Source organism: Anastrepha obliqua, chromosome 4, assembly GCF_027943255.1.
Source record: "Anastrepha obliqua isolate idAnaObli1 chromosome 4, idAnaObli1_1.0, whole genome shotgun sequence".
NCBI classification, from domain to species: domain Eukaryota; kingdom Metazoa; phylum Arthropoda; class Insecta; order Diptera; family Tephritidae; genus Anastrepha; species Anastrepha obliqua.
This window is the reverse complement of record NC_072895.1, coordinates 51315292-51379258: the sequence shown is the minus strand read 5'-3', so window position 1 is coordinate 51379258 and position 63967 is coordinate 51315292. Positions and strand designations below refer to the sequence as shown.

General features: G+C 33.7%; 1 protein-coding gene across 5 annotated transcripts; it reads right to left on the bottom strand.

Moving 5' to 3' along the window:
• Positions 1 to 4070: 4070 nt before the first annotated feature.
• LOC129244778 (putative inorganic phosphate cotransporter) lies at positions 4071 to 58754 on the bottom strand. 5 transcript variants are annotated; one of them, XM_054882612.1, is made up of 5 exons: positions 58557 to 58754; positions 54480 to 54779; positions 5825 to 5961; positions 4618 to 5691; positions 4071 to 4543 (listed from the first exon to the last, which is right to left on the bottom strand). In XM_054882612.1, the coding sequence occupies exons 2-5, from the start codon at positions 54574 to 54576 to the stop codon at positions 4373 to 4375; spliced, it is 1479 nt and encodes a 492-aa protein (XP_054738587.1). In that variant the 5' UTR covers positions 54577 to 54779; positions 58557 to 58754; the 3' UTR covers positions 4071 to 4372. The 5 variants fall into 5 exon arrangements, with proteins under 5 accessions (XP_054738587.1, XP_054738588.1, XP_054738585.1 ...); XM_054882613.1 differs by having other exon boundaries at positions 58570 to 58754; XM_054882610.1 differs by having other exon boundaries at positions 58656 to 58754.
• Between the last annotated feature and the right edge of the window lie 5213 nt (positions 58755 to 63967).

Below are 63967 nucleotides of genomic sequence, written 5' to 3'. Positions count from 1 at the left end.
ATGTCATTCGCGGACTGTTTTATTGATAACGTTTCGTTCATATTTGAGCAGAAGGAACATTTTGAGTTGTGACCCTTTTGTATTTAGGGTGCGATATATGCTCACTCAAGTAGGACAGAGCGAGATGTCGAACGTTGCCGAACGCGACGGCCGATTGTGCCTCTTTGTCGTTCGTTCCGCGCTCTCGCTTGCAGTTTAAGCAAGGTAACGCCGCATGAGCAAGGTAACGCCGCATTTTTTGGTGTGCGCAGCCGGTTACATCGAATTATAAGACGTTATCACGTCAAAAAAAAATATTTCGTGAAAAAATGATATTTCATCATTTTCATAATCGATTGTTTTTGAATAAAAGAACACCGATATTTGGATGATTTGTGGAAAATTTACGCTGATAATTTGCTTCGTTGCTCTTATAATTTGTTTCCAATTACTGTGAAAACACTATTGTTACATAATAGCTTGTTCTTCTTAATTGGCGCGATAACCGCTTACGCGATTTTGGCCGAGTTTAACAAAGCGCGCCAGTCGTTTCTTTCTCGAGCTAACCGGCGCCAATTGGACACACCAAGTGAAGCCAAGTCCTTCTCCACCTGATCTTTCCAACGCAGAGGAGGCCTTCCTCTTCCTCTACTAGCACCAGCTGGTACTGCATCGAATACTTTCAGTGCCGGAGCGTTTGTATCCATTCGGACGACATGATCCAGCCAGCGTAGCCGCTGGATCTTTATTCGCTGCGCTATGTCTATGTCGTCGTAAAGCTCATACAGCTCATCGTTCCATCGTCTGCGATATTCGCCGTTGCCAACGTGCAAAGGTCCAAAAATCTTGCGCAGAATCTTTCTCTCAAACACTCCAAGCGTCGCTTCATCGGATGTTGTCATCGTCCACGCTTCTGCGCCATACGTTAGGACGGGCATGATGAGAGTCTTGTAGAGTGTTAGTTTTGTTCGTCGAGAGAGGACTTTACTACTCAAGTGCCTACTTAGTACAAAGTAGCACTTGTTGGCAAGAGAGATTCTACGTTGGATTTCAAGGCTGACATTGTTATCGGTGTTAATGCTGGTTCCTAAATAAACGAAGTCTTTTACAACCTCGAAATTATAACTGTCAACAGTGACGTGGGTGTCGACACGCGAGTGCGCCGACTGTTTGTTTGATGACAGGATGTACTTCGTTTTGTCCTCGTTCACCACCAGACCCATTCGCTTTCCCTCTTTATCCAGCTTGGAGAAGGCAGAACTAACAGCGCGGTTGTTAAGGCCGATGATGTCAATATCATTGATATTATATAATAGCAACTGTTAATAAAAAACTGTCAACTTACATGTATTGCCTTCGAACGAAATACAGCGACCATGGTAGCTAAAACTGTGCGCCAAAGTTCCATGTAGGCTTTCCTTCACCTGGATACATAGAAACAGCTTCGTTTCATTAGTAAATTTTTAAATTCGTTTGTAACTTTTTTCACAGCTCAGATTATTCTCATTTGAGACTTAAATGTCATTATTGGAGACTTTTCACTATCACGCGCTAGTGCAGCTGGTTGATGTTATATTAAGACCCTCACCTCATTTGAAATGATGTTTTTTGGGTGTTTTGTTTAAAAGCGTGTAAAACGGAAACGAAAAAGAAGTTTTTATTTTTGTTTTGACTATTCTATTTTTAGACCAATTCTTAAAAAATAAAAAATTTTTTTGACCATACGAAGTTCGTTCAAAAAGTTGTCAACCTTCAAAAATGGTCTTCTAATAAAGGCTGGCGTCACGGATTACGGGACTCACAGGCGTCTGGAATAGAAAAGACAAAACAGTTCTTGTTCAGTATGAATGTCGTCACCGTGTGAACTACGATCTTAAAAAAAAAAATGGCAAAGATGAACAACCGTTTTTGACACTTTTCTTGGCTTTAACGGTCCGAAAAAAATATTAAAATATTTTTTTCCGCATGATCGCAGTTCGTACGATAACGACAATAATTCCACGTCATCTTAATTTTATTTCATTAAAATCAGTTCAGTAGAACCGGCTATATCTGTGTCCATTGCCCATGTGAATACCTTTTTTTGAAGGTGACTGCTTTTTGAATGAATCTTGTATGGTCAAAATTTTTTTTTTATTTTTTAACAATGAATCAAAAAATAAAATAATCAGAACCAAAATAACAAGTGATATTCCGTTTCTCTGCTGAACTATTGAGATATTTTACACGCTTTTACAGAAACATCATTACAAATGAGGCGAGCGGCCTTAAATAATTAATGAGTGCAACAAAATCTATATACTCGTACTACTAACACTATTTTATTACTGTTATTGAAACAAGTTTACAAGCTCCAGTTTAGTGATAGTGGAAGTAAGAATTTTCAACTCAAAAATTCACCAAAAAAAAACTCGATTGGTGAAAATTCTTCCACTACAAAGAAGAGTAGAAATGGCAACGAGAATTGCTTTTAAACTAGTAGACAAGAAAAAATAAATACGTAAAAGTTTTTAATTTTTCAGTCGAACAATTAATTTTTAATTAAGTATTGAGAATAGTGGAAAACAAATCAATCACACTATGAATGAGTGTAATCGATTAGTGGAAAATTTCGCTTCTTAATAAGTAATGAGGCTGAAAATTTAGTGCTCTACGGCCTTTTCATATTATTTTGACACTTGAATTTGAGGCTTTTCAAATGATTCAGATTCAGCGTCCTAGAGCCACCACTTAATCAGATGCGATTAATATTCTGTTACATAGTGTAATTGGCTACACGAGTTTTATATGAAATTTCTACAACTTAGTCGAACTACGTTTCAGCTTGATTTTGTTATTTTTTAATATAAACTGTGCTATTGAGATACATTCTGTCATAAAAAAGAACCGGCAGTTCTTCTATAAAACCCAAAATAATTGTTTAATCATCAAAATTTATTTTACTGCCTTCAAAATTTGCTCGATTCGAAGCAATACACATATGCCAACGATTAGGCCAGTCATTAAAGCACCTTTTAACGCGTTTAAAGAGATCTTCTGATCTTCTTCAGCTCCTTCAGCGAATTCTCCTTAATAGCCTCTATCGATTCAAAGCGGTGTCCGCGGAGTGACAATCTAAATCCGGTAAATACAGTGGTTGTTCGATGATATTTGTCAAGTTTTGGATGAAAGAAGTGTTTTCAATATGAACCTTGTGAGACAGTACGTTATCATGGTGCAAGATCCATGAGTTTTCTTTCCACAAATTGGGCGGTTTCCTACGCATATTTTCTCCCAAACGCCGCATAACTTCCAAATAATATTCTTTATTTACCGTTGAACCATTTGAAATGAATTCCGAGTGCACAACACCATGATAATCAAAGAGAACGAGTAGCATGGCTTTAACTTTTGACCGACTTTGACGTGCTTTTTGGGTTTCGGCTCATGTGGATAGTTGGGTCGGTCCGTCGTCCGATGAATTTTTTGAAAAAAATTCAACTCTCTTAGAACGAGTCGAGCAGCTACGCGTCTCATGCCCAATTGATGGAGTAAAATGTTGCGAATTTATTCGTGACAAACGCTCACGTCACGAGCTACCTATTTCAAACTTAAATGATGGTTTTTCAGCACCATTTCTTTGACTTTGTCGACGCTTTCATCCGTTGAAGCGTTAATGGGCCACCAGATCGGGTCGAATTTTCCACGACTTCTCGGCCCTCTGCAAAAGCCTTATACCACTCGATATAGGTTTTCTGCAACGTTATCAATGATTCGGCACACGAATTCCGTTCAATACGCAAAATATAAGACAAATTCTTTGTTCGATATTTTTATCCATAGTGAAAATCTCAGAGCCCACCTGCGGTTGAGTGATATAACTAAATGCCAAAAACAAGCTAATTGACAGATCACGCTCAAACTTCGCGAAACTATAGACGACCTTCCGCAAAAAAATCTGGACATATGTGTAACGCGAGCTTTTTAAATTAACAATTCCCGATATTTTTTTGACACAATGTACATGCTAATGTGCCTTTGTTTTGTCTTATTATGATAAACCTGAGTTTTTAGAAATCGTCGTAAATTTGTTTACTATAATAAGTAACTGCTTTACTAAATTTTCAGTATTATATTTTATTTTATTATTTTCTTTTCTTTTCTCATTAAACTTACTTAACATAGATCTTCATTTAATCACTCTGCTAAATTATGATACATAATTTTGGTAGTTAAATTCTACTTTTTATCAAGTAATTGCTATTAAGTCGATATTTAACATCTTAACTAATACATAGACAAATGCAGATAAGCAACAACAATATACCACAAGGGTATGAACAAAAAAGAACTAAAAATAAAAATCAGACGAAGAAATACTACACATATGTAAGTATGTGTAGCGTCCTCGTGCCTAATGCTGTGACTCAAGTTGGGTGGAGTTGCGTTTCTCTGGTGAGGGACGCGGTTGTGGATCGTTCCATGGCTGCACTTCGATACTACCAAATATGATGAACATCAAATTACCGATGAAGTAGAAACCGCTAGCAATGAAGAAGATGATACGCCATTGATTTGAGTTTTTCTACAAAATAGAAAAAATAATTAGTTAACAAAAATACTTTTTTCTTTTTTAAATTTTAATCTTTGTGCACTCACCTCATCGGTAACGATAAATCCGACAAGCAACGGCGCTATGATACTCATAATATTCGCCGCGCAATTGGTGATACCCATCATAATGCCGGCAAAGTTAGGGGATAGATCTATGTGATTGACCTGGAAGCCCAAATAGGTAGACGCATTGATACCAACAGTGATGGTAAGCAGTACAATTGCTAGCGTAGTCTGATCGGCGCCCACATAAGCCAAGCCAATCAGAGATATCATTGGTACCCAGTGACCGATAGTGTTGAAAAGTTTGCGGCTCACCGAGAGTGGTATGCATTGTTTCTTGCTGAGGATTGTTGAGATGGTCGAAAAAACGAAACACATAATAAACATAGCCGTATAAGGTAGCGCAGAGAGCAGGGCATTCTTTTTAATATCCATGCCAAACACGTTTTTCATGTAGGTAGGGATTTCGGTAAGCAATGTCCAAAAGCCCCAGTTATGTGTGCTGTGTGCCAAAATTAATACCAAAAATGGTGGTGAGGTGAAGAATTTCACCCATGGTATGCGTGCTGGTGTGCTATGCTCCTCACTGCTATTACCATGTGATTGTTCGATAAATTTCTTTTCTTCGGGTGATATTAATTTGGATTCAGCTGGCGAATTAGCACCCCATATGGCCCATAAAATAGCCCATATAACACCAATACCGCCCGACAGATAGAAGATGCCTGGCCAACCCATTGACGAAGAAGCGATTATACCACTGGTTGCCATCATAACTGCTGTACCGAATTGCGAACCCGAATAACAATAGGTGGTAAGGGTTCCGCGATCCTCGAGAGGAGACCATTTTGAGAGCAATGTATGTGTTGAGGGGAAAACCATGCCTTGGGTGAGACCTTGCGCTACACGTAGTGCACACACGAGCTTCCAATCACCAATTTGTGCAAAAATGGGAGTGAGTATGGCCAGTAGGGAACAGGCTAGAACACCACATAGTAATGTGATTTTACCGCCAAATTTGCGTGCCAAAGCTCCACCCGGTACTTGGGTTATAATATAGCCCCAGAAAAAACTGCTGAGTAGAAGAGATTTTGTGGTTTCATTCCAGTCGAATTCCTGAAAATAAATGTCGATAAGAAAATTTTGTGAGTCACATAAATATCTAATGCATATATATATATGTATTAGGTGTATAGAAAGTGAGAGGAAAGGAGAACAGAACATATATGCGGTTATTTCCTACACTCACATCGAAATCAGCATTTGCAGATTTGTCGGTCATAGCAACAATGGCGACGGATAAGTTAACACGCAACGAATAGACTACAGCGAGACTGAAGAATATGAGAAAGGCTTCGAAATGACGTACGCCAAAGCCTAGGCAACCTGGAAGGAAAGAAGCAGAGAAAAAGAAGAGTTGAATATCAATTAGATTCAAATTGTTATTTGTGGGTAACTTTAGAAATTGTTTACTTAATACTTAAAAAATAGAGGTGGAGTAAATTAAAGAAAAATAAATGAATTGTTATAATAAAAATTAGAAAACATTTAAATTAAAAAAAATATATATATAAAAAGCAAATAAAATAAAATTAGAGAAACTAAAAGAAAATAAAATAAAATAAAATAAAATAAAAAAACTCCGTGTGGAGTTTTCAATCCGTTCTCCCATCGGACGCGTCCCCGGGTGGCGGATAGGGGAACGCTCTGTAGATATACAGGGTAGGCGGGAAATAAAATACCGCTCGCGGACCAAAAACTGGAAATCTAAACCCGGCAGCGACTGAACCAGATTGGGCGGCTCTCCGGTCGGCGTCTGTACTTCAGGTAAGAAGCGGCTGTTAACGCACCTGCCAGCAGGTATAAAATGGAACCATTATAAAAAATGAGAAGAATAAATGAAGCCTCGGATAACCTTAATCTTAATTCTAATCATACACTTCTGGAATGTGGTCCAGCTCGGCCCCAGACTGATCATACTCCAGATACAAACAACTACTCTGGGGATAATAGACAAGACCTTTTGCAGCCGGGAACTGATTCGCAAGCATCGCATGCAGCGACCAGCCCAGTTGTAGCAACTAGACAGCGTAAAAAATGGACATCAGAAATTAACGAATTCTTATTACGCACATACCTACAGATCACTAAATTAGAAACACACAGAACCCTTTTCCGAAAACGTTTACGTGAAAAGTTTGTAGAAAAATATCCGCAAATGAACGTGTCAGAGCAAAACTTGTCTGATCAATTAAGAGCGATACGCAGACATGATTACATCACAGAAGCAAGAAGAGAAGAAATTACCCAGGAAGTGGCGAGAGAGCTCGGTAGCAACTCTGGAGCCCCAGCAAGCCCTGAGCAAACAAACAACACACCACAGGATGGTAGTATGGATGCAGAGAACGAAGGGAATGTCCCTTTAATTATTGAGCCCGTCAACGACAATGCAGAGTCAATAGATTTTGAAAGTGCATATAATAGTTTTCAAGAAAATTATGCGAAATATAGGGGAATGCCTGTGATGAGTCTGCCGCACTTGCCGAAACTAAACACCTCTAGAAAACTCGGAAAATTAGTTGACTATTACAACGCTGTTGTATTACCGGAAACACTGAACGAAGAGATTAGTCTCGAAGAACTTATAATAGTCATATACTGCGTTGCTAAAACTATATCTGAAATAATCACTAACAAACATTTTGAGAACAATCAACACAATCAGAAGCCAAAACACTCCAGATCAACTGACAAGAGTAATAAACCGAAGTGGTTGATAAGACTCGATAAGAACATTGAAGAGCACCGCCGAAAAATAGGAAAAATAACAGCATTGGTAGGTGGAAACACCTCCGGACGATTGAAACGCCAAGTCCTCAAAATATGTAAAAACTTTAATACTCACTCGAAGTTCGAAAATAATGAAGAAATGCCCAAGCGTACGCTCGATACGCTCAAGCAAAAATTAAGAACGCTAACCACCAGAAGAGAAAAATATAGCATGTCTATGAAACGCAAGCAACATAATCGTATGTTTGAAAGCAATCAAAAGCTATTTTTACGACAATTAAAACAAACCACGATCGTAGAAAGGCAGACGCGACAGGCATCAATGGATGAATTTAGATCATACTGGTCGGCTATTTGGTCCAAACCTCAGAAATACAACACCTCGGCAAGCTGGATAGCAGAAGTGAGAGAAAAGTACTCTAGTATCCCAATACTTGGTTTCTCAGCCGTAACACCTGAAGAGGTTGCGAAAGTTGCTCGAAGGCTCCACAATTGGAAAACTCCAGGCTGCGACAACTTGCATGCTTACTGGTTCAAAAAGCTTACATGTATACACGACAAACTTGCAGCCCTCTTCACCAAGATAATAACCGGCGAAGAAGAATTGCCAAATTTTGCAACGCTTGGTACGACATATATGATTCCAAAATGTGATGAAATCAATGACCCTTCAAAATTCAGGCCCATCACCTGTCTGCCAGTTATTTACAAAATACTTACGTCGTGCATAACTAACATCTTTTATGAGCATATCGAAACACATAATCTGATTGCAGAAGAGCAGAAAGGATGTATACGTGCATCACAAGGTTGTAAAGAGCAACTGATTATAGATCAAGTTGTCCTTGGGCAATCTAAACAGAAGAACAGAAACCTCTATGCAGCTTATATTGACTGGATGAAAGCATTCGATTCGGTTCCACACTCCTGGCTTATTGAAGTACTTCGTATTTACAACTTCAATTCCAATATCATACTCTTTCTAGAAAAAGTTATGCAACGCTGGAGGACAAGAATAAAAATACCTGGCCCGGAAAGCTCTCAATACACAACCGAAATAAACATTCGAAATGGTATCTTTCAAGGTGACTCGTTGAGTCCGCTCTGGTTTGTTCTCAGCATGAACCCCTTAAGTCACATCCTGAATGAGACGGGGCATGGGTTTGTATTAAAACACGGACAGTCTGAAAGATTCCGACTGAGCCATCTTTTTTACGTAGATGATTTGAAACTCTACGCCAGCAATTCCAAACATCTAGATAAGCTTTTGAGATGTGTCGAAACCTTCTCCAATGACATTAAAATGCCTATTGGACTTGATAAATGCCGAAAGATCACAATAGTTAAAGGTAAAGTGGTTTCTCGACATGTAACCGCGGAAAGTAGCGGACTCGACATAGCAGAAATGGAGGCAGGAGAGGTATACAAGTACCTTGGAGTTATGCAAAGCAGCAGTATAAATACGATGCAAATGAGGAAAAAACTGATAGCAGAATTTAAAAGGCGCCTTCACGCTATCTGTAAAACCCAACTTAATGGGAAAAACCAAATCCACGCCATTAATTCATTTGTCGTCCCGGTGGTATCGTATAGCTTCGGAATTGTAAAATGGTCATCTACTGAAATAGAAAATCTACAACGAATAATACGCACAATTATGACTAAATACAAGTCACGTCACCCAAAAAGCTCTGTCGTTCGAATGATGCTACCTAGAAAAGCGGGAGGCAGAGGACAGATTGATGTTGGAGCACTGCATGACAAACTTATCTTGAACATAAGAGCATATTTCCAACATAAGTGTTCCCAATCCGAGCTCCACAAGGCTGCAAGTGCTGCGGATGATAATTATACCCCACTTCGGATGAATCAACCCTACGAAATCAAGAACACAACCACAATAGATGAAAAAATCCAAAGATGGTCTGAAATGGCTATCCACGGCGTATATCGAAAAGACTTGCTGAGCCCACATGTCGACCAAAAATTGTCGCACTTATGGCTTACCAACAGGTCGATATTTGCCGAAACGGAGGGTACCATTTTCGCCATACAAGATGGTGTGATTCCAACGAGAAATTACATTAAATACGTAATGCGAGATCCAAATGCCGCTGCAGACAGATGCCGAAGATGCAATAGTCGAAGTGAGACATTAGACCACGTGCTAGCGGGATGCACCACACTGGCAAACTCTATGTACCTGAAGCGACATAATGACATCGCGAAAATAATCCATCTAAAACTGACGCAGATGTACAACTTCAATCCAAGCAAAATACCGTACTTCAGATACACCCCAGAACCTGTTCAAGAAGACTCCAACTACCTTCTATATTACGACCGAACAATTTTAACAAATGCCACAAGAGACCACAATAGACCAGATATTTTCCTTATTGATAAATCTCAAGCGACTGGTTATATAGTTGATATTGCTGTTCCTCTAAACAGAAACATGCAAAAAACATATGCAGAAAAAATATCCAAATATTCTGACTTAGGCATTGATGTCAAACGCCAGTGGAAGCTAAGGAAGGTGCACATACTACCAATTATCATCTCAGCCCACGGACTAGTGCATAAAAACTTAGCGGACAACGTGAAAACTCTCCAACTCCCAGAATATTTAATTTTCGACATGCAGAAAGCAGCTTTACTCAATTCTTGCCATATAGTCCGAAACTTTTTACAGTAAACGTTTTTCTTGTTAGTAAATTTGTTAACTATTTTGTATAATATTTATATATATATTTAATTGTAATATTTTGTACCTGTTATTGTATAAATTATTGGCTTGCAGCAAAGCTGTCGCCAATTAATGTAAAACACTCCTTCTTTGGGATGCAATAAAAAAAAAAAAAAAAAAAAAAAAATAAAATAAAATAAAATAAAATAAAATAAAATAAAATAAAATAAAATAAAATAAAATAAAATAAAATAAAGTAAAATAAAATAAAATAAAATAAAATAAAATAAAATAAAATAAAATAAAATAAAATAAAATAAAATAAAATAAAATAAAATAAAATAAAATAAAATAAAATAAAATAAAATAAAATAAAATAAAATAAAATAAAATAAAATAAAATAAAATAAAATAAAATAAAATAAAATAAAATAAAATAAAATAAAATAAAATAAAATAAAATAAAATAAAATAAAATAAAATAAAATAAAATAAAATAAAATAAAATAAAATAAAATAAAATAAAATAAAATAAAATAAAATAAAATAAAATAAAATAAAATAAAATAAAATAAAATAAAATAAAGTAAAATAAAATAAAATAAAGTAAAATAAAATAAAATAAAATAAAATAAAATAAAATAAAATAAAATAAAATAAAATAAAATAAAATAAAATAAAATAAAATAAAATAAAATAAAATAAAATAAAATAAAATAAAATAAAATAAAATAAAATAAAATAAAATAAAATAAAATAAAATAAAATAAAATAAAATAAAATAAAATAAAATAAAATAAAATAAAATAAAATAAAGTAAAATAAAATAAAATAAAATAAAATAAAGTAAAATAAAATAAAATAAAATAAAATAAAATAAAATAAAATAAAATAAAATAAAATAAAATAAAATAAAATAAAATAAAATAAAATAAAATAACTTCAACTTCCAGAATTTTTAATTTTCGACATGCAAAAAGCAGCTTTGCTCAATTCTGGTCATATAGTCCGAAACCTTTTACAGTAAACGTTTTTCTTGTTTGTAAAATTCTTAAATATTTTATATAATATTTATATACATTTATTTAATCGTAATCTTTCTACCTGCTATAAATTATTGGCTTGCAGCAAACCTGCAGCTAATTAATGTATGTAAATCACTCCTTTCTTGGGATGCAATAAAAAAAAAAATAAAAAAATAAAATAAAATAAAATGAAATAAAATAAAGTGAAATGAAGTATAACAAAATAAAATCAAATTAAACTAAAAAATAAAATAAATGCATTTAAATTACAAAAAATTATAAATTATTACAACAAAAAAATTAAATTAAAAAAAAATAAGAGAAATAAAATTGAATTAAAAAATTCCAAAACAAAACTAAATCTGTATATCTTATATTAAAATGCACACAAACAATAAAATGATATAAAAACAAAAATAAATAAGTTCATCATCTAAACAAATATAAATTGTATTTAAATTTCTGATGTTTTTAACAACTGTTTTCTTTCTGCTGCACAGAGAGTATTTATTTATGTGGAGATGATTTTTTCATAGTGCTCACAATCCTAAAAACCAGTCTGTAAAAGCTCCTCATAAAAATGCATTTGCCGTTCGCAACACGAACGCCACAAATAGGAGGAGAAGCTCGGTCAAACACCTAAGAGAAGTGTATGAGCCAATTATTTATTATTATTATTTTTTTTTTATGTCGTATATAGGGTCCTTTGCTCCACCGCGGAACCATAGATTATTGATTTGTAAACCACAAAATATTAATTATTTTATTGATTGAGAATATTGCAATCCAATTTCTTACCGGTTTTGGTCTGTGCTTCGGGTGGTTATCATGCTGGGACGACCATGAAACTGACATATTCGACTCATGAAGGGTAAGCATTTAAGCATAAGTATATTTTTGAAAGTAAATCCATCCATTCGGTTTCACATTTATTCAGTGTTGGAATTCAAAGAAAACCTCAGAAAAACGTTCACCTCATTACAGCCTCCGCCATGCTTAACTGTACTTTGATAATATGGCGAATCCAAGCGTTTTGTTTCGCGGCCAGCGAGCTTTTCTTGTTAAGACTGAATATTTTGATAATATGGTTTGATTTATACGGAAAAGTATAGTTATACAGTTCTGCATTGATCACTTTATGTGTTGTGAAGCAAATTGAAAGCGTTTGCCATGAAATAAGTGGCTTATTAGCAAGCCTATAACTTAGCTAGACTTGGTACTGCGATTTATCTGGATGATTCTTTAATTTTATACGTATCCGTGAATTTTCATGCCATGTTGTGTCTTTAGATCGTTTTCGTAGATAAGTGGCGTCTTCCTTCCACCTTCCCTGAACTTATTGATTTTTTTATGAAACGTTTTTGCTTTGAGCTGGCTCTGAGATAAGTCTTTCTTATAATCATTAATAACATACTTTTTCAAATTATCTGAATATTTCTTCATAGCCATAACTACGTTTTTACTAGACTTTTAAGGAATATTAAATAATTTAATTAAGGGCGTCTCAACTTTTAGACTCACATGAGCTTCATCATATAAAATTTAAATAATAATTCTTACCCTTAGCATTACACACACAATCGTGTATAAATGAGTTTATTTTTGTGGTTTACATTAAATAAATGTATAGTATACATTGGCGGCCGCCGTAGCCGAATGGGTTGGTGCGTGACTACCATTTGGAATTCACAGAGAGAACGTTGGTTCGAATATCGGTGAAACACCAAAATTAAGAAAAACATTTTTCTAATAGCGGTCGCCCCTCGGCAGGCAATGGCAAACCTCCGAATGTATTTCTACCATGAAAAAGCTCCTCATAAAAATATCTGCTGTTCGAAGTCGGCTTGAAACTGTAGGTCCCTCCATTTGTGGAACAACATCAAGACGCACACCACAAAGGGGAGCAGGAGCTCGGTCAAACACCCAAAAAGGGTGTACGCGCCAATTATATATATATATATATATACATTGATATGCAAGGTGGCGCAAAATTAATCATCCAACTTTGTTTTTGAATAACTTTTTTACTAAATACGAAAAAAAGAAATTATTTTGAGCGATGGAAATCTTTATTTTGACCATTGCTCGTCTGTTTGTATCCTGCAGCTGTCTAGTACACACGTGTCAAATATGATTGACGTACGACGCTATTTACAAAAACTATAAATCTTCCGATAGGGTGATGAATTAAAGGTGGCGCAACTTGTATGTATGTATATAAATTGCGACGAGTTCGATAAATTCACAATGAGTATGGTATATATGTAAAATAGATTGGGTTGAGCGATTGTCGGAAAAAAGTATAGTCTGTAAATTTAGCACATTTACCGAGTTGCTATTTTTAATACCAGTATTGAATCAATCAAGAAGCGACCCAGCTAAAATTGTAAAAAGTTTCCATTGGCTGCATCAAAAAGTATTTTTAAAATGGCGAATTTAAATAGCAAAGTGAAAAAAGAAAAAGTCAAAGACTTACAGATAATTCGAGGAACATGTGTGCCTATTTATGGAAGTATGTATGTGCATATCTCTGCAGGGAAATCAAAATATTTGAGTTTTGCCGCTTTAACTTTTGACGTAAGGAGTTGTTGAGTTTTTAATAAAGTGTTTTTTCAAATTAAATTGCTTTTTTTCTTTTAATTTCAACAAATTTGTCTGTACGTGGAATAGATAAAAAATATTAAAACTACAAAAAATCATGAAAAAAATTAAGAAATAAGGAAGCGTTATATTTATCAATTGTAGAGTATAGTTCAAATTAAAGGTTTATAAGGTATAAAATTCCTGCCACTTATTTCTCAGAGTTTTTGTTAAAAAATTTTCAAATATCTTATTTGAAATGCCCTTTTCGGTTATCAAAGAGCGCCACTGGATCATTGACGGAACTTTCTTTATGGGGTGAAAATTATGGCATGTTGTTTTTGTTTTTTTATATTATAAAATAAAAATTATAACCTTTGAGCAAAATAATAAAATTCAATAAACAAAAACGTACAAAATGACAAAAGTTTTTTAGTCAGACAATAAAAATCAAACCGTAATATTTTTTTTAAATTTAATGGGTGCGCTCGTAAAAAAATTGTTTTTGAGATAATAGCGGGGCAAAAAAACAAAAAAATGCGTTTACATACTCAAAAGTGGCTTGCGATATTTAGAATATTTATTTTAATAAAATTTATAATCATTACTATGTATTAAAATATTTTTTGACCCTGCTAAGCTTTCAAATTGTCAACAAATTCTAAATAATTTAACTTTTCCGCTTTTAGTTGACTTTAGAGCGTCGGCTGTTGGCGGGAAACGCACATAAGGAACACATATAAATGCATGCGTTCTTATAGTTTCAGTTGCATAAAGCATTTTAAGCCCTTCATCCGCAAAAAAAAACACACAAAAACATATAAGTTTCATTATTACCTTTAAGATTAACTGCTAATTAATAGCAATACCTTTTATTTAAAAAATAGGTACTAATATTCGCTGATATGCCTTGCGAATACCATTACTATTTTCAGACTTTTCTCTATTCGTAGCAAATAATCAATAATTACCGCTGAAACTAAAGCACTTCTGAAGCCACACCTCAATAATTGTAATTCATACTTTACTGGCTTAGCACGAGCTTCTAGCGCAATTTTTATTGTGAGTCTCGGGTTTCTTCTACAGATGAAGGGACTTGAAATTACATATCAACTTCGAAAGCAGATAACTCGTATCCGAAAACTGCTCATTGCAGAAATTTGCGCAGGCGTTCGCCATTGCCTCACAGGTCTAATTAATTGCATTATATTTTATTGTAATTTGTAAACATTTATACAATTTTTGATACTTCATGACCGATAAGGTGAAATCGAAATCGCAATCTTCAGACTTTCAGTCGATATGCCAAAAATAAGTAGTTGCTTAGGCGACTGCCGACCACACCTTAAGTTCTAGTTATTCAAACAAATACATGTGTTTAATAAATATGCAAAATAAGTGCAGCAAAATAGTGGCATCGAATAGTGTAATAGCGCCGTGGAAATTTAAGCTGGCACAGAAACCCAAATAGCAGAGAAAAATAGAGACTTAGTTTATAACTAGTGCCATTGCGACTAATGGAAATCAGTCTTTCTTTAAATATCTATGCAAATAATGTATAATAAATATAATACTTTCTATTAAAAAAATGTAGTAACGACATGATTTTAAGCCAGGAAAGGACTTTGACCATTTTGTTTTGCTTAACATTAAGCACTATAGTCTTGTCTTTAATAATTGAATTATGTATCTTCATATGAATGCTCCACGAAATGATATATCCATGCGGTATTCCATTTATTTTTGCAAATCTTTTCAAACCCATTTCAGACAGTTTGCTCCTAAAATTACCTCATTCGGTGGGCATAGCCACCCTATTCTAACATATCTTTTAACTCTTCCGATTTTCCACGTATCCAACCAGCTGTTCAGCTAGAATGTGCTTAAGTTATCTCTTTCCTTGTAGAAGCGATTTCTTAGAAATCTGAAGAGCATTCTTCAAAGTACGGAAGTGCTGAATAGGTACTACCTTTTGCTAGGCGGATTCCGTCACTATTCCCGTAAAAGGCTGTATATTCGTTTCTGAGAGCATCAGTACGATCCGTGCTATGGTTCATCGATTTCTGATCGGATGTGCTTGTTATATTGGATGTCTACATGCTGTTAGTATCTATTCTAGATGTGTAGAGGAGCTTGATTCCCGAAGATTTCTATAACTTCCCTAAAAATTAATATAAAAGTAAATAAAAAAAAGTAACCGAAGAGGTTTATGGGACCTTCGAAATTCTTGAATGGAATTGTTGTGATCGCAGCTTGAGTAATTGTAAAAAGGCGAGTTTTGAGGGAACAAAGTCAGCCATGCTTACCAACTTTGACCACAGGTTGATTCCATGGATATCAGCTTATAAAACAATTTCCGCAATGTTTTATAAGCTGTACATTACTCTCAATAAAAATTGGTGGAAAAACACAACAAATTCTGTTTTATTATCGTTTCCTTCGATCGATTACTGTTGAATCATAATTTTCCGGAACTAAAAATATAAATACTAACCGGAAATCTTCATTACTTTAAAATGCTATTTGAAAAGTAAGGAAGTAATGCGAGTAAGTCATATGCGCATGGGCAAATATGTCATTTGGATCTCTCAATAATACGAGTAATATAGCTTGGCACCGTAAATATTTTCTAAGTTTACAGGTATGTATATGTTTTTATTTGCCTTTTTTTAAATCCCATCACTGGTATCTATTTTTTATTTTCTCAGTGATTCTCAGCTATCGCATCTGAATTTGCGATCCTGACCGAAAACTATTCTCTACTGGGTATGTAGTAGGTACCTGTGTTTTGATACAAGTAAACTAATTTATGCAAATATTTATTCGTATAATTTGCAGTTACAAAGCGACAATCCAGTTTAATTTTACAAGTTATTGCGTTACATTTAGCGCATCGTCATTATTCTAGTTCAAATTTAATTAAACCAGTATAGAGCAGTAATTGTTCGCAAATAAATCATTAATAGGAAACTGTGTCGAACCGATGATGTAGTTAAAATTTATATGAATCAAAACCGCAAGTATTTCCATGTATATTTTTTATGCCAAACTGACTGTAATGGAAATAGCCACCGCATAGTGAAGTGGCAATTAATATTGGCGATGGGTTTGCTATTTCGTTACGAGCAACCACTTACAGTAGAATAGTAAAATGGGCTTGATTTCGCGCTCTTATTAAACAAGTGAATTAATAAAAAGAGTTTGAGAAAGCTTTAATAAATTGATATTTTTGAATAAGGTTGCCATCTAGCGATGAACGAAATTTGTAAATCAATTAAAATTTTACAAACAAAAGGTAACTAAGAGCAGTTTAATACAGAACAACTTTTTAATAAAGTTGCCACCTTTTAATAAAACACAAAATTAATAAAATAAGATTGTTGTATAAGCAATACACCTTTAATCTATATAATAAATATCTATATCTACTCTAGTTTATAATTAATTGGAGCTTTCCAATTTGTACACATTTTTTAATGGCGCTGCCACATATTTATAAACAAATTAGTATGCATTAGTAGTACATGTCAAGAAGGATATCAAAATAGGGTTTTTTTAGCCATGATTAAATCTAGAAAAAAATTTTCTATAGCGATGTAATTCTGGAAAAAATTTTCAGATAAAATTTTTTTTTCTAATTTGGTTGTCAAAATAAATATAAATTTGATAAATTTGTTTGAAACGAAGGATATTTATCTGAAGGTGCTAGTACACATAAACCAATTTTTTTTTTTAATTAGAAAGATATTTCAATATGGTTATTGAGCGACAGTGGCTTAGTAATGCTAACACCTTACAAAAGTTGCGAGCAGCGTTGCCATATATATAAAGTATACATATACATATTTTTAAATTAAAGCGTTAAAACATAAATTGCAACATTTGTTTGAAACGAAAGGAATTGGAAAGGACTAATATGTTTGTAGAATAACGTTTTCTTAAAATTATTATTTTTTTAATATAATTAGTTACGGATATCAAATAAAAAAAGAAAATTTAGCCACTCTGAACCAAAAAATTTTATATTAAACTTTTTAATTTAATTGCAAAATCTTAAATTGCAAAATTTGTTTGAGACGAGAGATATCTGAGGAATCTAATACATGTGCAGTACAGCTCTTTCGTAATTAGTCAAATATTTCCATACGTATATCAAATGAGAGTAACTAAGGTCCTCGCCTTATTTGGAACAGAGACGAAAAAAGATTTTTAATTTTTGTTTCCAGTACTTTATTTTTTGATCCATTGTTAAAAAATAAACATTTTTGTTTGGCCATATGTTCGTTCCAAAAGCTGTCAACCTTCAAAAAATAGGTCTCGTTATCGTATGAACTACGATCATTCGGGAAAAAATTTTAGTATTTGCAAAAGGGCCAAAAAATGGATTTTATCTTTGAACGTCATTCTGACTCTTTTTGAGTGAACCTTGTATGGCCAAAAAAAACTTTAGAATGGATCAAAAAATTAAATACTGAAAACAAGAGAACAAGAGCTTTTTTCGTTTTATACGCTTTTATAGAAACACCCAAAAAACACCATTTCAAGTGAGCCGAGGGCCTTAAGCAATGATTATGTCCAGAAAAAAATTTAGTAGGGCTACCATTTTGGACGACATTTTTTTTTTAATTTAGTTTGACTTGCAGCATTTTTTCGAAATGAAATATATGGGAAGAAGCTATGAATGTGATTTTTGCTAACTGAAAATTGCAATTCAACTAAAGTGTGATTTCTTGCTGCATGAGAACTATCCATATCAATTACTCTTGTTTTACAGCTGAGAATGTGTTGACATTTCTGTTCGGCAAGGTTTTACAAGTTCTCATGAACAGAAACAACGCTTACAAATTGTAGAAATTTACTTTGAAAAAAAAAAAAAAATCTGTTCGCGAAGTAAAGAAAAAATCAAAGACGTCTCCGATGGCTATACCGAAAATAGAGTTCCGCAAATGTTTCGGGAGCTGGATCAAACGCTGGCATAAGTGCGTTCCAATGGATGGAGAGTACTGTGAAGGCGATAATATCACTTATGAGGTAGAAACATTTATTTTGAATTTTCAGAATATATTCCGGGAACTTTTTGATCGTGATGGTATACATGTTGAAAAGTAACTATGTAAAGTCGTTTTTTTATTCTTTATATTATATTTTTAAAATTGAAATTGAATGAAGTACATTTTTTTATCTGTACTGAATAATTATGTTAATGCCTATTTTTTATTTTGAAGCTATTATAGCACTGAAACTGAGATTCTATATTATTATCTTACTTAATTTCGATTTCGATAATTTTCGTTTGGTTTCAACTTTTTAAATATCGACTAATCGTACGAATACCATTTTAAAGCACCAAATGCGCGATTATGTTAAGAATTATTATTACCTATGATTTGTTTTTCAAAACATCTTATGTAGTAGTTATGACGCTGTCAAGTTTGTTAGAAAAATTTCTCACACTTGTATTTACATACGTACATGCATAGGGATTAAGCTGCTCACTTAAACGTTTCTTGTAAAATAATCAACAACAAACTACGTAATTATGTTATATATGAACTTGTTTACTCACAATGGCTTCGAGGGAATAAATTGAATTTACACGTAAATATTTGTTAAATGTTTTTCTTCGAAATATATATTTGTTTTTACACTTTAACTGCATTTTTATACTGTGCACAAGTGTTCAAATTATTATAATAATTTTGTTCATGCAAAATATTGCTTGTAATAACCTAACAGAATCGAGCTAGATACATAGGGGTTTTCAGTAAGAGTGCTTCAACTTTTGAACTTTTTTGAATAAAACACAAACGGTTTGACTTTTTTAACTAATTTTTTGTTTGTTATCGAGTTTGAACATATACATTTAAGTATGAAATTCGATTTCTTTTGCATGACCACCGCGTGCACGTTTTACGAAGTCCAATCGTTGAACCCAATTTTCGACCACTCTTTTGCATAAATCGTCCGAAATTCCAGCAATTTCGCGTTCAATATTGGCTCTGAGCTCACAAATCGTCGCCGGTTTGTTACTGTAGACCAATGACTTCACATAACCCCAAAACGGGACGGCTTGTTAAATGGACCGTAAAATGGCCGTAATGCTCTTAAAGTAGCAGCAACAGAACAATTATTTTCATAAAAAATTTGCACGATTTGCAATCGTTGCTCAAGTGTGTAGCTGTCCATGATGAAATGTATACTAATGAAGTTTACAAATGACAAGCGAAAAATAAAAAATATTGCGTCGTTCGCCCTCTCTATCGGAAAAAAGTTGAAGCGCACCTATTGAACAACCCTATACTTATATGCACACACTTATACATACACACCAGTAGTCACAACAATGGCAGCGCGTGGCGATTTATTTATTTTTTATTTGCTCTTCTGGGACAACTTAAAACTGTAGCCGAAAATTAAGATGCGCATTATAAATTCGTTAATATAAACTTGTATCCAGCTGTTATTAGTCCCACTAATACTATGCTATAATAATTAAATAGCGAAGTATTAAGACGTGACTATCCAGGTTCTTATCGCCAGCATAGGAATTTGAAACCACTCTTAATTTCAACCAAAGTAGTTTACTTATTCAATTTTATATAAACTGATAACAATGACTTTATCTCAATTACATGTAAAGCTGCACGCGTGTGTAAATTATAGGGCATAGCTTATATTCAATAGTTTTTACGCAATAACCAAAAAGCGTCAACGAAGCGCTAATATTGGTATTGCAAATTTAAACGAACGCAAATAGCTAAATATGTAACTTTGGAAAATGTCAACACTAGTTTACAAATTTTAGTCTCAACGAATGCATCTTCAAGAAAAAGTACTGTGTGGAGTAATGTTGGGGCAGTACGCAGGAATAAAGTGTTTTTTATTAGCATTAAAGTATTTTTGTTATATTAGTTTTTTTATATATTTTAAAATTTTTTTTGTTATATATATTTTTTTTTTTTCTAATTTCTGTTTTTGTTTTTAAGTATCTTTTGTATTTTCGTTCGCGAAAATAAATTTCATATAATATACATTTGCATACATATTTGCATTTCATGATGCACATCTCGAAGAGGTGATCTCAATTGGCTACCAGGATCTGGTAATTTAACACTTTGTGACTTTTTTCTTTTGGGGCCACGTGAAAAAGAATGTCTACGCCAACAGCCCATAGTCGATTCAAGACCTCAAAGATGGAATTCGTGAGGCTATCGAGGACATAAGGCAGCCGCTTTGCAGTTCGGTTAAGGAAAATTTCATGAAAAGGATATTGTCGATGAAAAGGATATTGCGTGGTCGTTGTAGTCATTTGCCTGATGTTATTTTCCACTATTAACGGCATACCTTCCGCTTTCTAATGAAATAAGCATCCGATCATTTACGGTAAAAAATAGCATTTTTCTTGTTATATCAAAATAACACCTCTGTTTGGAAAATCCTATATATGAATGTTTAGCAGCTCTAGTTTACTTTTGGAATGCTTTTTTTATTTATCGTGCATGATTCTAATGATCAATTACCGTATTTAGCAACAATAATGCACCCACTCGTGCATTACGAAAGCTAGGTTTACAATTCTAAATAGCAAAACAGCCACATTGACACTTTCTAACTATACTCAATTGATAGACATTTGCCGAAACACTTAACGAAAAACGACAACATCTTCGCAAAAGCAACTTATTAAGATACAATTGACATCAATGGCATATGGGATTGTTGCTAACAACTGTTTTAAGCAAACAATGCAGTGCAGTTGCATGCAGGTGTAAAACAATAAAAAAATATTTGTATTAAATTAGGCACCGCAATTAAAAAATTTACTCTGAGTCTGCTTAACTTTTCATTTCATTTCTTAAATATGCCTCTCACCACATCTGCTTGTTAGCAGCTCGAAAATATAAGCATACCAGTAAGTTAAGTTAACAGCAGGACTTGTATTAACAGTATAAATAACAGAACACTGAATTTCTTACTGAAGGTAAGTGCAGATTTTGAACTCATGTAGCCAAATGTTGGGATGAAAGCAATGAGTCGATTATATGATAATAAATGCTATAAAAACCTAATCAAGGCATTTGCGAAACAGAGAGTGATGCAGAACTTCCTCTACACGTTAGAAAGATGCACTTTGGTGTTTGGGCAGGTAGTGTAATTCGAGGTGCTCAAACACTGTGAGCATTTCTTAAGCGCAAGTTTAAGGTAAGCACGATATATCTGTGGATTTTCTAACTAAACTATATAATAATCCATTCAGGCATTTAACGTTTTAACATGCAGAAAGTTTCATTACTAGTATTATTCTGCTTAACCGCAAGCCTATGACTGAAGACTTCTGATGAATTTGAGTACGCCCTTGGGCTTTTTCTTGCATACCACTAATGAATTTAGAGTCGCATCACCAATGTGGGTATGCGAGTCTTTGTCTTGCGATAGCTACTCGTTCGCAGAGGATGTACTCTGGAGTTTCTCCATTCAGCTCGCAAAAATTGCTAACGCTGGTTCACACTAAATCCACAGTGCTCTGAATAGTATCCAGTAAGAGTTCGTAGCCACGTCTATCTATGTTTAGAAGGATATTTGGTGCTCTTCTGGTGGAAGGGAAAACCTGTTTAGCCTGCCTCTGTCCTGCACTCTCCATCCAGTGTTGTGGAAAATTCCTGTCTTCCCAGTCTGTGGTAAATTCCTTTAAGTGAGCTGTTGTGAGTCCACAAAATGCGTTCCGGTCCATAAAATTTTGTATAACATACTTAGGGACCTAGCAATCTAGCTTTTACAGAAGCAAATCGCAGAAGTGTTGCCGCTTAAAATTATCAATAGCATTGATCCCTTGTGTTATTTTGATTATGTGCAGGTGCAAGTCAAGATCTTTCCACAGAATAGACTCCTGTATGCAGCGAAATATGGTCAATCCCTTTGACTAGCGTGAAATTTAGTGATTTAGCTTATTTTGAATTGAAGCACTTACGTCTGCGATATTTTCGGTACTTACACTGGTATGTTGTCTTTAATTAATTAGTTGATTTGTGAGCTCGAGGTTATTTATTGTAGTGATTTTGGCCTCTCGGTGGGAGACCTACTTCGATTTACTTAGAATTTTGAATACTTTTTTCAAATTATTATTATTGATTATTCCAAAAGTTGTTCGCTTGCGAATTTGGTCTTCATAAAAATGTAAACTTTAAACGACGTCTTGACGTTGCCAGAGTGTTTCGGTACGGACCGTTTTCAACACTGACATATTTTTCCATGGGTGATTTTTTTTACATTTTATTTTGCTTTTTTTGCAAATCGTTTCAATCAAAATTAAGTTTGTATCGAGATTTTTCAGAATATTGGCATGCCCGATTTTAGTTATTTTTTTAATTAAATAATTTACTTTTGGTTGATGTTTTGTTTTCTCGAATGCTTTCAATGCATTTAGTTTTAAAACTAATTTTTTTTTTTTTTTAATTATATGACAACTTCAAAAACTTATTCGCTATTTTAAAATTTTTGAAATACGGAAAAAACCCAAATAAATATTTTCATGCACTAAAATAGCTATGTGGAACTTAATACACTTCTAACTAACTTTATTTATATTATTCTATTCACCATCCATTCATGCAACTCATACCTGCGCCATCAAACCTGCGATTTTTCGGCATCTTTTGTGAATTTTGGATTTTCTAAATTTTATAATTTTCAAAACTTAAAGCACTGTCTTGTCGGAAGCTGTTATTAATCAATGTCTGATTTACTACATATAATGCATTCACACAACTGCTCCGCACAAGACCTGCACTGAAACTGATCGCTGTGATCAATTATTGATAGACCAAGTAGTAGGTAACAAGCGCAGCAATATTGTGGGACGCCGCAGCACGGACTCAAAAGCCAAGCCTAGCGTATTACATACAAACATTCATGCACTATCGGCAGTCTTTATGATCAATGCATATGTATATGTACTATAAGTATATTGCCTAGTTCAATCTCGTATTAAATACTATCCCTTATGCTACTGTTTTTATTACATTATATGTACATACACTTGTAGTTGTCAACATTTTGATTGAATGAGTGACTGACTACTAGCACTCCTCCCAATAATCACACAAACCAAGAATAGAAAAAAATGGAAAAAGTATAAAAAATTGTTATAATAATTTGACGGTGTGATAGCTTATGTGCGAGTGTTAGTTCGTTTTGGCCCCTAAATAAGAACTAGTTTTCGCCGGACTCATGGATTTCCTAGGAACACAAGCACACACTTGTACACCCGTCCTATATGTACGAGTTTGTATGGATTTACCGAAAGTTTTTAATAATAAATGCCTTTTATTGCGACTACTTATTACTTAAGTAGTATATACTTGTATGTATGTTTGTAAGTATGTATGTAGAAGCGCGCTCCATTTCACCGTGCCGCACAGATTACTGAACGCTAACGATCTCCTTATCAGTGTGAATATTGAGACACTTGCCTTATCAGCGACCGCCAATTGATGAAGTGACTCTTGTGGATGACCGCGCACTCTACAACTCTATAGTAGCTTAAGGTTGGTCAGTCTCATAAAAAGAGTAGTTCCAGACTAGAAATATGCACGTTTTATAACTGTTCTAAAGCTGGGCCGAAATATTCATGAGTTTCTTAACAAGTGATGATATTTTAAGTAAAATTGTACATTTTCAATCATTTGTCGATTTTTAGCGCAACTTTTACATCAAGAAGTGTTTTTAGATGAGTATCTATATATTTCCCAAAAAATTCGACTAGTTCAAGGTGTTTCATCTTTTCCTGTTTCTACGATTTGTGCTGAATACATATTTTCCACATAGTCGAAGTACAATTAATCAAAGAACATTTTTTCTTCAATAGCTCAGTCTCTCAACCCAGTCTCTAAGCAAATTGCCAGTACTTTTGCGATATACTTTAGCAATAGAGCGAATGTTCAGAGCGATTATGTTCAAGTACAAGAATCGTTTCTGCATTCTATCCTTCATATCGAGTTATAATGGCACTGTATAAATAGGGACAAATGATGTCAAACCGCAGCTCCTCTGAAGTTAACTAAAATCAGCAAAACCATTGATTACAGGGTTAGAGAACATACTGAGCAAAAAATCGATTTTGATCGATCGAGTGACCTGTGAGACACGTAACGGCAGCGGCCAGTTCTTCAAAAAAGAAAAGCATTTTTTGGTAGCGCACTCCGTTGACTTAAATGTTGTAACCATCTTAATTTTGGAAGAAAGGAAAATGAAAGAAAGTTACATGCTGATATATGGAGCGCTTTCATATCAAGTGATCCGAGTATATTGGGCTTTATCGTAAATTTTTCTGAAGCTTGGTTTATTTGTACGCCTAGTGTAATAATATATAGCTGAAAAAATTTTTTTAGAATAAAATATTGATGTAATTTTAATTATTTCCGATTTTCTTGGCAATTATCCTAAATTTTTTAAGGTAAAATATACTTTTTAGATAGATTTATTTTGAAAAAACGAAACCAATTTTTCCTTGAAAATTTTTCCTTATTTTTCATTAATAGTTAAAACTATGCTCAGTACTCCTAGGAAGTATCATAGTGAAATTCTTTTAACTTTTCGAGTTATATTCAAATACCTACAGCGAACCAATAAAAAATTCCGTGCATTTGCTAAATAAAGTACATAACAGAGATTGAATCGATTTTTAAATAGATGTAATATATAATACAGTAGGTTCTGTTTTTATGCGGTAGATACGTTCCGCAAGAAACAGCATAAAAAAAAAACAGCATAAAAAAAGCTACTAGTTCTATAGTAAAACTATAGATACGTTTCAAATGCTAAAACCGCATAAATCTGAAATAATCGCATAAAAAAGGGCACTAGTCCCATATTATTACTATAGATACGTTCCATAGACCGCATGAATCTGAAATAATTAAATAAAATCGCATAAACAAAATATTGTATCTTTGAAAATTATATCTTTATATATCTTCCATACTTGTAGGGTTAGCATTTCTGATGTAATCTGTGATGAGTTTTTGCTTAGCTGGTTTAGAATCTTGTTTATATGTACAATTCCCGATAGGTCGACATGCATTTTGTAATTTAAAAAAAACCGCACTATTTCAAAACCGCATAAAAAAAAGCCGCATAAAAACAGAACCTACTGTATATACGCTTCGCTAGATCAGTATTTGGCATTAATTTTTCACTGTCAAAAATTAAATTTTTTTCCAAAAATAAAATTATTTTTGTAATACATTTTGTTCTAAAAAGTTAATTTTTATTTATTTCACTAAAGAACTGTACCAAAATTTTTAATTTTGAATAAATCATAATTTGAATTTTTTCACTTTACTTCTAATGATACTAAAGCCCACAAATTAACGAATTTTCAAAAAAATGTGCGGCAATGTTCCAAATACTTGGCATGAATCCGCTTCTCTACGACTAGCCATTGATTTTTAGATACCCAAGTACGACAGTTTTGCTACGTAGTAATCGATATTAAATTACGACTCATCTGGAAAGCTAAAATCGCACTTATTTCCTAGGGGTTACATGTTTTGCAAAATTGTTTCGTTCTAGCTAATTTATGTGAATTTTGAAGATCTACGCAAGTTTACGAAATATCTAGGGTCTAGACTAGCGCCAACTAGTGAACTAATTTTTACTTTATATTAAAGTGCAAAAATTTTAACTGAAGGGAAGAAAACAGCAGCTATTGGTGTAATGACAGCAAGGGACTTTAGTAAAGTTTTTGGTGTGAGGACGATGTCCTGCCGGTAAAGCTATTTATTGAGTTTTTTTTTGTACTAATAATTGGGCAAAGTATTCCGGCTTGGTCATGCCAAATGGAAGAATGGTAATGCTACTGTTATATAAAAGGGGCCCTGGATTCTGCATTTAGCATCCCTGTGTGAACAATGGAAGCCAAAAGTTTATAATGCCCTACCTGCACTTGAAATGAATAAATGGCATAATTACTCAAGGAAGTGAGATAGCTTCCTGCTGGAAGCTATAACCGACAAACGCGTTGTTCCGCTATATAAGAGCAAAAAATGCAAAGAAATGGAAATAATCAAAGCTAAGACTCTTGAAGTTATTATGGTGAGTACATATTGCGAAAGCAAATTTGAATTTCTTCGATGAAATCAAATAAATTCGTAAAGTGCAGCTAAAATCGACTCAAATGCGAGGATACAGTATATACAAATTGCTAGGGCCTCGTGGTAATGCCGCGGACTGGTACAACTTCAATATGGGCTGGTTACGCGTTAGACTAAAGATAGCTCAATTTACTGCCGGGCTTACATATACATACATATGTGCATACAAGCCAACATAACTATATAAAAGGCAGTGATAGTGACAGTAATAAATAACAAATAGTACTTAAAAGTCAGCGACAAGCCCATCAGTAAGCTGCATATGTATATGTGAATGAACATACATATAAACATAGGTGGTGAATGATTTGTGCACGCCCTTTTTAATATAAAAAGTGATTATTCAATCAGGCACTCATTCAATCATTGAATTAGGCATTCAATCAGTCACTCATTCAGTCATTCACTCAGTTATTTCTTCAGTCACTTGTACAGTTAAATAATGTATCCATTCTATAATAACAACAACTTGCCTTTCTCCCACTTACAAGAATGTGTGTGTGTATGCATCAGCTCATATATTTTACATAGTTACATACAGTACCTTTAAATGCTGATAAGACTTAGTGTTCAGTAAAATTTCTATGACGCCGTTACAGCAATTAATTAGCAAGATGACTTGAACGTTGAACGTCTGCAATCTACTATGTTTATGGTATACCAATACAAATGAATACACGAGTAAATCTATTCAAAAAAATTTACGTACATACACTTGCGCTTACATAATTACGTAACTTTCTCCGCTTAAAATGTTTGAAATATTTTTATGATAAGGGTTTTCGTTAATTTTCAAAAAATAAGTAAACTTTATTGGGGGAAAAAATTTATAAATTAAACTTCCAACCTTTACATGAAATTCCTCACAACTTAAGAAATCTCAAAAAATTGTTATCAGAATATAAAAAAGATCTGCAGTTTTATAGCCAATTAAATTTAATATAATAATTTAATGAAGTGTGAGCTTGTAATTGTTGAAAATCGCATTGTGGGTGCATTTTCTTCCATGTGTATGTATGAGCAGAAAAGGTGATTTATATGCGAAAAACACGAAAGAAAACAATCACAATATGGTGAAAAAAGTTTTCAAGACTCAAAGCGATTTTTGATCTATTCCAAACTTTGACTTTGTTATACTAAAATTAAATAGGTCATAAAACTGTGTACCCAGAAGTTTTCTAAATATTCTGTTTAAGGAGTTGAACATTTCTAAAATCCGTTAAATGTTTGTGAGTTTTGTACAAAGTATGAAACTTTGCTTTATGACATTGTTTTTATGCAATGAAATATATATTTATAAAAAGTTCAAGAAAAAAATTTAGCTTAAAAAATTTTACGAAAGCGAATTAATTATGTGAGCACTAGTGCATATTTGCATTTGTGTATTTCTGCCTATAAGTTTTTCAAATAGAGCGCCGGGTTCAACAAATCTGATTGACAGTATTTTATTTTATTCTATTTACAGTTTCTGCTGCTCATTCTTACATATTTATGTTCATGAAGTCGCCATATATACATACATATTATATTAATATTATATATTTCCCTTTATTTTTATTTTCATGTTTTGTTTTTCCTTTTCTCAGTAATCACCTCGGGGATCACCATCGTTCTAATGCGCACTGCACATAATTCAATATTTGAGTATTGGTGTTTTTACAGATTCACTTACAATCGTAACCGCGTGTGTGCGTGTGGGTGGATGTTAACGATTGTTACTAAGCTCGCAATACTTTTCAATTGAAATTTGTTGCTTTTTTGTTGGTAGTTAGTTCAAAAAGGTTGATGACTTAACTTGGGAAGATCGATTAATTAGTTAAGGTTATTACGCTTTATAGAAATTTTTATACGAAAGTGCTAGTAGACTTACTTATACGCTTTTGTTAAAATATATATATACATATTAATATATGAATCACCCTGTTTGGAAATTACTTGTACAAATTTAAAATAATAACAAGAATAATAATTGTCATAAACATCAACAAAAAACGGAAAAACTAGAATAAGCACAAAAAGAACCGCCTGAATATGAAAGACATTCAACTACACAATTAACTCTTCAAAGATCATTAACAACAATTGAAGATCTCAGTAGTTACAATACAAAAATGAAATTTGGTATGCTTGCGACGCCTTAACTTTCATAAAAAGCGTGACACCTCAGCGGAAGAAAGGTCAAAAATCAACTGCATTTTGTAGTTGCTTAAAACTTTCACTTTTTTATACTAAAATGCAATGTACTATAAAACTGCATACCCTGAAAAATCTGGAAATTCCAGTTAAAAAGTTAAAACTTTTGATGAAAATTTGAAACATTTTGAAAATATTGTACTTTGCGTTTCATGGATTTTTGTGGTAGTATAAATTTGCTTGAAAAAACCATATTTGTTGTAGTATGAACCATATTTGCGGTAGTATAAACAATATTTTTATTTATTTGTGGTATTATACTTTTCCACGGGGTGTATGTGAGAAGAAATCATAGAGGTACGAAATGAAAAATTGGTTTACATAAATACTAGCAAAACACTTGGCAATGCAAATGAAACACTTGGCAGGAGAAAGCTAGCTCTAAAAATGTTTACTCTTCTAATGAATAAAAAAAAAAATAGTAATAATAATAAACCATTCGGAAATAAAAATAGACGTGACAATAGCAAAAATATGCAACCAATGATAACCTGCAGGTCAGTCATCTGCACATTAGAATCTAACAGCAAGAGAATATTAAATAGCACAATAAGCTACAGAGACAACGGCTGGCGTGCGTCTGCTTAACAGGAGTTATGCGAACCACACCAACAACATTCATGAACATTTCTTCGGAACTAAAACATCTTCATGCACACACATACTCAATCCCAAGAGGGCAACCTTGAGAATGGCTGGTATCGAAATCCCGTCTCCTTTTCCGAAAATCCCTTGAAAACCGGAGGACTCTTTGCTCTTTGTGTTTAGCGTGATAAATGGCGATATTGATTGCCAGCCCCTAACCATTGCTTGCTATTCAGGTTCTTATTTCAACCATTGTGCAAGATAAAATAATTCAGAACAAATTATGCAAGATATGAAAGGCATTTACTTCGAATAAACCAGATTTCGAATTCTATTACCCATAATTTTGTATGCATAGTTTTACTTAAAAAGTCATATTTTGTGAAAGTCCGCACTAATTATTCGTGTACGCCTTCCTTTACATAGGATTTTATGTGATACCAACTTTCACTAATTGTAAAGCAAGTTGATTCAACTAGGAAAATGAAAATGGGGAAAAAGAAAATTTGAAAACGCTTGCCGATTAAAAAATGCGCATAAAAAGGGGTGAATAATGACGCCGTCCACACTTAAGTTCAAAGTTAAGCAGCAGGTTTGCGTTTTTCTTTTGTTCAGAAATATGTATATCTTGAATGTTTGTAAAATTTAATTCACGTACAACCATGGTCTTGAAAACGTGTCTCTCAATGTTAGACCAATTTTTTAAAAGAAAAGTTACTCATACGCTATGTATAACACGATGTCTACCTGCATAAATATGGCAAAGCGTGCATTTGTATTCGTTTTTAAAATTAAGTAATTCCATAGGTGCACTGTAGGACTTAAATGTTTGTAATAAATGAAAAATAAATATAAAATGTATTTTTCTCAGCAAGTCATGAGAAAGAGCTGTTCACCGTGGTTCCCAGCATTTGAACAAGGCAACATCAATGAGCACACCAACTTTTAAAGAGAATTCGGCTATTGGAATATTTATGCCAAAAATATCGAGAGTCTTTCATGCTGGCTTTAGCAGTGATTTCTTTTGACAGCTGCCATAGGTTATTGGCAATTGCCCACTCATCAATGATGGTTAAGGGGGGAAGCTGGTCTAGAATTTTGAAAAAATCGAAAATTTTTTTTTTTTTGTCTTAAAAGGTGCTTTAGGGTCTTAGAAATAATATACCAAACGAGGGATGCCAGCAAAAATGTCTAAATGCCCAAATTTTTCATTCGACGGCAGTGCCTCGCAGGTATGATTTTACAATACTTACAACTTTAAACGCGTTTTTCTCGAAATCACTTTTTTTAAACTGGCCGAAGACATAACTCGAACAAATCTTTACCGATTCTTACGAAATTTTGACAATACATTCGAAATACCTTTCTCCGGAGACGTACGTAGGATTTTTTATTTATATTACGTAGTTTTTTTTTTAATCAACAATTTTATGTCGTTCTTTATAGTGAAAATTGTAACTTTTTGTTCAAACGTGCACCATTTCGCGAAAAAACAAAATATCGAAAAAATCCTACGTACGTCTCTTTCTGTTGTTATTGCATTTTTTGCGCTCTAGACCAGCTTCCCCCCTTAATTGTCAACGGTCATCCAATTTAACAAATTTGGGTTATTTTTTATTAAATCATCTCAAAGAATAAACAAGAAACAGGCCAAAATTATCTGGCAAAAGCAAGAAATATTTGAAATATATAATTGGTTTTTCATAAAATGAAGACTCTCTATTACATATATTTTATATTTGAAAAAAGTCAAACATAAGCGACCCTGTTTGTATGAATTAGAAATATTATAATTAATCTTAAATAATTTAATAATTATTGCACAATGTATGCATATACTCGTATGTGTGTATGGCTCAATTATGCCACACTTTATACTGACTACTTATCTGTTTATTTAAAATTAAAACACAGATTAGCTCTATTTTAAATTTGAAAAACGTGGCAGACACCAGAAATAAATTTTATGAAGGCAAGTTTTTGACTTCTTACTGATATGACTAAAGAGGCAGGTCAGATTTAAATAACACCTGATACTGAGTTCTGGGTTTTCGAACGCTTCCATATTGGCCTCACAGAATGCACGCAAAATTATTATATTTTTAGTCGGACACTATAGTATAAAGTAAAATACATAAACACTGAAATGGTTTTTACACCAAAATTCTTTTCGCTCACCTTGACTTTCATTTCAGTATATAGAAAGTATCTAAGTGGGGTAAATATTAACATTTCGTGATGTAGTTTCAGTATTTTGCAAAATCGACCCCGATTTATTACCTCTCCTAGAAAACCAAACTAATAAATCTGATGCCCTATGGTAGTAAACGCTGGTACAGTTAAACGGAAATTCTTTAGCCTTAATTTTCTTTTCATCAATAAGTCGAGCAGACAAGCTTACTTCTTAAATTGATTGGTGTTTTACAATTTATTTCCTAGTAACATATTTCATAATATATCGGATAATTTTTATAACTTCATGAGAAGAGTCCCTATCGAAAACTATGGTCCTATAGATGGGAATGGCGTGCTGAACAATCGATTTATTGCAATATTCAAGCCGCCATTGACGCCTTATGGGCAAATTTATTCGAAAAAGTAGTCAAAAAATTGGACTGATCGTATATGCCGAATATCATACTCAAACAACGCACGTCGCAAGTAGGAGGAGGAGCCCGGTCAAACACCCAAGAAGCGCCAATTGTATGATATGTATACAGTGTAATCTCTCTTAAGCGGACACCTAAGGGACTGAAAAATGTGTCCTCTTATGAGAGGTGTCCGCTTATGAGAAAATTAATAAAAAGTTAAAATAATTTGTAACTGATCTTTAATATTTAATCAGTTTTGTTTCCAAAACCAGAACAGATATCTTAATGTGGGCAAAAAGTAAGGTGAATTTATTTGTCAAACTTCGCGGGATTAAAATTTCGCTCTAGTTATTTTTTTCATGAGTTGGCAGCACTATTAGTAACATCTGGGTCAACTTTCATGTGAATGTCATTATCAGTAATATATTTACGCTTGTGTTTACCAAACGACCAAGAGTGCATTTTTCGATTTTTACAATATCTGATTTGATTGAGCAGAGAAGTGCCATCAAATTTTGTTTGCGGAGTGAAATTTCGGCTGCGGAAACGTTTAGCATGTTGCAGAAGGCATTTGGTGATTCGAGCATGTCGCAGAAAAATGTTTATAAGTGGTACAAAGACTTCAAAGAGGGTCGAGAACGTGTTGATGACTTGGAGCGCTCCGGACGACCATCGACGTCAACAGATGACCAACACGTCAATAAAGTAAAGGAGTTAGTGCTCAAAAATCGTCGGTTGACTGTTAAAGACCTTACTGATATGATCGGAATATCAGAAGGATCTGTGAAAACCATTTTGAAAGACCATTTGGGCATACGAAAAGTCAAATCTCGTTTGGTACCGAAAACTCTCAATTTCTTGGAAAAAAGTCGTCGCGTTGATGTGTGTGAAACAAAGCTTTCAGACTATCAGGACAAGCTTAAATGCATCATTACGGGAGATGAGACTTGGATTTATGCTTACGACCCTGAAACCGACCAATCAAGCGAATATCGTGCTAAAGGCGAGGTCAGACCGAAAAGAACACGTCAAAGTTGTTCAAAAATAAAGGTCATGATGACAGTTTTTTTCGATTTTCGTGGTGGGGTGCACTATGAATTCCTTCCACCTGGCCCAACTGTTAATAAGGAATATTATTTGAGCATTACGGGTCGTTCACGTGAAGCAATACGTCTAAAAAGACCCGAATTATGGGCCAACAACTCTTGGTTTTTGCATCACGATAATGCACCGTCTCACACTGCACTCGTTCTTCATGACCATTTCCCAAAAAACTCCACGCATACCGTTCCGCAACCACCGTATTCGCCTGATTTGGCTCCGTGTGACTTCTGGCTATTCCCAAAACTCAAGAGACCACTCCGGGGAAAGCGTTTCGAGTCGATTGAGGAGATAAAAGCTGAATCGAAGAAGGTGCTGATGGCTATAACCGGAAATGGACTATTTGGCATGTTTCGGGCATTGGAAAAATCGTTGGCATAAATGTATTTCATCGAGAGGGGATTATTTTGAAGGGGATGAAATTAATGTACAAGAATAAATAAAGATTTTTCATTTTACAGCCAAATTCTCCTTACTTTTTTCCCACAGTAGTACACATAAATATCTGACAAAATTAAACAGAATTTGTAAGCAAACGACAAATGTAAAAGCAAATTTTTTTATGCAATTTATCCAAATTCACTTAAAAAAGTGAGAAATTTTAGCTTCGCGAGTTTTTCCTTTAATTTCAGAACCTTGGTGGTATATAGGTATGAAGATCAGTAAGCAATTCAACGCCTTTGAGGTCGCTGTGATATAAAGAAAGAGCGTTTACTATTCTCGGTGCTAAATAAGCCGTCAATTTTATTTTCTAGTTCATCTTCAGAAGAGCTGTCCAACGAGAGTTGCTACTTCAGTACAGAATTTTTTCATCATTTATGAAGACTTAATTACCTAAATTAATATAGTTTTAACGTCAACTTGAATTTGTTTCTGATCTAGATTAATGATGTTGGCGAACTGAGCAACTGCCGATAATGGAACCTCATCCTCTGCGGTATAACCGTCCTATTGCCATTAGAAAAGTTTGTTTTCTCAAAGTCAGCTTCCCCTTAACGATATATCACTGTCTGTGGACTCACTTGCTCCCGCGCTTTTTGAATGAAATAAACAACATATAACAAATTTATTGATTTTGATAACTCTACGGCAGGCTTTTCAAGCTGTCCGCTTATAAGAGAACTAAAATAAATTTGGTGAGGGGGAAAAGTGTCCTGTTATGGGAGGGTTATCCGCTGAAACGAGAAAACTTTAAAAAATCTTTAAGGATTTTTACGGTACTGAAAAAAATGTCCGCTTAAGGGAGGTGTCTTTTAGGAGATAGTACACTGTATAAGATTGGTTGACGTTCAGATATGATTGAACTGAAATTAGTTACCTACCTAATGGTAAAGTATATCAAGTAATAAATCATTAATTCGTTGTTATTTAAAGTTTCGTTTATTTAAGAAAATTGCTTAAAGAGTTGATTTCATTTGCCAAATAAAACTAAAAGAAAAAATATAAAAATCCCACAATATGGTAAACCGATCCGTTTAAATAATAGTACGTTAAAAGTTCCACTCACTCTTAAAAAATTAAGCTCACAATCTAACAGTAAACATGTTAAAAGCTTCCAATCATATTTTAACGCTGCTGTTAACTAAAACTCTCTATCTGCCTCTCTCTTTCTCACTTTACCACTCTCTCTCACCTTACCACTCTCTCTGAAAAAGCTAAAGATCATTAAACTTGCAAAACGACCAGATGGCTCGGCACAGCTGACTTTCATACTCACTACAATTTAAAAAAGCAAATAAATTGTAGTTGCCAGAAAAAGTGCAAAACAATGAGAGAAAAAGTGTTAACACATTTAAACAAAGGTATCGACAAGGAAATATAAGTAATTGAAAAAAAAGAAACAAAACGAAGCAAGCGGTTGTGAATGACTTTAATATCCGATACTAAATCTAATTAAAGCCACACCACAGCTAAGCGTAATGACATGAATGTGTATGGCTGTGTATGCAGGGTGAAGGGGTAGCGAATGCTTATAAGCAAACGCGCTTCACGCTTCACGCTTCATGTGGTCTTACAGCGCAGTAAATAAAATAGAAATTTATAATAATTATGTGAAAAATGCATTTATGCGCATTCATTCTATAAAAGTGATTAGTTAAAGGCACTACTACCCTTTCGTTGTCCAAGTTGGTACTGCCAGTCATTTGCGCCAAGCAGATGTGCGAGGGTGCCACTACTACTAACAGTGCATACGCTGGGACACGCGCAGTACAAAATGAATGAAATTTAAAAAAGTGAGCTAGCGAAAAAGTACTCTGCTGAAAAAACAGTAGGAAAAAATTAATGCATGAATAATTATAAAAATGTGAAATTTATTTATGTAATTTTATTTTATTTTATGTAAGCTCAGAATGTTTGCATGTAAAACTGAAGCTTAAATTACGCGCGCTGTTTTAGATCATCGAGTTTTTCTGCTAAAAATTCAACTGAAGCGTAACACTTTAACTAGCCTTATAATTGAACACATGTTTATATAGGCATTACATATACACAAGTATTCAAAATAGTAGTAGTGCGTCGAATTACCAAGTATTAGTTATTTAGTGTTTAATTTTTTTGTTATTTTTTTATAAAAGTATAGTGCATTATACAATATAAACTATATAACTCAAAGCATCAAATTTTACACAAAACTCACAAAAATTTAAGAAATTTCCAACAATAAAGTATAAACGAGTATATATATAGATAAAAATGTCCAACTTTTTTAATTTTTAGAAAAATTCAGTGTATGCAATATTATAGCCCATTCAATTTTAGTCAAAGCAATTTCAAGTTTTAAGTGGTTAAAAATTCTCGTTGACTTTTTACCGAATTTTTTAGCTGAGTTGTTGAGCATTTTCCTCCATATAAAAGACTTCCAAAATGTGTTTTATATGAAGGAAAATTTTCAATAACGTTTGAAAAAAACAACTGAAAAAACAATTTTGAAATCTGCGCAAATTTTGAGCGACTCCTACCGCACATTTCTTCAAGCTCACTGAAATTGAATGAGCTATAGGACTGCAAACCTTGAAACTTTCTAAAGGTTTTGATTAAAAAGTTATAAATTTTGATGACAATTTTTTGAAATTTGATAAATTTTTGTGAATTTCGTGCATAGTTTGAAGGTTTGAGTTATGTGGTTTTTTTTGTAAAATGTGACTTGTGATTTTTTTAATTTGCTAATTCGCCGCCTTACCCTTATTTTGAAAGCAGGCGTATATTTTTTATATATACGTGTAATAACGAGTAATGAAATTTGCATTGACTTTTGTCAAAGAATATCCAAATATCAGTGATAGACTGAAATTTTTAGCAGATTTAATAAAAAGTAGAACTAAATAACTTTGTTTTGTACTCTTAACTTAGGCTCTAATATTTAACAATGGGCTGAAAAGTCACGGGTCTAACACAACGTTATTGTTATCTTCAAAACAATGGATCAAATAGAATTTCGTGTTTTAATTTTAAAGTGCTTTTTGATGGGGAAAAATACCGTTCAACCGAAGCAATGACTTCAATAAGTAAATAAGTAAAAAGTAATAAAAAGATGGGTTGCGTACTTCAAACGTAGTCGTAGAGACACACAATGATGCACAGCGCAGTGGACGTCCAAATGAGACGGTAACACCAGAAAACATCAAAACATCCACAAAATCGTTTTCAAGCAACGAAACCATTGACCTTTTACGGCAAAAGTTTCCGGACCGTGTTATCTCTCGATCACCTGATCACAACTGGCCACCGAGATCTTGTAATTTAACACCTTGTGATTTTTTTCTTTGGGACCACGGCTAAGAGAAGGTCTAGGCCAACGGCCCAGGGTCGATTCGAGACCTCAAAGAGGAAATTCGTGAGGCTATCGAGAACATAGGGCAGCCACTTTGCAATTCGGTTATGGAAAATTTCATGAAAAGGACATTCTCCTGTAAGCGTAGTCGTGGTGGTCATTTGCCTGATGTTATTTTCCACTATTACCGGCATAATGAAATAAACATCCGATCATTTATATAAAAAAAAACATTTTTCTTTGAATATCAAAATAACACTTCTTATTGGAAATCCCTATATTAAGTATTTTATCCCCAAATCGACTCAGCCTCAGTGAAGTGTGGTCGGATTTCCTGGTAGGTATATGTATAACTTTACAGCAATAAAAAAGTTTCGTGCCTACTTTCGTGCCTACCTCCGAACTAGAGCCTGTTGAGAGCGACAATTGAGATTCGGATTTACGTCATCAGCACTACAGTCTGCGTCAAAAATCATGTACATAAATCATATGACCACCATTTTTTAGAATGAGTTCACTAGGAACCGCGCGTAGCTAGACATCATAGAGGTAGTAGAGCTTTATGTGCCACTGAATTTCCGCAAGGGTGCCACTTCTGCGCTAATTCTAAACTTGTTCGATTTTCTGCAAGGTTATTCGTGTTACTATATTAGTTTGACTCATTTCCTCGAAATTAGAACTGATAGTAATACAGAAACTTGCATTCTCATTTTTGGCGTCATTAATAAATATTTATAAATTAATTCAATCTCTTTACATTTCGTTTATTTCTCCAAGAGTCTACAAGTACGAGCATTTCTATATAAAAAATAAAATAAATAAATAGAAAGAAATTTAGTAATACAACTTAAAATATGTATTAGTATCAAAGTATGTATGTACAAGCATGCATACATACATACATACGTACATATATACGGCGCCATGCATTAACCTTCAGCATAAATTACCAATTATTTGTACGGAGCTCACGCCGAGTTTGGGCGAGAAGTTGTTACATTTTATATGAAAACCGGGTAGATATAAATTAAATAAAAAATAATATGTTGGCCACAATGAAATCGATAATTGTAATGCCGCATGCGCAGCGCAGCCTAGCACATTCGCGTCCCACTTATGAATGTCATTTGCAACATTCTTAGCAACATGTTGCTTACACCCCAATTGTTCCTAAACTTATATGTTTCTCTTGCTATGCAAGATGTTTTTTATTTTAGTTTGTTCAAATTGATATCAGTCGTTCCTACTCATTTAAGTTTGGGTTGCAGTGATTTCTTGCATAGATATGCGCTCGCAACCTGTGCTAAACATCAACCCTCACGCCTATAACCGCAGTCACGAGAAATAGAAAAAATAGAAATTTTTGATTTAAGTGCCCAATAATTTCTGCAGACTCGGTAAAGTCAATGATCATCCTATTTCGTATGGTAAAATTTTGTCCAGAAAACGGTTATTATGGTTCCGAAACCGAAATTTTATTTCCAGCATTATTGTTTTAATATATTTACCTACATAAAATAACTGATGAGATGAAAGAGAGAACAGCCGGAAGCCGTAAGTACCTGTTTTTTTCTCAAATGCAAAACACTTTGTAGAGGATAACGAAAATCATAGGTTCAGAATTTTCCACCATCTAAATAATACTGCTAAGTTCAGGATCTAGCAATTACCCAGATTTCTATGCTGTGCTCGTTAGCTCGAGTAGATCCGTATGACATTACAATTTGTCCAATCGCAGGCCAGCGTGTGCTATTACAGCACATGGAAAGCCACTTCAATTCAACCTCATCTATACCAAGCAGAGAGGTAGGAGAGCTATATAATAATTTGTAAATTAAGCAGAAAAAAAGTACACACACAGTACAGTCACATTAACTCCTCCTCGAATTGGATGAAGAAGCAAAGCGGATGGAATTGCTGGTAAACTAAGACAAAATATATAATCTCTCATGAAATAAGCAGCATTCAGTAGAGAACTTTGTTTCTTCCGGGAGCAGCATCAGCACTGATAACAAAAATTTATTAGGGAACCATTATTGCCAATAAGTACCCAACTGGTTGGCTTAAGTCATGCAAATTGATACAAACGCATCAACACGGAAAGTATTTTATACTATAGCAGCTGATGATGGAAGAGGAAGTCGAAACCATCCTCTGTGCTAGCAAGTCCAAGTGGGGAGAGAGTTAACTTCACTTAGTATTTGTATCAGTTTGCAGGAAATCACTGGCAGGCTTGTAAGGCAAAATAAATATGTAGGCAATGTCACACATACGAGTGCATTTTTTTTGCAGCACACAAAGCTTATGATAAAAAGAGAAATTCCTTATCTTTTCATTCAACATCTTGAAATGGTAACAATAAAATTTAATCGATGAGGACCAACCGCTTGTCAACCTCTGATTTATGACTATTTATTACAACTGGCGCTGACAACCTGTTGAAACATAGCCGACATTTTCTGCTAACACGCATTTCATATTATTGTTGACATTTATTGTTTACATAATAATGATAAAGTAGATTGCATATTTAACAGAGCGATAAATATTAACAGACAAGCAGTAAAAGTGGTCTAGTCGAATAGAAATGCATATGTATGTATGTATGTATGTTTAAAATGTGTGAAATTACTGCGTGACAATATTTAAACACATACATACATACATACATAGCTGCATGTAAGTTCATTAGCATTTGCCCAGCATTCATTCTGCACTGTTGATAACAAATTTTAGCGTAATTAACAGTTGCAGCTCCACTTCCGTTGGTGAATACCCGACTTGCGTGAGTGGCACTTTTACAATTAATTGCGCACAGTTATATGAATTACTGTGTGTGTGTGTGATGTTTATTTAAAAATGCATGTAATATCTATTTACTCTTCACTTATTTTGTTCAATAATACTAACACTTTTGCAACTCTGAGTTTTTATTTGCAGTTTACAGCTTTCAACGCTCGAAATTCGATAATTAAATTAATAAAAAAATTCTATTATGAATTTCACGCTAAATTGAATTTAAAGCAAGTGTGAGCGCCATAGGCGAATAGGTTTATGCGTGACCACCTTTCGATTAATCCAGATTCGAAGCACACATTGGGCAGAAGCATTCAATGATAAGAAAAGTGTTCTTTTTTTATAGTGATTGCCCCAAGACAGGTAATGACAAACCTCCGATTGTAATTGTGCCAGGAGAAAGCTTCTTAATCTACTTCTTCTCAATCGTAGACTGCAGTTGCATCTAGCGCCTATACAACTTTTTTCCTAGATATGTACTTCAGCAAAACGAAAACGGAAAAAATCTAGCGTCAACCTCACGTACACAAGATTTCACTAAAGAGATGCAAATATTTGAAGAAAACCTTAGGCCTATTTGACCCACACTTATTTGGCAGCAAATCAATAGTTTGACAATTTTTTACTATTTTTGTTTTTTTTTGTGTTTTTCAAATGTTCCTTATTTTTGTACAAAAGTATAGCTCATTGTCTAGCAAAAACCATACATATAAACCCAATTTTCAAATTTTATACAAAAATTTTAGAAACTCCACAAGCTTTTCATCCCAATTCCACGGTTTTAAACCAGAATTTCTGGAGGAAATGTTAGTATGCATTCTTATAGTTTGCTAAATTTTAGTATAAGAAAGTGCGAGTTTTCAGTTGCTGGGAAATTCCTTTAATTTTATATAATTTTTCCCCCAACGGTGTTGCTCATTTTCTCCACATCAAATAAACAAAAAACTATTGTGCATTCGTTATATAGAGAAAATTATGTTGTCATTTCGCCGCGTGGTATGCATGCCTTGAACATTCCATTTCATTCACATTTATCTTTTGCTATATGTATGTATGTATGTATTTACTATCTATGCGTTTTGAATTCCAATAGCATATGTTTGTATACAAATAAGCACTGAAGCTACCAAATTACTTTTTATGTGTATTATCTATTTTAGGTTCTTCATTACCGAAGGAGTCCATCAATTAACACCTGCTGTCACCAATGCTAACTCGTTGTTTGTCTGCTATTTAGTGCTTCCAAAAAAAAAAAACAATTTTGTTGCTATTTCAACTGTACATTGGCTGTTTGATTAGCTAATAGAGGATACAAAAAGCTTAAATACGTAAGTAAATCTTATCTGAAAATATAGAAATAAATGACATATAGTTCTAACGCGTGCCTGATCCCTAAACTCGATATAAATTGCTGGGCACAACTGTAGACGGCTAATAATATAATATCTAATATATGTAAAAATTTTTTTTTAGTATTTAATTTTTTGATTTGCATTACACTACGAGTGTAAAATTTGATATTTTAAAAATGTTCTTGTTTTTGTTTTGGCCCAAAAATATACCTACACGAAAATTAACATTTTCTATTTTTAGTATATCTTTTTTCAAAACCTGTGACATCTTGTTTATTAACTTTTTTCATCAATCACGAACTAAATATTTACTTCAGAACTCGTGTTGAAAAGATCGTATACGCTAAAACGGCTAACTACATGGACGAACAGTCATGAAACATATCTTCAAAATTGTAATAATTATTACAAATTATCACTAATACGAGTTCGTCAAATTGAAAAGATTTGCCAGTAACAGGGCATATTGAACAAATAGAAGCAGTAGATAGATTTGGACATTGTAGGGACCAAAAGCGAAACCAAATACATGCCATTTTTGTTTTTTTCTACTGCTACCGCCTGCTCAGTGCAAGAATGGTGGAATACAAGATCGCGTCTTCCGAATTCGTCGTAGACGTCATGCCTCGAGAATATTCAAACAAAAGGAAGAGAAATTACTTGTTTACTGAAGGAGAAGAGTAGGCGAAAAAAATATTCACTACCTAACACACGCGTTCTCGCCATGGCGCCATCCCCATAAAAACCCTAAAAAACTGCATTTGGATGTATTTTTGTGATTGCTGCTTTCAAAATTTAACACCGAAGTGCCGCGTTTTCATTACATTACATTAGATTCTATTAGAGGTTTGCACTTCGACCTCGTGGACTTTTGTGCCCCCTACTCATCACAGTACCTTATCCAGACGCAGTGCCCTTATTAATCTCAGGATAAAGGAGGGTTGGATTGCGCGTATGTGCCCTTTCTCTGGCTGCAGTTGACCAAGATGTCTCAACCTTCTCCGCGCTATAGCGCTGCACTCCAGGAGAAAGTGCATTGGAGTCTCCTGTGATTGGGCGCAGAAATGACAAGAGTCCTTAGACCAAATCCCGATCATATGCAGATGACTGTGCAGTTTGCAGTGGCCTGTGAGAATGTCCGTGAGTATTCTCAGTTTATCCTTGGGGAGGGTTATGAGTGTTTTAAACTTCTTTTGATTGTACCCTCCCAGTAAGTATTTCGGCTGGCGTCGCCACATGCCTGCCAACTCCCTTAGTACTAGCCCTGAGCTCCTGTGCTCCTCGTTTTCATCGGATACGCTAAAAGTTTTTATTTAAATCTTGGGGTGACTATCTAATTTGCATTTGCCTTCCATGAGTGCACTTTCAAATTATAAGCACTATCAGCTGATTAGTCTTCTTCTCTCTGTTTTTGCTATTTGATCTTTTTTTGATAATCTTGCTAATGCTCTTTATTTTTATTAATGGCTCGTAATGGCTATACTCCATTTTTATATGTTTTGTTATTAAAACATATTGTTATTAGTTAAAATTAGAAAAAACATTAAAACTACAAGCAAATCATTTGTTATTTCGAGACCCGGCAGTAGCACTTGAATTAATATGCATATGGGGAATTTTTAATGCTACTAGAAAAAGCTTCATTGCATAGCTGAGGCAAGCTTAGGTAGGCATGTATGTATGTATGTAGACTAATGGTGGCTGATTAAGAACTGAAGTTTTAAGTGCACTTCATAAATACAGCACAGATACTTATTTGCATAGACGAACAGTTTATTTGTTTTTTATTTAATTTCAATAATGTTTTCATGAAAATATAGCTCATTCTACTAAAAAAAGCCACATAAAGTTTCAAACTTTATGCAAGAAAAAAAAATTGAACAACTTTTCACTCAAATTTCCTACTTTTTAATAAGCATTTTTAGAAGGGCGTGCAAAATGATAGCCCATTGGATTTTAGTATAATAAAGTGCAAGTTCGAAGTTGCTCAATAATCGCATAAATTAGTGAGAGTTTTTTTTTGCTTTTTGGCTGACGGTGTTGGCTGTTTTCTTCCATATAAAAGAAAGCTCACGCTTTTTTCGTTAGTTTTTTTCCTGCAAATATTATGAAAATCGCGCGGGAAAGCGCAAATAAAAATATTACAATTTTTCAAAGAAATTATTTTTTTATTAGACATAATTTTGCGCGATTTTAATACAATGATCGTCTCGTATGTTATATAATCTCTGGAAGCTTTACTTAAGACTATTACGCAGTTACAATAAGTAAATTTTAAACAAATACGGGATCAGCGTGCAACCGAAAGCTGAGCTATTAAAAGGCTAGTTCTCTATTTTTCATTGTAAAATAATAATTTTATTTTTCCTTTAATAAATAAATAAAATAAAATGGCGCTTAAGCTTTGATTCCTCTATTGGTTAATGGAGGTCTCTTTCAATACTTTTCAACCGGCCTGTATTTTGTAAGCTCTTAGAATATTGTTTTCGCACCACTTTTTGTTAACTTTTCGGAAATTAATCTAAAGTTGGCTATAAAAACTTTTTTTTTGTTCAAAAAGTTCAGATAGCATATTGGCTTGGCTTTAAGCTAAGCTCTTCTATATTAAAAAAATCGAGCATGGAAGAAAAGGCGTATACCCTTTTTGGGTGTTTTGCCGAGCTCTTCCTCCTATTTGTGGTGTGCGTCTTCATATTGTTCCACAAATGGAGGGATCTACAGTTTCAAGCCAACTCCGAACGGTAGATATTTTTATGAGTAGCTTTTTCATGCCAAAAATACTCTCGGAGGTTTGCCATTACCTGCCGAGGGGCGACCGCTATTAGAGAAATGTTTTTCTTAATTTTGGTGTTTCACCGATATTCGAACCTACGATCCCTCTGTGAATTCCGAATGGGGGTCACGCACCAACCCATTCCGCTACGGCAGTCATCGTAAAAACGCATTAACACACGGAAATTTCATCGGAGCTGGCAAAAATTTCAAGTAGCAAATAAGTCAGCTGCTTTGTATGTCTTTTTGTTTGCATTAGTTCAGTTTTATTATCACAAATTTTGCAAAATCACCGAACTACTCAGATGTTATCTAATCACGACTTGGCACAAAGGAAGTTGCACTTCAAGCTATCATAAGGTAAACAAGTTTAGAGTTACCGACAATAATAATGAGAACTGTGAAAAGCGGTGCTAAGTATATACAAACATCTCTATACTACAAAGAACAGATTAACTTTTGAATTGAAGGTGGCGCAAAATGAATCATCAATTTTGTTTTTGAATAACTTTTTTACTAAATAAAACGGAATTGATTTTGAGTGATGGAAATCCTTATTTTCATCTTTACAGGCTCCATTGCTTGCCTGTTCGTATACTACAGCTGTCTGGTTCAAAATTGATGTACGATGTATTTTGCCAAATTATATTTCTTTCGATAGGGTGCTTCATTTTCCGCATTATGCAAAGACGCCAATATTTAGTCATGAAATTTATAATCGAAATTTGAAAAAATTATTTTTATTTCACATTCTTTATTCTTCTCTTTTATCTTTTCTTTGTGCACATGTACTTGTATGTTACCCCAAAACTTAAATAACTGTACAACACAACAATTTAGCTAGCGCACACTACTTAAGCTATAAACTGACTTCTTCCTGTCACTGTTTGCTCATAAAGATTAATTACAATCGTGAAATATTAAATATCATTACCAGTCGTGCATTAAATTGTATCGTAAAAACCTGTCTCAGTCTAGTTTGTGACGTAATATTTCCGATCAACTGATTTACTTAGTTTGCTTTCTTTTGAGTTAAGAAAACGGGAGCACCTTTTATCCGCTTATTATTTCAAATAATTCAAACCGGTTAGCTTATCCACTTTTGCGCGCATAATTAGCAAAAAAAAAATCCCAGACATTGACAGACTCTATGCCATATTTCATAAAGAATTTGCATGCGTAGATTTGCTAGCCATGGGCAAAATTATGGGAATCACCTGCGGTAAGGTAAAGGCCAAAAACAGAAGTAAAGCGAAAAAAGCAAAAAAAGCAGTGCCAGCGAGTGCCATTGTCGTCATTAATGCTATCAGCATCAGTTGTTAGCTATATTAAATGCTTCCCATATTTGGAAATTTAAATATGTATGTACAAGCCACATATCATAATAAGAATTTTGCGTTTATTTGCATTAGCAAGAAATTCCGAAGAAAGATATTATCTAGCCATTCTGCTGTTAATATGTATTGGAAGTTAATATGTATCTATTAAAAATGTGAAATATGTATATCAATTAAACGTAGTTTTTATGCATGTAAAATTGGTCCATGAAGGCGCCTTGTGCAATTATGCAAAAAAGTTTTGATATGACCAAGTTTTCCAGGCCAAGTACAAAACCATTTTTCCAGGTCATGTTATACTTGTACAGGTTTGTCATTCAATTTTTATTGCTTACTTTTTTGCTAAACGAATATTTTTACAATTTCAATGCAAACACTTACTTAGACATTATTTACTTAAGCATACATAGATATAGGTATGTATGCACAGGTCGGTATAATAATTTACACATTTATTGCGTCATTTATGCATATGCTTAATGACTATTAACTCACTTTCGTATAATAGGAAATTGACTGAGGTGAAATAAATTAAAAAGAAAACGCAAACAAAAAAATAATTGTGCGCCTAGTTTGACAGGGAAATTTTAATGATCCACATATGCAAATATTTAAAGCTCAAACATCAGAAATTTCATGTAATGACAAACAATTGCGATTGTGCGCAATTAGAATTCCATATATGTTAAAGTAGCGGGTGTTTTTTTTGCTGCATGAGAACTTGGCAGCTGAGAATGGCAAACTGCATTGGCATTTCTGTTCAGTAAGGTTTAGGAAGTCATCACCAATCATTTAACGGCAGAATAACGCTTTGAAATTGTGAAAATTTACTTTACTAAATAAATATGTTCGCGAAGTTCTTAGACCACTGCCTGCATCAACGTCCCTATTTCTTTCGAAATAACGAAGGAGCTGCCGTTACGGTGAATGTCGGCTGCTATCGAGCCATGCTGACTGAGTTTTTGTTTAAAAAACAAGCAACAACAAGATGAGCAAATTGCCTTATATAGCGCGCTTTGCATTTGCTTTATTTGAATATTCAAGCCACTATTGACGACATACGGCTAGATGCATTGGAAAAAGTATTCAAAAATTGAATTGATCGAATGGACCATGTAGCCCGTAGCCGCGAGAGACATATGCCGATTGTCACATTCCAAAAATAAATGCCTTGAAATTATCTACCCGATTATAATAAAAAAAAATTTATTATAATTTTAATTCTCTAACTCCAAAAACAAAAAAAAAAGGAAATCAACCGCTACAATATTTACACTACCTGCACATCGTAAACGAGAAAAGCTTTGTGAATAATATAATATATTATTGTATATATCAGAGTGTATAACAGTTTTAATTATTAAGAAGAAGAAGAATGCTGTCCTGCCAACAGCAAGACAGGGGATGTAGGATTAATTTTTGTTTCGGCATTGGGCTAATGAGAACTGCAGTTTGTTATTCGTACAGATCTAAAAATGTTCAGCTATAGAAAAATGTATCATCAGCTGAATAAAAAGTTGGAGACATGCTATCGTAAATTTTTTATTGATTGAGAATAGTCGCTTTCTTGGTGGTAAAAAGCGGATTTGGTATATCAGAAGCGCTGACATAAAAATCAAAAATTATAAGCAGAATATAAATTTAATTATGAGCTCTTAAAATAATTCACCGTACAGCAAAACTGCGTTATACCGGGGATATGGGGGAAATACCGCGTTATATGAGCGATTATAAAATCGTTATAAAAGTACCGCATTTTAGAGGGAATTACTGTGGTTCATTAAAGCCGTAGTGACCTCTACTTCAGCTAGTGAAATATTATACTGCATCACAGATTGACGTAGGTCAGATTAAGCTAACCTAACCTTAGTACAAAATATAAAAATGGTATGAAATATAAAATTTCTGTTCTCCATGTTACATACGTGGAATTTTTAACAAGGAGTGGCAATTTTTTATATCTCAAGCACCGCTTCATCTTAATCTCTTCCAATTTCGCTTTGAACGCGTTTTTGTATATTTGAGCGGCATTATATTCGCAAAAAATAAAATACAAAACCACGCATCCTTTGAGCCATATCAATGGAGGCTCTAAACGAAATTCAGAAAATTCTTCAAATTTACAACTTTTTAATCAGCACCTTTAGAATACTTTTGAGTATGCTATTTTATAGCTCATCCAATTTTAGTATACTCGTAAGAAAGTAAAATTGTGAAGTGCTTCAAAAATCGTGTTGAATTTTTATATGAAAAAAAAATACACATTACCAACAAGAATTTTTGGACTCAAATTGATTGCACTATGAGATTGCATATTCAAATCTTTTCTAAATATTCTCATTTAAAAGATTGAAATTTTAATGAACATTTTAAGACATTCTTAAAAGGTTTGGAACATTCTATACAAGGTTGGGAACCTGGATTTTGGATTAAAGAATAAACCATATTTTGAATGAAAGCTAGTTCAAATTAAATTAATAAATGAAGAGTCACAATTTATAATCACAAGAGGTGGGGATTTTTTGTTCGACAGGTGTATAACGAACAAACCGCAAAGTTATTCTCAACAAGAAAAAATTGCAAACTCACGTTGGTTAATATGTATTTATACAAATATATAGCTGCCCTATATTTCATTTTGAGTCAGTCAGCCTCTGTGCGGTATTGCTTGTCTTCCATTGGACGCGTCACCAGGTGCTGATCGTCAGATATATGGAGTAGTTGGGGTATATAATACCACTCGCGGAGAAAAACAAGCAAAACACTTGCTTGGAAGAACCTATAGAATTTCTAGGGCAGACAGGCTAGCAACCTGATTGATTGATATTTTGATTTGATGATTTTGATTATCGAATCATCTAACATCCTATGCTCCAAATAAGAGTTAATGGAACCTACATATGTATATATATCACAAAATTTTAAAAGTTGTAATACCCATCAATCATATTGGTTCATATTGATAATATTCGTATATATAAAATAAATAAATCGATTACTTCCTATGCGTCCCCCTTAGATCCGGATCAGACCCCAACTGGTTATAATCTGTTTCATTCTGCAGTGAATGATTTTGCTGGTGAAAAATTCGCCTCAAGAGATTTTTTGTGAAAACCGATTGTCCCGGTTTTTACCAATAGAGAGAAAGGTTCCCATGAAAGAGGAAATACCTTCAACCGCAAAACAGCGCTTGTTAAACCTAAGTCCTCTCATTTTATCTAATCTGAATAAAGTTTTCAATCGCATACAAAAATAATAGATTTAGGTACATTAAGAGTATATAAGTGTTATGTTTTTCCTATTTTTGAAAGGTATATACTTCTGCAGTTATGTATTATTTTATTCTTCAATTAAATATAATATGAATTAACTATGCTTCATAAACATTAGTTATAAATCAAATAACTTTTGTCATTAAGTAGTCTTCTAAACGTTATCCGTTTGGTTAAAAAAAGGCTATCCAATCAAATTACTGCATTCGCTATTCGAGAGTTTTGATAGTTTTTTAAAGCTGAAACACCACTTGAATACTGTGTTTAATTTCGTTCTTCTAAACATGGAAATTTTTCACTTACTTATAGCCTTTTTTATTATTTATTTGTTGTTGCGTCATACCTTTGTTTTGAACTCACTTTGGCTCAATGAAGGGAGGTGAGCGCCAAATGAAGCAGCAATAAACAAAAACAAGCAAAACAATTTTGAAAAAGTTCTAATTGCTTATTATATTATATACCCAGAAGTGCTCGTACGTAATTTCTTTAGCATTTAGTCACATTTTTGCACGAATTCCGGATTTAAACAATACTAAAAATATAAGGTGTAATTACTGGAAAGTGTTTAGTATTGATTTGAAACAGAAACAAAAATAATTGAGCAAAAACTGCAGTGTTTACAGATTTAATTACTTTTACGAACAAACAAATCTATTATATTTGTATGTCGGTATTCCAGCATTTCTATTTTATTTTTTAACCTGTCACTGTCTGATACACCAATATATTCTTTGATATGCAGCGTTCGTTAGTGTGATATAATTAGCGCTTACTCATTTTTTTGGGTATTTGGCCGAGCTCCTCCTTCTATGTGTTGTGTAAGTCTTAATGTTTTCAACAAATGGAGAGACCTACAGTTGTATGTCTTCTCCGGACGGCAGATCGTTTTTTATGAGAAGCTTTCTTATGTCTGCTGAGTGGCGACCGCTATTAGAAAAAAAGTTTTCTATGATTTAATGTTTGTGTCCGGGGGTACCGGACCTGTGCAATTCCGAATAGTACTCACGCACTAGCCCATTCGTCTACGGCGTCAGCCATATATATCGTACTAACTAATCAGCCGTCGTGGCCAAATGCTTTGGTGCGGGACTACCATTTGGAATTCAGGGAGAGAACGTCAGTTCGAATCTCGGTGAAAGATCAAAACTAAGAAAAAGTTTTTTCTAATAGCGGTCGCCCCTCGGCAGGCAATGGAGTCGACTTGAAACTGTAGGTGCCTCCATTTGAGGAACAACATGAAGACGCACACCACAAATAGGAGAAGGAGCTCGGCCAAACACCCAAAAAGGGTGTACGCGCCAATAATATATTTATATACATATAGTTATAATCACAAAATGAACCAATTTGCTTAGGGTTTTTTTGTACTTGAAGTTGGTAACTCCTGAAAGGCTCTTTGGTTATAAGTTGCATTAACTTACAAAAGAGCCATGCCTATGAGACAAGGCGTGTTAAAAAATCTTAAAATTAATTTTCAAACTGCAACGAACAAAAAATTACTCAACCGAGTGGAGTACTGATTTTTTCTATAAAACTTTGAGCTGCTTAGTGTCACTATGCATTAAACAAATTTCTCAGTTATTTAATATTACTTGTAAAATTTTTAACACAAAATGACTATTTTTTCAAAAATACATAAATTTCTCGCTGTTTGCGAAACTCTACAAAGCGTTAATAAGCATATGAAAGCAGAAATATGAAAAATATATACCCTCTGATTTCTAGGTATATCTGGAAAATAATGACGAGCATATTTTGTACCAAATTAATCAGCTAACTATGTTTTGTTCTCACAAAAACCAGTGTTTCACCAAAAATAGCACAAGAACCTTATAGTTGGGAAATGGTTAAATGTGAAAATAGTACGAAATTTGGTGAGCGAAGCTCATCTTCCGGTTTTTTAGCTGATTCTTCCTGGCCACGTTATTTTGATTTGAAGTAAATCAATCACTACGCTGTCAAGCAGGTTCTCAACTTAATCAAAGAATGTAATGGGCCTTAATTTAGAAATATGAAAATATAATGTGGAAAAATAATGAAATTGCTTTCGAGAATAAGTTTATATAGTTTATTTTTAAGCGATGAACACAATTTCGGCGAGATAACCGGTTTGTTGAACTTTTGCAGCCGCAGGCTAACAATATTTAATATAGGCATAAGCTCATTTGACAGTGATTCGGTGTGGAGCGTACACGTAAAAATGTTTTGAGCCACTATTCGATCATGAGCTAAATTCGACCATATATATGACGTATTTCAATATCGAATCCACCAAAAATTATCCTGGTGGTAATTTTGAAAATTCAGAGCTTTGTTTTTATATTTTGTTTGTTTTCGTTGGTTACAATGATTATTCTATGCAGAAAAAGCATTGTGTTCATTCTTTGCAAGGTAATTCTGAAGTAGTGAAAAAATGCTGGTGTGTAACTAGTACGAATTGGGCCAATTGGAAACCACTTCGATACAGATGCGGTTAGAACCGATAACTGTCTCCAGTGAATGAGATGAAAAGGAAACAGAGCAAATCTCCCTTCTTTTACATTAACCTTTTAAAAAGGATTTGTTGTATTTCTTCACAGGTAGTTATTAACGGCAAATCATTAAGAAAAATTAATATATAGTTTAAAAGAGTACCTCAGCACCCGTATATCAGAGCCTCGAATGATCGTCGGATGGCATTTTTATCTATTTTACGTACACATGCACACCGTTTGTTTTTTTAATTCCTCACGGATTTTAGCACGCCAGCTGTTTTTGTATACCAGCGAACTTAAATTACCAAAGGAATCCTCTATTGGACGATATTTTGGCAAGTTTGTGGGATTCCTCTCTTTTGATACAGAATGAACGGCGTAATGCGTTGGCACTTTGACAGGCCAAAAGGTGTAGTTGCTATCAAAATTAAAAAGTGGCGTGAACCAAGAATCCGAAATTATTTTCTCGGATTTCAGGATGTAAAGCATCAAAATTGTGGTTGAACTTCAATTTCACGTTGAAGTCATATTTTGAAACGTCATTTGTATGAAATCGATTAATACCAAGCACCTGAGATTTGCTGAGAGAAAAATAAATTACGTCATCCAAAAGGTATGATTTTTTTGTTGAAATTTTGAAGCACCTATCAGCATTGCGACTTAATATAATATTAGTTTGCTGATTTAAAACAAAAAGCAATTCAGTTCTGGAGCGGCGTCACATTGGGTTATGTCATCCTTATTACTGAATTTTCCCCTAAGGTTGGATAGGCCACCTTTAGTTGTAATCAATAAACATTTCATTTTTTCACTCTCACAGCCTTAAGTAGATTTTAGCCTATATAAAGTGGATTTTAAAACTCTCTCATATATTTTTTTATATAGAACTGCACAATGTGCTCGCGGCTGGTATGCTGCTTTGACGGCACCTTAATGAAAACTATTGTTGTATTTTTTTTTCTAGCTACAAAAACCACGAAGGGATTTTAAATATCTATAGCAACTTCAAATAATAATGCTTTAGTGTTTAAATGAAAGGAGTTTAACAAAAGTCTTATTTTTTTTGTCATTATCCGTTGCATCGAATAAAAAATAATAATTGTGTGATATTTCTACTTCAAGAAAATAATGGACATTTTAATTAACAGAAAATAAATTTATGAATTATAACTTAAACATAATAATTAAAAAAAAATATCAAAACCTCTTAGTTTTCTTAACAATCAAACTTAGGCCCTCTTTACTGGTGTACAAATCTTTTTGAATGCGAGATCGGCTACAGTGATGTTCTCTTAGTTAAAATTTGTTGTATTTACACTAGTTGGGAGCTATGGAAAAATGAAAGCAGAATAGACTAGTTCTAATCTGATGAATACACCCTTAATAATGGTAAAGTAATGCAGAGCACAATTGATTCTCCTGAAGCATTCGCTCTACAAGTCATGATTCTAACTTCTAAATACCTGTTCGATCCGAGTTGATTTCCCTACAAGGTTCTTCAAAGGCAACTCATATCAATGACAATGAAAATATTTACTCTATTTTATAATAATATGCAAATAATGCATATATGTACTTGTATAAAATTGTGCACTTTATTAATAAATTTATATATTTTAATGAGCTCAAACCGGTGAATTTAGTAACAGGTTTTTACGATTTAACCGTTGAGTTATTTCTACATGACTTGCTTAGTGATTTAACCCTTGCTTTCAAGGCCATGTTAGGAGACAGTACCGAGTAAAAGTATAAGTTTATAAAACGTTCCGAGATAAAGAAAGCAAAATCAGGGGAATAGAAACAAACAAACAAAATTACTTTCTCATTGATTATTCGTGGTTTGCTATTGTCAGCTGGGAAATACCTTTCAGCTTACATTGGGGAGTTTGAAGATGAATTAAGTATTGGATAGTTAAGGGTGCGAATTCGGGATAGAAAATACATTTTAGGTCTTCGTTCTTGTGTTAGCCAAATATCCGACCTGAACTGACTCACAGAAATTTTCATATAAGCTTTCAATGAGCTTAAAAAGCAGAATATTCTTTAGGTTGATGCTCTCAACTAGATTTCTTAGTAGAATTAAAATAAATTTAAGGCTAAAAAATTTATTTTTTTTTTAATTTTCTACTGTAGTAGTAAAAAAATTAAAATAAATTTAAAATAAAAAAAATTAAATTGATATAAATTTAAAATTAAAACAATTAAAATAAATTAATTACTATTAATTTAAATTTAATTTTTTTTATTAAAATATATTTAAATTTAAATTTTTTAGCCTTGAATTTATTTTAATTGCTTTACTACTACAGTTAAAGATATTACATATAAATGAATTTAATTTTTTTAGCCTTCATATTGCAATCTGAATTTAGATCACTATGCGACACGCCCTAACCGTCTCCAATCGAGACCATAATTTACATATGTTACTACCGATTGAGTTGATGAGACTAAAAAATCTTTCATTTGCTTTTTTAAGAACCCCAATAAATGTATAGATAGACAAATATTATTTTAAGAATGCAATAAGAAGAATTTAGTTGAGGTCAGTGTTTAAAGATTATTATGCGTTTTCGTCTTAGATTGCATTGGTATGATAATGAATGAGCTTAAATTTTAGTTCCTTTGAAATGTCTCCCTGATCCGCACACGAAATTTTGCTTCAATCTAATCTTTAATCACGGTTGAGAGAACGTACATAGAAGGCTGCGTATATCGTCTAAACCCGGTTCTCAGTGAATTTGCCAGAGACAGCTGATCTCTCTCACATATCTCATCTACAATTGCATCATTGCAAAGTTACACTCATTTTTCTACTTAAATCTGTAGTCGACTGTTCCATTGTCATTGCCTTTCAATGAAATTTTAATCTACCGGTGTCCAATAAATGAACTTAAAATATAATATATTAAAATTTACCGAAGAATCATACAAAATTAAAAAATGACACCCTTTCTATTATAACTATGTATTACAAAAGTGTTTTACTTGTGATCTACAAGGTGCCGCAAAATTAATCACCCCATAGGAAGATTTAAAGTTATCGACAACAAAATTGGATAATTAATTTAAGGCCACCTTGTATGTAGCACACGCACACTTTAAAGTCGCCAACGAACGAATGTCAACGGGAAACAAAGCAGAAGTATCAAAATCTCACATAAATGTAACGTAAATATTTTCATTAAATTGTAAAATAAGTTAAATTTATAAGTCCATAATGAATATTTTGTAGTAAAACAAATAAAAATAAACCTACATATATCTTGAATACATCTGAAACGACACGCACAACTAACCATCAAACTCAAACCAATCTACGCTTCTATCATTCTTGTAAGTTTTCAGCAGTCTAAGTCACTTATTCTTATTTACAAACACATGTATGTATGTATATATAAAATTAACGATTTTTTTTACTTACAGCCTCCCTTTGAAACCACTTCGTTGTCATCTTTGGGCGCAGCCGGAGTATCCACGTTCATGCTACCGCTCGTTGGCCAAATTTTTTTCACAGTCATCTTTGATAATTTGGTTTTGCTTTGAGTGCAATTGCTACAGTTGCTTGAAATTGGCACGGAAATAGTCGTTTAATTATTTTAATATTTTGGTTTCTTGTTTAACACTGCCGCGTTTGTAAATATTTTGCGTATAGAAAAATACGAAATATTTAAAAGCAGTAAAATATGAATCGTTGTTTACTATGCGCCTAACACCATTTGCACTAAAGAAAATATAGAAAAACAAAAATATTTTTTAGTAATGATTGAAACTGTTTTTTTTTTGTTACTATTTTAAACACAATGCAAGCATATGCCAATTAAAATGTTTGCATTTTTGCTTTTTTCATCCACCAGTTAAGTATATAAGAGTTATTTTATATGGAGTTTAATTAGTCCCGTTTGATTATTTTCTTTTTTACTTTTGTCTTTTTGTTACTAAATCGAAGCACTCAATTGTTTCGCTTCGTTTGCGTGTGAGCGCGTTCACCAGCTCAGCTTATCGTTGCATTCAGCTACTTAATGAACGGTTTTTAAAGCGCGAGCGCCAGCCAACAACAAGGCCAACTTTCTAATGCGGACGCGTTTTGGCAACAACGACGCCGATGCCGCCGCCACTGGTGGCGACAAGTTGTTGCACTCTGTTGTTCAGATTATTACATTGTTGTCGGTTGTTTGTTGCTCTCCAAATACCGTCGCCGTTTACCTATGTAGCTGCCTACCTGTCTACCTGTCTGACTTGATTGTGTTTATTTTGCTTTTGCTTCTAATTGTGTTCTTTTTGTTTATTTTCTTGTTTCTGAGCATTTCGTAAGCTCTATTGAAGCATTCATATGTGCTTTTGTTTAACGTTTGTATGCAGTTCGGAAATGTCTACAGCCAGTGAGTGCACTTGTTCTTCCCTATGACCATTTTGGTCGGTCGATTGGAGCAAAAGTGCGTGGAAATACAACGAAGCAGTTGAAAGCGGGTTGCACCGAATTTTATATTTTATGTTAAAAATTTGCTTAAATATTTCACAAAATTATTAAATTAAATACGAAAACTCTTGATGTGTGCCAAAAGAGGTGAGGAGACAAGTAAATGTTTATCAAAAAAATATTTTGCAATGTATTTTATATATTTTTTTTACTTCGGTTTATATGTAAAAAATATATAGTTTATATTTTTTATTATTTTTAGCACATATTAAAATGTGATAGTTTGGACTTGAATTACATTTCTCTTCACGATTTTTTTTTATCCTCACGCAAGCTCTGGGCGGTTTACATCGCGCAAGGCAACAGCAGATCTACCACGGAGCCTGTTTGGCCTAGAAGGAATGAGCACAAAACTAGAACCCTCATCAATCTAGACCAGCATTTCATGAGTACGGGGGTTGGTAACATCACCGGCCACTGCCTAATGAGAATATATGAAAGTGGTATTTCCTTCAAATGACTTCTGTCACGCCTGCAAAAGGAGGAGGAGGTGGAAAGCATGAAACACTGTCACTCTGTCACTCTCTCGCTCTTGTCAAAACGCGATATCGCTGTCGGAACTTCTACTTCGTTGGATGTCTAGCTGACACGGAATAATTGATCCGAGAGACGCAGGGGAATTAGAGAGGCACCTTGAATCCAAAGTAGTGGTTCACAGGCCTGCATTGGCCCTCTTGTATAGCCTTGTGGGGTGTAGAAACCACCGCAAACTAACCTATCGTAAAAGTCTCCAAGGAATTAAAAGAACACATCTAGCTGAACATTCGGGCACTTCCGAAAGGTCGTCAACCCATTCGGCTACGGCGCTCAAACATTTTATAATATTTCATCCAATATTTAGTTTTTATTTTATGTATATTTTATATCGTTTTTATATTTCATTAGTACATTGTTGTCTATGTGTTTTCTGAAATTATTTTTGAAATAAACTAGTTTCAAAAATAATTAAAAAATATTGTATTTATAAATAATGTTTAATTTCATAGAAAAAAGGCATTTTAAAAATTAAGTAAAATATTTCGAAAAAAATGGAAGTAATTGTCATATGTAGGTAGTTCTAAATTTCATGAAAAAATTGTTTTTGTGTACATTTTTAATTTCGTAAAAAAAATACAAAAAAAAATATTGAAAATTAAGAATTTGGAAGAATTTTTTTTTTATAATTTCTAATTTTTGTTTATATTATTTATAAATACATAGTGAAAGAAAGATACAGAAAACATTGCAAAAGTTTACTATTTATAAATCTAAAAAGAATCCTGAAAAAATATTTTTGGGAAAATTGATTGATTGCTAGAAAATAATTAAAAATAAAATTGTATTATTTACAAAAGCGTGTTGACTACATTATGGTGATTAAATAATTTGTTTTTTCTTTTGTTCAAACAATTTAATTTTTTTGTTTTGGAAGCAGAGTTGTTTCTAAATTACAATTAAAAAAAAAAAAATTTTTTTTATTTTTTGTTCTTTACAAAGTGTTTTTTATATTAAGAAACATATTTGAAGGATATTGCTTCTTCAAAACGTTTTTGTGAATGAAAAACAAAAATTAAAAAAAAAAAAGAATTGTTTCGTTTCTTGTTACAACGTTGTTGTTTAGTAAAATACCACATTTGAAGGACATTGCCATTGCTTTTTGAAGAAGTTTTTGTAAACAAAAAATAATAATTTTATTAAAAACAGAATTGATTTATAAATCTAAACTTATTAATTAAAAGAATTAAATTTATTAAAACATCGTTTTTTTTATTTGATTTTTTCAATCCTCCAAAAATAATTTTTAAAACATAACTTTAATGGTTTTTCAAATATGCGACATTTTTTTGAAGTTTGAAACCTTCGTTTAAAAATTTAAAACTTTTGAAAATCACAATTTTTCGAAACTGCCATTTACTACTTAAGAACAAGAATTCGACGACGGTGTATTCCAGGAGGGAAAAATATTCATTTGTATACTAGTTATTACTAGTTATTACTAGTTATACTAGTTATTACTATTATACTAGTTATTACTTATTATTTATTTATAAACATATGTACACTTGTATACACATACATATTAATCTATATATATTTTTTTTATACTTTTTTGTATTTATTTATATTTTCGTATTAATCATGTTTCAAAGAATTATTTTTTAAATACGACTTCTTCTCTTAATGCTAATCGTCGTTACTTTTTAAGAATTTATTAGACTTTCTTGTAAAAAAAAAATAATTATTGTGTAACGCTATCGATGAGGTTGGTTTTTAGTATTTTCTTTCCCATTTAAAAACTTCCTGAGGTTTGGCTTGATTTTTTTCTTTTGCTTACAATATATTTTAGCGAAAAATGTGAGCCCGTCTTCCATTGTTTTTTTTATTATTTTTATTGTTTTTTTAAGTCTTATTCTTAAATATTTTTCTTGACACGATAATTTTTTCGTTTGGTTCGATTTCTTTTTTGCCGCTTACTCTGGTAAAGTTTTTGGATTTTTTCTTTCTAAAAGTTCGGTTTTTATGGGTTGATTACTGCAATATAGTTTTTAGATTTTTTTCATAGCACAATTTTGTTTGTATTTGTGTTTTTTTTTTCTTTATTTGTATTTCCCTTTTCTTATATATTTTTGTTTCTTTTTTTAAAGAAATAGTAGTTTGTTAATTTTTTGCATTATTTTTTCACGATTCCTTTGCTAAATTAATATTGATGAAAAATTGACGAAAATTACTCCATTAGAATTATTATATTCGTCAATAATAATCAAAATATTTTTATTACAGTTTTTAATTAATCTGTTAAAAAGAAATCCTTAGAACGATTTAAGGGGGATTTTTTAAAACAAGTTTTGCTGGAAAGTATTATTAATTCTATTTGTTATAAATTTCTTTTACTGTAGCGTTGCTTTTTTTAGTATAAAATAATAGGGACTTTTCTGTAAAATGTAAAATGTGATTGGCCATGAAAATATTCATTGATAACTTTATTTCATTCCTGCTTTAATTGGCACTTGAGGTGAAAAAAAATTTTAAGTAACAACTCACATTTGACTTTAACATTTGATATGTAATATTGGATCAGGAATTTATTCAAAACTAATAGTAATATTTTTTTTTACTTGGCTTGTAACCAACAGCACTCACTTTATTAACGATGCTTGGCATTAAACAAATTTTACGTTATTACGTTCCGTTAAATCCGTTTCTCGATAAGCCATATGTAGACTTATTCCATGCGACAATTTCAAGCCAACTAAGCAAAACGTTAGCATAACTATTTCATTTATACTTATATTTGATTTACTTCGTTCCGCAGTCATATCGGGCGGTACTCGAAAATGACTGACATCCACACACATACAGACTCATATACTAAGGTATATATTTAAGAGCGGCAGCAACAGATAGCCACAGCAACATCAGCATGTCAATGCAAGCATACAGCCATATGGAATGTAAATAAAACCCGCACGCACACACATATACGTACACTTGCTTATACTCTGGCCACCCAATCCGGCTGCCGCAATTGCTGTCGAAGCCGTACACTGTATGTATGTGTGTATGCATATCTGTTTTTGATTTTTTTTGTGTGCTGATTTTCTCATGCATTGCTTGCTTCCAATATTTTTTCGATTTTTGTTGCTTTATATAGCTATAAATTTCGCACGTGTTTGTTTTTATTCAATTAAATATTGGGTAATCTAAAAAATTTGAAAACAAATTTCTAGAAAAAGAGTAGCGGAATGGTTTTTTAGAATTTTTTTAACTGCGATCTTTAACTAATCATTGAATAAGTCGAAGAAATTATGTAAAAAAATTTAAGGAAACTGACACAGGCAATCATTAACAAAAAGTTTTGAAAATTTTCAAAAAGGACGAATGCAAAATTAAAGTGAATGAGTGTGTTACCACTTGAATTAACAATGATGCATATTTTGAACCGAATTTCTAGCTGCAAAACTCCACTGAAGCACGGAGAAAGGGAGCCATTCTTAAATCAGCTGTAAAAGGCTAACTAATATAGATCACATGTGACTATAATATTCGAGAAATATCGTGGACTAAGTGGGTTGAAGCTTCTCCATTCGTAAAAAAGCTGAAACTGAATCAAAGGTCGGTGAGATTGATAAGACCATTCAGCCACATTTGATCAACAGAAAAGATGTCGTGTTACATCACGACTCACAGACTACATAAACCTTTGATGAGGTTTGAAAAAAAGTGGCATGAGTTTCCTGAGTAGTTTTGATACATCCACCAGTTACTCTACTCCTAACATTTCACTCTCAGACAATCACTTGTTTCGATCTCTAAAGAGCCCTCTTCATTTAGTAAAATAAAAGTCAGTAGAATATAGTAAAATATAGGGGAGCCAATTTTTTCGCTCAAAATGCACGGAGGGTGTATAACTCATTAAAGGAAATTAACACTGATAAACATTCTACACTTTTGGTCAAATACATTTCATTAAGGAAACAATATTTGATTATCGCTCGAACTCGTTACCGAACTTTTTAGGCTACCCAATATTTCCAGATGTTGATGTCGTTATGATTTGATTCTTTCAGCTCAAAGGCAATAGCATATTAACGGTTTTGAGATATGATGCAAGCATATGTAAGTCTACATTAGAGCGGGTTGTTTTTTATTGAAGAGAAAATTACACACCATCGTGTAGGTGGTGATATGTATCTAGATATGTATGCGTAAAATATAGAAATTGCATTTTCAAAGGGTGGGCCATGGACTGATTTCTTTTTAAATCACATGATATTTCGAAAATTAAAACTATTTCGCAATGCGAAAGTGTCAGAAACCCAATATGATATCTACAGCACGAAATGGATAGCTTTTCGATTGAATAACATTTTGAATTGTTGAAAGAATACTTTCTTGCAAAGTGAATGCTATTGAAAGGTGAGTGTTTCTTGAAAAATAGTTTATAAGTGATGTGCGTGCAACACCTATGTGAACTCTTGTATTTGGTACGAAAACCCGCTGCTCACGAAAACCCGCATACGATGCGCGAGAAAGCAAAGCTTCCAGTAAGAGTTTATAATGATTTTGGAGTAATGATATTATTGGCCATTTTTTGCTTTTCTTTCAGCAGAAGGACGATTCATGGCAAACATTTTACCAATTAATCCATGTTTGGGGTACTAAGTTCACAAGAATTCTGTTGAAATTTCATTTGGATAGTCCATAAATTAACCAGATTCCTAAAATGAATATCTCCCGAGAACCATAATGTTTTTTAGTTGAGTCGAACGGCTATGTGACTACAGAGCCGACTGAGGCAGCTAGTTATTTAAATAGAATTATATTTCACAATTCATTGGAAGGTTTAGATAATTTTTTTTTTAAATACAAAACTCATTGAGAAAGGTTGAACGAAGCTGATGGCACACCCTGCATTGTGTTATGAAGGAGCAAGTGCGATTATTTTGAGTGAAACTGAAGTATCTGGAGCCGCTAGTAATCATATTTATGCATATATATGTACATTTGGTGTATACATATACATATAGTTTTTAAGTACTTGGCTCAGGTTTTATTAAGTATATTGTTCGAAAACTATTTATATATAATTGGCGCGTATACTCTTTTTGGGTGGTATGCTCCTCTTCCTATTTGACTTACAGTTTCAACACGACGCCAAACGCAGATACTTTTATGAGGAGCTTTTTCATGGCAGAAATAAACTCGGAGGTTAGTCATTACCTGCCGAGGGGCGACTATCCTCCAATTATTCATACATTAGGACGGAACAATCTCAGGCGCGGCAGTTTTTCTGATCAGCTGACTGATACCTGTCGACCTCACGGCCCGGAAACGAATGGATGGAACGGTGACAAAGCCGATGGGATACTAAATCGCAGATAGACGGCGAAACTCATTCCAACAATAGACAAATGGGCAGAAAGGAACTTCGGGGAAGTGAATTATTTTATGACTCAGTTCTACGGATACTTCCGGAAATACCCATACCGCATGAGTAAGGTAAGGTAAGCGACCCAAGATGCATATTGGGCGGAGCACCGAGCGATCACGCCGACCACACGTTCTTTAGTTGCTACAGATGGCTCGTGGAAAAAGATGCCCAGAAGGAGCCGACATCGCGATATCGCGTCGAGCAATATAATCAGACCGAAATGCTTGAAATGATGAGGCGGGATTTTTTTAGTGGACACAACACTGAAGGCAGCAGACGACGATTGTTGTAAGTGCGAAGACATTTTGAGCCCACCAAGAAAAATCTCTGTAGGATATGCGAGTAGGACATACGAGATTTCTAAGTAATGAAAACTGTAAGCTAATTTACATTATTAATAGGACTATGAATAAGTTCCTTGCGGTTTTACAACAGATGGCGTAACTTGATTATTATTCCATCGATCCACATTTCCAAACATTCATTGGAGAGCTACTGTCGTAAGGCACAAACGTCAGTATAAGTTTTTTATTTGAAGCGTAAACAACAATATTTTTACCACACTTGAAAATGTCGAATTTCGTGCCAAATAATGTGTTTTTGCGGGGAATTTTTTAATATGAAGAAAAAAGCAGCGGAAAGTCATCGTATCTTGGTGGAAGTTTATGGTGAGCATGCTCTAGCTGAGCGAACGTGCCAGAAGTGGTTTGCACGCTTTAAAAGTGGTGATTTTGGCTTGGAAGACGAAGAACGCGAGGGTGCGCCGCCAAAGTTCATGGATACCGAATTGGAAGAATTGCTCGATCAAGATCCGGCTCAAACGCAAGAAGAGGTTGCAAAAACTTTGGGAGTTGATCAATCAACCATTTCCAAACGTTTAAAAGCCATGGGAATGATCCGAAAGGTAGGCCATTGGGTGCCGTATGAATTGAAGCCAAGAGACGTTGAACGCCGTTTTATGGCATGCGAACAACTGCTTCAACGGCACAAAAGAAAGGGTTTTTTGCATCGAATTGTGACTGGCGATGAAAAGTGGGTCCATTACGACAATCCAAAACGTCGGGCAACGTATGGATACCCTGGCCATGCTTCAACATCGACGTCGGCGCAGAATATTCATGGCCTGAAGGTTATGCTGTGTATCTGGTGGGACCAGCTGGGTGTTGTGTATTATGAGCTACTGAAACCGAATGAAACGATTACGGGGGATGTCTACCGACGACAATTGATGCGTTTGAGCCGAGCACTGCGAGAAAAACGGCCACAATACGCCGATAGACACGACAAAGTTATTTTGCAACATGACAATGCTCGGCCACATGTTGCACAAGTGGTCAAAACATACTTAGAAACGCTCAAATGGGATGTCCTACCCCCCCGCCGTATAGTCCAGACCTTGCGCCATCCGATTACTATCTCTTCCGATCGATGCAACATGGCCTGGCTGACCAGCACTTCCGTAATTACGATGAAGTCAAAAAATGGATCGATTCGTGGATTGCGGCAAAACCGACCGAATTTTTCACAAAGGGAATCCGTGAATTGCCAGAAAGATGGGAAAAAGTAGTAGTAAGCGATGGACAATACTTTGAATATTAAATTTGTAACCATTTTACGTCAATAAAGTTTCAAATTTCGAAAAAAACCGCACGAACTTATTCATAGTCCTATTACTTTCGCAAAATCTTTAGAGTTTTTTCTTTTTTGTATACAGTTTTTGTGTGTATTTTGTATGTATGTTTGTAGACTAATAAATATGCACAAATGATCCGATTTGCATTGGGTTTTTGTAATCTCTCCTGAGGAGTTCTTTTTGACAAAACATGCAAAAACAAATAAAAGAGGCTATAAACCAAATTGTGTTAAAAAATCATGAAATTAATTTCCAAACTGCTTGAAATTAAAAACAACTCAACTTATTGTATTCTTGATTTCTTGCTATAAGACCCTGAATACCACCCTGTATAACTACAGCATTCTCAAACATATAAGAGGCTTGTGCGTAAGTATTTCCGTGCTTGTTTGAGAGTACAACACTGATAAGATTAATAACAACTGAAGTAGCGCGTCAATTAATGTTAATTTTTTTTTAGATTGACAGCACTTGTATTGGGATATCCTTAAAGAGATACACACAATTATTACACACACATGTATGCATTCACAGGTATTCGATAAGACTGATATGTCATTTGCGTTGCTGATAATTACGCATTTAAGCAGTAAACCAGTCTTGTCAAATCATTGTGGCCGTAAGATTGCGGTCTACCTGACATATCTTAACTTTTGAATGAAACACGAGGCCCGAATGTGATATCGTAAAATGTTCAATTTATGTTAAGACGATCTGATCGTGTCTACGTGTAGGCTTTGGACAAGTAGATTTTAGTATTGTAATGTCAAAAACAAGTGCGTTGAGGTCATTGCTGCTCTGGAACCGATATCCAAGTCTGTATTAAATGCAATATGGTGTTTTCCAACATATTTGTCAATATTCGTCGTCCATCTTGAATATTTAAAA

Coding starts and splice junctions, on each gene's coding strand:
- LOC129244778 (XM_054882612.1), bottom strand. CDS start 54,576: ATGACTGTGAAAAAAATTTGGCCAACGAGCGGTAGCATGAACGTGGAT. Junction 5,962..54,479: donor AGTGGTTTCAAAGGGAGGCT/GTAAGTAAAAAA, acceptor CTTTCCTTCCAG/GTTGCCTAGGCTTTGGCGTA. Junction 4,544..4,617: donor GATTTATCGTTACCGATGAG/GTGAGTGCACAA, acceptor TCTATTTTGTAG/AAAAACTCAAATCAATGGCG.